Below are 72,089 nucleotides of genomic sequence, written 5' to 3'. Positions count from 1 at the left end.
TGCAAGTTTGGTATTCGACACTTTTTCGTTTGAGCCCTCTAAGTAGGGATATTTTTGGTTTACCGAGAGGTCCCTGAACTTTTAGAAATCGCAGATAGGCCCTCACCTCCATCTCTTCCCTCTCGGCTGCTCTGTTTCGCCCGCCGCCCACCGTACGCCGCCAGTGGACCTCGTCCACGGCGCGTCCGCGGCCAAGTGGACCCAGGGGAGCTCTCCAACGCCACCTGGCCTGCCCCTTGGCACCTCCCCACGCTAACACGCGTCCTCGGCGCACTCCCGAGCCGCCACGCCGCCCCGCCATGCAGCTCGCCTCCTGCTCGCTCCGCCCGCTCGCCGTCGAGTCGCCCCGGACCAAATCGACCTCCCCCAGACGCCAATAGCCTCACCCAGGTGCTCTCCGGCCTATAAAGAGGACCCAAGGCCCGCAGTCGCGCGACCCCCTTTCTCCTTCCCCTTCCTCCACCGTCCGCCATGACCGGCGAGATCTAGCTTGCGCGGACCGGCCAACCCAGAGGGAGACCGTGCACGAGAGCTACCCCAGGAGCTTCCTCATGCTCTCGCGGCGCTCGTGCATGTGATGTTCCTCTACCCCGAGCCCTCCTTCGCCTACAACGCCGACAACCCGAACTTCACCTCCGCCATTGACGCCGACGAGTTTGTTTCCAGTCACCGTGCACTCGAACGCCGACCTGGGTAGGTGTTCCTCGACCTCCTCTCTCTCACGCGCCTCCCCGTTGCAGCCCCGGTAAGCCCTGCCTAGCAGAACACCACCGGCAAGATGCAACGGCGGAGAAGGCCGGCGAAAGACCCGGTTGTAATTTATTTTTTTCGCTCAAGGGTGTGTTTGCAAGATTTCCAGTGTTTGTTAGTGAAATTCTAAAATGCTAAACAAATCACAGAAAAATCATAAAAATGCAAACTCAACTGATCTGGAATTCTTGTAACAAGATCTACATGTTTTGTAACAGTGAAGTCAGCAGAAACTCTACCAAATTTAATCTAGGAAAAAGAATAAGAAAATCAACCCATGCATGTTCAGGAAGTTCCACACAACAAACGACCTTGATTTTTGAATATGTTATCACTGATGGAATATTAAGCTCACAGTAAAAAGATGGCACCCAACCAAAATAGTTATCATGTTGGAACAATCAAGATTCTCTAATCTATTGTTGAATTTCAGGATTTAATACTGGAAAACATGTACCTAAACTTGCTCTGGAATTTCTGCTGCATGCATGTGTAACTGAAACCTTGTTAATCCATAAATTTCAGATTTATTAGAGTTCATTTGCTATATACCATGTGTAATGCTTGTTTAATCAACTTAATTCATCATATATAGTTTTTATGCTCAGAAAAATCTATATTTATTTCTGAAGTCTCACTTTAGTTCTATGATCCTGCCTGAAAATTTTGAGCTACACTTACTGAGTTTTCCTTTAGTTAAAAATAATGCTTAGCATCTTAGGGTTAGATTTACCATTTTTGTTCTAAGTAATCTAAGACGTATCTGATCAAGATTTTAGGACATGTTCTTAGTTAGAGTTTATGCTCGCTATAATAAAAAGTTCACTTGCAATACTGATCAAATGAACCTTGAAAAATTTATGCTAAGTCATGATAAGTTAAATGTATAACTAATTTATCTAGTTTATATGAAGCTTGATAATTTTTATGGAGTTTGATTAGCTCATGACTAGGCTCTGGTAAAAATTTGAGAACCATATCCATAGTATAACTCTCTGTAGAATTAATCTTATTTAAAAGCTTGCTAAATTTTTTCATTTTGTCACCTCTGATGTATAAGTATATAAAATCTGGAAAAATTACAGTACTAAGTAGATGCTAGGTAGATGCTCCCGTAAAATTTGTAGCACCAGAACCCATGTCAAACGTTCTGTGCAAAAAGGTGAAGCAACTAGAGTAATCTACTTACATGATTGTTATGGTTAATTGCTTTATGTTTAGATGCTGAAAACTATACCATAGATGCTAGAGTATATGATCTGTGCTACTTTAATTTTTCTTCACTAGCTCCTGAGTAGATTTGTTGTTATGAAATAGTGAAAGCATGCTATGTTTTAATGATAAAATGAAAACCAAACCCCACACTCATTCATGAAGAAACATAGTTGTGTTTACTACTCCATAAATGACTGCCTATGAAATGAAATGTTGAGATCATCACTGAATTAACTTTTTGTTGAACTACAATTTTATCGTGAAGGAAAGAAATCGTTATCCATGAGTAACTCATAATCTTGCATTGCATATAGAAGCGGTTAATCTTGCTAACAGAGAATACGAGCTGGTGCCCCGCGGACTCTCGTGTTGACCAGGAAGTTAATTTGAACTGTGCTAGCATAGCTCAAGACCTGGGCCAAGCCTCAGAGGTTTTTCTACCTGATAGTGCCCAAGAAGGCAAGCCCCGGTGCATAATCCCACTATTTTCTGAGTTATTATTCATCTAGCTATTTATAATGTGTTGTAATAAGTTTATTTCTGCATTTAAGTTTTCTAGGCGTTGATCGAAAACCTTAGATGCATGATCCCTAGGTACCTATGTTTGATACCCGGATCTTTTTATCGACTAGATGCCATGCTAATTAGGTACGGTAGAAGTCGAGGGGTTTCCTGCCTCTCGCGAGCAAATAGGAATTTTACTGACTTTAATTCCTGCTGAAATATAAGGACAACGGGCGGGGTTGTGTAGTTGTGATACCCCGCTGGTGTAGTAAAAAATGGTTAAGGTCGCGGTGTGTGGCTCATTTCGTTAAGCGTTTGAAAGTACTAGCCACATGCCGAGAAATATGGTAATCGGTAAGCTTAAGTACCTGATTGGACCGGCGAGTGGAACGACCTTTGCACCCTCTTGGTAGAAGTAGGGTTTATATTTTTTTGTCGCGACGTACGGGTGCAGAGTGGTCGGACTCTGTAGTCGGGGAGGGTGCCCCGGATCCACGGACTGGAAAGAAAGGGGAAAAGTTGCGTGGGCGAAAGCGGCGTCGATCCCCATGTGTGTGTGTTAGGTTCCCCTGGCCAGGTTGAAATTCGATTCAGAATCGTCCGCCTCTCACGGCATGAGATTGCTTAATGTTTTCGGTCACACAGAGTAACAAGTGGAACAAATGTTGATAATACTGCTGTATGATTAAATGTATGCTCTACCATGTTTGAGTAGAGTTAGTTGCAAACATAGACTGGTTAACCCCCACTAGAAAATGGCTAAGTAAAACCTGAAAGTAAGGATCGACCCTTAGTGGCGTTTTTGGCAAAACAAACCCCACCAACCAAAAAGCCTTGCATGTCTAGTTATCGGACTATGTTATATCCGTTGACGGGTAAGTCTTGCTGAGTATTAGTATACTCAGCCTTGCTTGTGGCACTGTTTTTCAGGTACTAACTTCGAAGATCTATTTGCGAGTCTTACTTGGCCGTGTACCTTGCCTCCGGGCCGGTCTGTTGAGTGGGACGGCCCTTCAGCTGGTGCTGACCACCCTCCCGCTGAGTGACGCTTTTCGTATGGGCTTTATCGATGCGTCACACTTTTCGCTAGTAGTCGTTTACTCCTTCCGCTACAATAATAAGACATGAATAATTTGTGTAGTTCCGACTTCTGTAGTACTTTGCTACTCTGAACATAGTTTGTAATAAATTTTCTTTCCGCTGCAAACTCTGAGATGTATGAGATGATCTGTGTTGTAATCTCTGGGCTCACCTTCGTGTGAGTGTTGTCTGCTGATCCTGGAATAGTGTGACTTTTATCGAGGCTTCACTCGAGGAACTACCGGTGAGTGCCAATTTGGGTCAGAGTTGCTTAGCAACAAAGATCAGTGCACCCGGGCCCAGTAGTTTTGGGTGGTTCCGCCACAGTGACGGTGATCTCCACGAGCCGAACGATGGGGGCCACCTGGGCGCCCGTGTCCTCCTCCTCGGCCACCTTGGGGCGCACGGCGACGAGCTCCTTGTCTGCCATGGGTTGGTTGATCGTGACGCTTCTCGACTCTGTTGACAGCCAAATTTGGCATCTGCTGAGGTCGACCGGTCTGACTAGTCGGGCCGACCGGTCAGACCGGTCTGGTCTGTACAGTCCAAGTAGAATTAGGGTTTTTGTAAAGAGTCCTCGTGTAATCCTACTCAGTGAAGGGATACGTCTTCCCCGGCCTATAAATATAAAGACTAAGGCCGACTAAGGTTATTCCCAATCGAATCAATACAAAAATAGCATTACTTTTATCTCTCAAACCCTAGTCTTTTCCAACCCTAGATTGCTTTCTTCCTTCGTCTCGACGGCATTTGAAGACGTTCTGAGTGGCCTACCGACCTCAGAGCAACCCTACGATCACAAGCTCCGACGGGGTCCCTCCCGAGCTCGCTGTTCTAGGTCTTCGCGAGTTCCCTGCCTGCACCGGTCAGACCGGTCGGCGAAACCGGTCAGACCGGTCCGCCCAGGGTTTTCACTGTGTTGATCGTTTTGACGATCGTCGCGCGTTCTAGCGCATTCAAGTGTGTTTGGCGCAATTCTGTGTCAACAGACTCGATTCGAAGAGGACGCGACGGCGGGAGGGAGACGAGAAGATGTCTCCAGAAGCTTTGGGTAGAGGGCTAGCTGCGCTCGCGTGCTAGGGTTTTGTGAACGAAGGCCAAAGGGGAGGCACGCCAGCAGAGGGTGGGGCCACTGGCAGAAAGATTGGGATTTCTTTTGGATGGCTGCGTGCGGAGAACGCGGGTTGGAAAACAGCAACCATTTATTGCAGGTACTTCTTCTTAAGAGCAGGTATAATGGCCGGCTGGGAGCGAGCAACATCCGATGTGGGAGGAGGAGAGAGAAGGCAGCGGGCGGCTCGCAAAACGCCGGCCTCAGCGGGCGGAGACGCGCTGCACGGGCGGTGATTGGTTGAGCAGCGTTGCAGCAGCGGGGCCCGCCATTGTGCCAATGTGCTCCCAGCCGGCTGCCGGCTGGGACTATTAGCCATGCTCTAACCAGTCTTAATGAGAATTTCGTGAAAAAATTTATTCCATTAAATATTATCAATTTTACTGATATGATAAGAAGAGAGAAAGATATAGTTCCATGAGATGTAAGAAAAATTTTATCATCATGAAACTCATCTGACACAGTTACCTAGTTCTTAGTCTAGATAACTGTGCCAATAAAATAGAACACTGAGACTAATTTTATAAGATGATGCTGGAGATGTTTCATCCTCCAAAGACAGGTTCTTAGCTACTAGCTTATATAATTGTTTAATCGATGAATAGTACCAAAAGTGAAGAGCTATCCCTTATTAAAGAAATACACAATTTTCAAGATTATAGAAATTCCAAGATTACAGAAGAATGACGTGTGGGATTATTCATATTATGAGTTAGATGCTATGATCTAGATCATTGGAAGATTTGTCTCTTAAAAAGCTTAGAGCTAGGTACTAGCTCATAGCTTTAGAGGAGATCTAATAGCCGGGGTTTGTGTATGGTTTGTTTTTACGAGGATAAATAATGTATTTTTCTTTGAAAAAAAATACACTACTCCCTCCATATAAGAAATATAAGATGTCTAGAACAGTGACACGGTCTCCAAAATATAATTTTGACTACTTATTTTTATAAAATATTTGTTGAAAAGTGATATATATATAGAGCTAATCTCTACCCTGGGTATGGAATATTATTCCATACCCGAGCCAACCGGCGGCGCGCACCCGAGCGCCCCCCTAGCGCAGCCCGCTAGCAGTTTTTCTTCGAGCACGAGCCGTTCCGACGCGGCTCACCTGCACGCACAGAAGCGAGTGCATCTGGTTTTCGCACGCATAGAAGCGAGCGCGTCTGGTTTTTTTGTTTCTTGAGTCTTGACCGACATGTACATGGACCGAGCAGGCAGTGCTTGTTTTTTTTCTCTCAGTCGCACGCGCGCACGTCTCCGGCAAGCATCGTTCCTGTCTTCGCCAAGCATCCTTCCTAAATAAATCCTAATCGATGGAGGAAAATGATCGCTAAATTTTGGAAACGCTATCTCTGCCTGTCTCCATCTCCGAACATTGTATTCGAAAAATGCGTTGGCAAAAGAATTCGCAAGAGAATGTGTCGCGGATATGCAGAAGAACACCATCGAATACAACAGACTGACTTTACTAGCAGCATATTTGTTCACCATGTTAATTTGTGTAACAGGGTAACATGTATATATGGACAATGAAAGGAGGCACTGGGACACTGATCTAGCTAGCACACACTATACTTCAGATAAATATTTAAATGGAAGTGGAACTCTTCAATACTAAACTAGAGAAGCTCGTCGGTAATGCAGCATCTCATCCCTCATCCCAGCTGATCGTGCCTGCAAGAAGGCATAACTATAATATTTTAACAAGAAAATTGGGGCATTGCAGAAATGGGATGTAGTTTAAGAAATAGTATACTGTGCTTACCAGATTTATATTAGTCTTTAGGCAGCCATGACCTTCACCATCACAGTATTCCAGAATTTTCATTGCAAAGAAGGCAGTCATTAAGAGACTTCTGGATAGATTATCCGCACATCCGAATGCACTGACATGCTGAGAATCATATCAATCATCCTAATTTGCTCCAACGCGCCTGCTCGATGCCTCACCTATGATGATTGTATCAGATGATCTCTGTGCACCAATAAACTCATCAACAATCACACCGCACTGAGCAGCCAGCTTCACACTTGGTCATTTCGATTTCTGGCAACTCACCCACTCCTGTATCTTCACCTCCTTCCTCTAGTATCTGCAGCATCACGTAGTAATATTAACAAGTAAAATATATAAGTATTTCTTGAAAATTTCGAACTTACAAAGAGCAATTCAAGTTTGACTTGGATGAAGATTCTCCCTTTATTATGTTGCAACCTTTGAAAGCAAAAAAATCCAGGCAATGTTGAATTTTCTAGAACTAAATGTGCGCGCATTGCATCTCTGGACTACCACACACTGGTGGACCAAACATGGCTCATATTGCTAAACTAACTGAGATGCATCGTACCTCAAAATACTGAGTGTGAGACTGCACGGTTACAGGAACTAGCAATTGGTTCATGAGAAAGATGGGAATGAGATACTAGCTAATCCACTAATGCCCAAATACAATTACAGTTATCTCCCTTGACCTGATGAATTGGTAATGCCTCCATTAGCTGCAGAGTTTGATAGTGCAAATAGTGTGTGCCCAGATTTTAATTATTATTCCTTTCGTCACCTGGCAGAACATTGAACACCAAAGATCATTGTTTACACAGAAATCAATCAAAGGCATAGAGCATGTATCACAAGCATATAGATGGAACAAGACATATTTATCAGACAAAATATAGTACAATGAACTATTATTTCCTCTCTTGAGTTAGATTAGCAAAGTATATTGATCCGAACATATGATCTCATATATAAGGCATTAGGCAATTAAACGATCCAGGATTTGGCCTAGTACCAAATATTTGGTTGGCTAGTCCAATCTCTACAAATTTTGGATGTACACATGAAGTCATTAGGCTCAATCAGATCGACTAAGATCTACAACTGGATGAGATTTGTCTGTATTATACCTGGAATTCCACCACTGTACGCAGCTGCACTTGCCGATCCGGTGATGTGAAACTCATTGCCCACCTCCAGAAACCTCGTAGCAGCTTGCTTGATGCCGTCGTCGTTGGACCCCCCACAACTGCCAGCTCCATGCCGTCACCGCTGCCTGATTCCCCACATCTGCATGCTGGTTCAATAGAGTTCAATGGTGCTAAGACTGAAAATACAAAGATAGTTACTTCGACCAGAATTCCTTTAAGAGTCTTTATGGTGAAGTTGCAACTACTAAAAAGCATTCTTTAATTCAGGTGATAAATAATACTCGACCCAATCATAAACACCAAAAAATTCACATGATACATTATGCAATGGTGGTACCCACGGCCAACAATGGTAGTCTGTGAATAAAAAAAAGATGTGGGCAGAAAACTTATATTTGTGAACAGAAAACCCAATTATTTTGTAAAAACTGGTCCACCGACATTGTAGTAACAAAAGTGAATACAATGATTTTGCAAGAGCCAATTCATCATAGTTGTGGTAATAAAAAATGGGTACTTTGCAATTTGCATACGTTGATTTTTGTGAGAGTCAGTAAATAGCATTTTTGTTGCATTCAAAGACTGACAGCATAAACCATGAGCAGATTTCAATGCGTAACCATGACTTTAATGATCATGGAGGGGTAATAAGGTAGTGAGTGAACGCCTAAGCAGTCACCTAAATTCTTAAGAGTAACTTATCGCTTGAAGGAATAAAATGTTGAGTTGGATTCATTACATGATAAATCTGAAATGCATATAATGACTACTGGAATGAAAAAAGTGTGTTAGACACACGAATGCACATCAAAATCAGGCTGGTGTCAGCCTCCGTCGGCATATTATTCTAATTAGCACTTCTAATTCAGAACTATGCACATACAAGTTGAAAACATATAGCCTATAATTTGGCATTCTGCAAGCTCTTTAAGATAACACAAATAACCATGCAATTGAACCTTTTCCCAGGCTCAAGTATCAGCACATGCTTGCAGATTAACAGTCAAGAATATCTGACTGGAATCGAAGTTTCTCCATCTATAGTTTGCTTTTACATTTATTATTATCAGTTCCTGTTTCATGAACACAACCAACACGAAACCTGTGTAGGGTTACATGGTCAGGACTCAGGGCCTAAATGAAGAATAAAGCAGAGGAGAATTTTTCATCCTGCATTTCCATGTAAATTTACACATTTCTTGAAAAAAAAGCAAGTAGATCCATTTCCCATGTTTAGCACAAGTGCACAACAAGTTCAAATGGTTTATGTAACTTAAATATTGTGTTCGAGCTAAATCTTCTCTACAATCTCACGAAACCGAGACTGACATAACACTAAACTAACATGAGAAAATTCTAAAAGGCGTTCCTGTCCAATTACAAGACCTCCGCAGCGGCGACCATGGTGTTCAACGGGCAGCGCAAAATTAATCATAGGAACAACAAAACATGAGGAAATTGGAGGGGACCTTGAGCCGGTGGGGGAATCATCTGATAGGAAGGCAGGCTGGAGGAGGATCGCCGGAGACGGGAGGGCGAATCGGACTAGCGGAACAGCGATGGGAGGAGTGAGCGGCGTTGGGAACTTGAGATCGTCTCCATGAATGCGGGAACAAGCAGGGGCTGGCCAGCAGCAGGCGGTGGGCAGCGCCAGTCCCCGGATCAGCAACGGGAGGAACGGCGTCCGGAACGGACCACAAGTTGGGAGGAGGGAGCACCATCAGGAAGAGGCACGGCGTCAGGCGGAGGCAGCGCCATAGGGCCGGGAGGAGGGGAGCTCCATCGGGAGGGGACGGCGTAGGGAGGAGGGAGCGCCGGGACGCCGAGGTAGTCCCGGCTGGCCACATTGAAGACGTGCTCCTCCGGGTTGTGCTCCTAGGCGGGGCGGCGCAGCGAGGACATCTGCCAAGACGGGAGATCTAGAACTCGAGGCGGCAGAGGTTGGGGTGCCTGGCCCTGGCAAGCAGGCCGGTGAGCGTGTCGGGGTCGATGTGGCGGAACACCAGCACGTCGAGCTCGGTCCAGAGCGGGCGCCACCGCCGAGCGACACCACTTGTGCGTGCAGCCTCGGCCGTGGATCCGAGGCGGGCAAGAACGAGGAGGAGGAGCGCGTCAGGGAGGGCGACGCGCTGACGTCCAGAGGCTGTAGGTAGCCGGCGGCGTAGGACCTCGCCGGACGGCGAGAGGGGGGACATGACCGCGCCTCACCAGAGGGTCGCCCGGGAGGGCCCGAATCACGAGATTGGGGAGTAGGCGAGGGTGCCTCGCCGGGTCGGGAGGGGCTCCGGCTGCGCAGCCTTTCGCGGGGGTAGCCCGAGAGTCACTGACAGGAAGCCCGCCGATGGCAGCCGGTGGCGGAGGGTGTCGCAGGGTCCGGCGGAGCAGGGTGTTGTAGGGGCGGGACGAGAGCCGGCGAGGCTGGAAGGCACGGGGGAGGGCGGCGCCCGACGCATCACCGGAGGATCGCCGGCGGGAGGACGGATGGAGCGAGGATCTATTTCGCCGGCGGGAGGAATGGGACGGAGGATCGTGGGCAGGGCACGATCTATTTGCGAGCTGGGGGACGGGGAGGTGGGGGAAAACCGGCGGGCAGTAAAAAAACCGAATGAAAAAAAACAGACGCAAGGTCGAGCCTGGTCGGGACCGACGGGTTGGCTCGGGTGAATGCTTATTCCATATCCAGGTTACCCAATAAATCTACTATATATATATATATAGTAGGTCTATTGGGTATCCTGGCTATCCTGGGTATGAAATATCTTAAATATTTCATACCCGAGCCATCCACCCAACGTCCGACCGGACCACCCCACGCACCCGGTTTTGCCCGCCCGGCCTCGCCCCGGTTTGCGTCGCGCGCCGCTCACCCCCACCCACCTACCCACCCACTCCCACGCGATGGGTTTAGCACCCCAAAACCGCCCACGCCCGCACCACCCTGCCATTGCCGCTCCCTCGCCCCGACGAATCGCTGCGCCGCACCACCCTCCTGCAGCACGCGACGCCGCGCTCATCCTCTCGGCGCGCTCGACACCGCACCCTCCTCCCGACGGGACTCCCTCCTCCCTGCACCTCACCCTCCTCGCTCCTCCTACCTGCGCCCCTCCTTCCAACCGACGGGGCTTCGTCCTCCTGCGCAGCTCGGTGCTGCTCGTGCTCCTCGCGACCTCCTCCAGCGTTGGTGGCAAATCCAGGTACAAACTCTTCCAGCCCTTCCTCCTCCAACTCCTCCTTGTAACGCCCCTTCCCATTCTTCCAAATACCCTGTTCATCTAGATCTGCTAATCCTGATCTAGGATTTTGGCGGGGGAGGAGGAGGGCCCTAATGGAAGCAAACTTTATGCATTTGCAGGCTATGGATAGATGATTTAGTAAATTTTCAGTTACTCAGAATTCAGAAAGTTAGATATCGCAGTATTTTTTTGAAGAAATAAACCATATCGATAGATTGAATCATTTGAAAAAAAATCAGTCTGAATAATAAGGATGTCACTGAAGTAAATTAAGAAAGCAATTGAACTATCCTCATAATAAGGAGGTACGTGTGGGGACATGCTGATTAGGTACTAAGCACTTGATCGCATATGTACTATGTGCTTTGTCTAATAAGGTGATGCAGAGGGACACTCCTTTAATTTTGTCAATCTTATATTTTAGCAGCACAAGGCTTCAAGTTTTTTATGCCAGTTTTAAAGACTGACACCATTCTCCACTTCACAAATTGTCCAAGTTCTAGAGTTCATTGGGATGAAAGAAAACATGTTTTCAATGTGCTTTTGCTACTAAACTACTGATAATCTGATGTAATGACACTTTTACTGTATTACAATTTATTCGTGTGCCTTATGAATTTTGTTCGATTTTTACTCCAAACATTCCGGGCTATTTGCTCTGCACCAGAAATTCTATGAATTACTCGTCAATTGTATCCTACTAGAAAGTATTTTGAACGTGACTTAATGCTTCTAATCACCACATATGTATTTCTGCTTTATGGCAACAGAACATAACTACAGATTAATACCTCTACTAAATTTGGACTCTTCATGCCTTATCAACGCACTGACCTTATGGCTTTAATTCTTGTTTGCATTACCGATGGAGAATATATCAGACTTGACAAATAAAGGTGCTTGCAATCTTTCAACTGAAGCCAAAATCTTTCAAATTAGTAATCGGGGAGTAGGCTAGATTTTTATTTTATATATAACCTTAAGTGTAGCTACATCTCTATGCAAATGGAAGTTCACTGAATGAAGGAGCTGACTTGATCATATGTAGTTCTTAACATGACACAGCTCGGTTGTTCATATATAGCTCTTCAGTCAGTTTACATAATTCTTGGATTTGATTCAGTTTACCCTGGAGAGGGTAAGCATCAATAGCATTGTTTTTAAGGCGGTAAGGCGAGGCGAGGCGACCAGGCTCCTTTCGGACGCCTACGCGACTCCTAGGCGAGGTAGGCGACGCCATACCATCAAGGAAGTAAGCGATTGCAGCAGGAACCGGAGAAAATAAAAAGAAAAAGAAAAGGAGAAGGAGAAGGGGAGAAAGGAAGGAAAAGGGACTGGGCTGATAGGATTCCATTGGCCCAGCCCACTAAGTCAGCCCACTATACATACCCTATCTACTTCTATATGCTACTGTGACTCACGAGCACCGCCGCCGCCACCGTTCGCCTCCCTCCTTCCCTCCCTCCGTCTCCCCTTCCTCCCTCCCTCTGTAGCAGCAGCGTCGCCGCCAGAGAAGGCAAGGATGGTGCCCTAGCCCCAATCCTGCACCCAACCCTATCCTCCCCGAGCAGGTGCCCGAGCACACGCAGGCGGCGGGGCGGAGTACACGCGGGTGGCGGCGGGATGCGCGGCCGCGGGACGCTTGCGCGGGCGGCAGCTGGACGCGCGGCGGCGGGACGCGCGCGCGGGTGGCGGCGGGACGCGTGTGCTGGCGGCAGAGCACGCGGCGGGGCTATTTCCCCCTCCATTCTTCCCCAGGTTCCCCTCCCTCCCTCTCTCTTGCTGCATTTTAGCTAGGCGTCCAGGAAGCCCAGGGTTGCTCGAGCGCCTGGACGCCTAGGTGTTGCCTAGGCGACGCCTTAAAAACCATATTCAATAATTTGTTTGTCTTAATGCGTCCTTGTCTGTTGACAGTTCAACTATTTTATGATGATTTGGCAGTGTAGCATCTTCATGTGTGTCCAGCTGAAAGGGGTCAGGTGTTTGAAGGGTAGTAGCTAGACCTCTTTTCAGTAATGGGTACTAATTTTTATTTGAATACCACTGTTCTGTGAATGCTGATGCTGCCCTGTCCTCTGTCTGCCACATAACCTTAGGTGAATATCCGGATGCCATGTCGAAGCTTACGGAGACGGACCTCAAGTTTCTTTTTCCACATCTAACTGCTGACAGATATGTACAGACATTAGTAGAGATGGGAGTTCTTCTATTAGGACATGATAGGAGTATGCTTTGCTTCTTTGCAGCATACTATGTGGTGTATTAGTGATATACATGATGGACTTCTTGTTTCACGAATTGTGAGGCCTGCCATCGGCGTCTGAGCTCGCCAATAGCTGTTGTCAACCTATACTAAGATTTCAAATTAAAAAAATTTCCTCGCTGGTCCCGTGTGCCAAAACACTGGTAAGGAAGCGGCCCAAGTCGGCCTGAGGACTGTGTATGGCCCAGGTAGGTAGTCTCACGGGTAACGCCTCCCAGTGTCAGGACGGGACCGGGGTTCGGGGGTTTTCTCGGCCTGTGTGAGAAGGTCTTCTTCTTAATTTAATGCCGCAGGGGCAGCTTGCCCCCCGCAGGTTGAGTTTTTTTTTCATGGTGTTGATGCATTAATGATAGATCCTGCATCCAAACTGTATCTCTAACCTGTTCAAGCAATCTCTTGACCCATTAATGACTACCGCCAGGGACAGCCTCGTGAGATACAGATACAGCCTCTCCAGTGGATGCTCTGCGAGCGGCGAGCCTATTTCCCATTCTAATATTCCTCTTGTGTGCAGATCAAAGATTCTTGTAGAGATGGATTGGCTAGGATTATCATTCACTGAAGGCAAATCTCTCAATTATTGGTTGGGATTTATTTTCCAATATCTGCTGTTTTACTCCCTTATGTGGTCGCATGGTTTCACTGCTGGGTCCACTGGATCGACCCTGGTGTCGATGCCAATTACCAATTAACGAGCTGTGGCAACGAGCATACTTGCAACAACATGCCATGAGGACCCCAATCTTTGCTGGCTTCAACCTGAACAGGCCCTGCAGAGCACCTTCGGTCCAGGTGCTCAACGCCAGGAGCCTAGGACCACATCTTCTTGTGAAACATCAGGTGCTGGTTCGTTTTCATTTCCAACTGTGATCCTGCTGATAATTTTATTTTCGCTCGTGCATTAGATGGGTACGGCAGCCTTCTTGATATTTATATTTATATTTTTTTAATTACAAGTTCAAGTTATGCAGTAAAGGCTAGATCAGAGTGTCGATTCCATGGTTTTCTTACTGGACTATCTTTGATTAGTTTATCGAAATCCTTTCAGTATCACTTATTAGATTGCACCTATTACACTTTAGGCAAAATGTAGTAGTAATAGTCTAATATCTATCAAACTACCTGCGGTTAGTTTTATGAAATCCTGACAATATCTCTTCTTAGATTGCACCTATTAGACTTTAGGCATATTGTGGTACCACTTTATCTGTATATGTAGGCGTTGATATTTCAGATTTGAGATTTATGATTGTTACAGTATATGGTTGTCTTAGTACAAATTCTTGCGGTACAAACATTGCAAATTATTCATTTTTGAGCTCTTTAACATTTGGAAATTATTCCTGAACTTTGCAGTGCTCATTTTTCTGGCAAAACCTGAGGCAGAGGTGATTGTGTCACATCATTTGCTTAATTTCATAATAAATCCAGCCCCCATTTATATGCATATTAATACTACTTATTTCCCAGAGCTATACTGCATGCTAATGTATTTTCAGTTTGCCATTAGCTCATGCTATCAGTGTTCTTTCTTAAATATTGGAAACACTCATTGGTGCAAATATAACTTTTTCCTCTTGAGTCAACATATACTAGTTAGGAATCACAACATAGCAATGCACCCCACTGAGGTGATCTTTGTGCTGCATTTCAGATCAAGCATAAGTTCTCTTTTTGTACAGTTTTTGCTGCATTTCAGATGTCGTATCAGCTATAGTTGAAGGCCATAGGAAGCAGGTTGATTGCCTGACGACGACGCAGATCAGTAGAATGAGGACTAAGCTTGATGTTCGTAGCTGGTCTGGATTTGTCTATGAGCAATGAAATGGTCTTGGCAGGGACAGGGAGGTCTATCTGTATCTCTCTTTTATTCTAACTAGTACTGAGGCTAGCGTAAAACTGTTGTATTCAAATTGGAAATGTACTTACGAATGAGATGAACCATTTGCGGCTAAGTTATTGTATTTACATTTCCAATTTCTAGTTTCTGAGACCATGCTAATGTTGGTGTAAAACATTTGTATTCAAACTGGAAAAGCTAGTTATTGTATTTACAGTTAATGCTAGTATGGAAAAAAACAGTCAATGCTTGCTAGAACATTGATGAGTACGAAGTGTTTTCCGTATGTATACCACCGCTCAAACACATCTCTGCATCAAAGAAAAAAGGTCCTCACCGAGCCTATTGCCAGCTTCGTCGAGTAACACAGTACAGACTCTCCTCAACCTCTGACCGATACGTCATACGTGATGTGAGCACGTGGGGGGTAGAAATCAAAGGTCAGCCATAGCCCCACGTGGTGTGGGAGACGTGCGTGCGGCCTGGAAGAAAACTGAAGAAAACTGGGCCGCTCTGGGGCCGCCCGAGGGAAAACCGGCCGGGAGTGGCGTTGGCGCGCGCGCAAGTGCCTGGGTCGCTGGTTTGCTCGGGTATGGAATAGCTATTCCATTCCCAGGTAGAGATTAGCCATGTCTTATATATATATATATATATAAGTGTTTTTTAAGCAAATCTATTTATATGGCTTTCACTTTTCAAACTCAATAACTTAAAAGTTATACATAATTTATATTTTCAGTATTTGACCTAAATCTTATCTAAAACTTTTCCTATACCGAGGAGTACGGAGGTAGACATTCTAGTTCACGTATGTCACACACCTATACGCTGTACCATCAGAATTGATTGCATCTACTCCCTCCATCCTCAATGTAGGGCATTCTAGAGTTTTGGAGACAGATTATGGAGGTAGAAAAAAGACGCATGTACCATCATTAGTACATTGTTCAGTTAATCAATTGCTTTAGTTTTTCGCACCAAAATCAAAAAGATTAGCATGCCTTTTTTACTCCTTCGGACCACCACACTTGATTTTTTTACAAAACTAGTATCAAAGCCAAGAATATTTAGCATGTCTTTTGTCCAAAGTACTCTATGATACCTTACATTTGGGTATAAATTTTGAACCCTCAAATGCGCGTTACATTTCAGAATGGAGGGAGCATACCATTACAAATTTGCAACTTCTATACCACGCAATTAGAATTCACGTATTCGAAAGATACTAATATAATCCGGTCAAATATGAAACATGCTATTTTTTACTCCCTCCGTCCCAAAAAATAAGTCACCCTAGAAATCATAGGCTAAATTAATAAGAATGTAAAATATCTATATTTACCTCTATTTATTACCCATATTTGACACAAATTAATTCTTACATGCACAAACACTTTCTAAATAAGGTAAAATAACTTAATTTTTCGGATAAATTTTGAATTCTAGAGTAACTTGTTTTTTTGGACGGAGGGAGTATGTCGCAAACAATCTAGATACAATTCTTTCTCCACTCACTAACATGCGCCCCCACTTGTCATCCCCTTCCTCCATACTTTCTTCCCACTCTGCTAAAATCCTCTTCGCATTGACATCGGGCTCCTCACCAAAATATCCCTCCTATGATCCTCTCTATTCTACTGTAGGGTTCGAACTCATTGCAATGGCATCATTCCAAATACATGACCTGTTTATAACTCAGAAGTTGTAAATCTATAAATATAAAGGCATGGATCCAATTAACGCTATAATCTACGGGGAAAACAAACAGAGCATAATAAAAAAAAACATATACCAAGTACCAAGAAACACTAACAATGTATAAGTTTTACCAAAAAGGGCGAAACATCAAGTTGCCTATCAACAAAATTCAGGCGCCATGAACGGATCCACCTCCATGATACATCGCTCCTCCAAATTCTAAATTTTTCAGGATGAGTACCTCAAAATTATCCCAAGGAACGTGAGATTACGCAAGAAGAGAACTAGCACAAACATGGCACATGGATAATTATCTTTGTCATTAGATGCGATAATGTGCAGCAGGATTCGTCATTTCTTAAGACAGTTGAAACAGTACTCAATTTTTTCCACAACTGAATGTAATATAACACCATCAGATGCCGCAAAGAAACATGAACAAAACTAGAGGTAGCAATTCCAAAAATCAGAATTATTCTTGGCTTGGAGCACCATTTGTTGCATCCTCCATAGGCTCTGCTGCATCTCCTTTCTTGCCTATATTCATGAATAAACAAATGCATCTGAGTAAGTCCAACAAATAATACAACTAAACATGTAGATAAAAGGCACTAGAATTGTTTGTGGAACAGACAGAACATTCAAATCAAAGTAGTGTGTCACTGTTTATCGCAGAACAGACTCATCAAGTCAGCATGGAGCTTAGAGGTACAAAATAATGAGCTTTGAGTCTGCCTGGACAAACCTTTCTTCTTCTTTCCACCACCCTTCTTCTTCGACTTTGTCCCCAAAGCAAGCCATGCCTTTATCTCAGCATTGTCTTCAATGGATTTTGTGGGCTGTAACTCCTGTAGCGGATGTGATGTAATCTTATCCGATCCATTGGGCATCAGCAGCACAGTGAATTTTATGTGCGCAACAAGATCACCTACATGATGCAACCACTTAATATTACTACTGTTACAATTAAAAATAGATTACAGTGACTAGAAAAGCTTTAAAGAATTGCAAATGAGCATACAAATCAATCTGCATCATAAACCCACAAACCTTAATAGATGTGTAAATAACCCAAGCTGAGAAGTTTAGACATGTTGAAAAACTAATTCATGCATTCGAGTCTAAAGGAGACTATTCTCTACCTGGCTTCTCATGAAGTACTGGGTATGGCTGCAATAGCTCATGGTTCATGCATTCCACCAAGCCTAAGCGTGCACGCTTCTCTTCCAATGCCCTGTGATAAATACATGAACTCGTGTTTCAATAGACATAATCATAATAAATCGCATCAGAAAAGTCGGTGTGCAGGTACTAACCTAGCGGTGAAAGGCATGATCGGGAACTTCTGGCTGATCTCACTGAAAATAAACCTTGATGCTTTCATCTTTAAGTGATAATTCTTGTCAACAGCCCTTTTGTAGATGGTGGTCTGCTTTTCATCCAATAACTTGGGCTGCCATGAATATTCAAAAAAAAATGTAAGTAAGCAGAAAAAAGAGAAGCATCATATGCAAGTAACAGATATTCCCACCTTTCCTTCCCCAGTGCTAGTGACAATGTCAATTGCATATACTTCATTTTCTTCAAATTCAGCATCATCCACCTTTGTATCAGCATTAGAGACACTGAGCACGACTTTGTTACCGTCAATGACAAATTGTTTCAGCTGATGGCTAAGAACACCTTCGACAATTTTGCAATCATAAGCAGAAGCTACTTTCTGGATTGCTTCAGTAACATCCTTGTTCTAAAGAAGATATAAACAGGGGATTAGTAACAGCACCAACAAATCAGACACACCCAGTCACCCACAATTCAGAAGGTTGTACTAGGTCACCAATTTTTTTTTTCAGATACTAGGGACAAATATTAAACCTTGAACAGAGAAAGCATAAAGAATGTGCCTGGGAGCAGACAACAATGATAGAGAAAATATAACTTGTGAAAGACATTGTACCTTCTTCCCAGGTCTGACAAGCCTCATTGCGACTTCTGCTGCGGTGTTGGCAGCAGCAAGAACATCAGCTGCTCTTCCAGTGACTGGCCCATTCGTAATCACATGAGTATGGGCCACCACAGCAATAAAACCATCAATATGACAGCCCATATCTCTGTCAAATGAAAACAGAATTGTTAGTATCACAATACAATTCCCCAAAAAGAAAATTACAGAACAAGTTGGAGCAAGACAATTCAATTACATTTTAACCATATCATTTTCTTCCAGAACTGCCTCATCAATGGCAAGCGGTGAGAAATGGCAGACTGTGTTGTTCACAGATACACAGGTTGGGAAAGCAATGCCCCTTTCAATCTTCCTCTTTGCATTCTTGTAGACATTCCCAGTTTGCCTATTCCGAAGAAAGAAGTCCATTTAAGGATGCAAATTAGCAAGCAAGTAGCGTATGCAAATGAAGGTGCAAAAAGATTCATTACTCTCTAATGAAAGCATCGCCCTTCTCACAAAGATCAACAATCTTGGCTTTCGGCTTGCACTCAGATACAACCAGCTTCAGAGCATCTGTTCCAAAAGGGTCAAAAAACCTAAGTGTTACCTTTCCAATACTAGTATGAACCACCATGCTAGTGCAAGCACAATCACCCAAGCACATACTTAATACCATAACCTTAAGAGCTTACATCTATCAGAACATCAAGAAACCCATGCTCTCATACTTAAACTCCATACAAAAAAGAATACAGAAAAAAAAACTTCCACAGAAAATGGAGCAGGCAGATAGTGCTATATTCCGAGTATAAACCTCCTCTGCAACCCACAACTGATAAGGCCACACAACTGAAACCAGACACCAAATTCCACAAATTTCTACATCTCAAAAATTGCCATCACAGTCAATATGAACAACTTTGACATATCAAGTCCCGTTTCTCAAAAAGTGTCATCACGATCAATTTTAACACCATATAAATATATGCATGCTTACATAGCTCACCAAACAGCTAAATCCAGCTACCGCTAAGAATTCAAAAATAGACCAGCAGCAGCCGACCCTAAAAAATCCAAACACTGCCCTTCTATCTGTGAATACCATACAATCCCCAGGCACGCCGCAGCAACAGACAGCAGGTCAACCGTACAAATGATAAGGTTAGCGAGAAGGCGAGGTTACTTACTGTTGAGGATTTCTGCGGCGGACTTATACTTGGTGACGACGTCGTTGGATGAGAGGTCGAGCTCCTTCTCCTCCCGGACCTCATCGTCCGATGACATCTGCAGCACAAAACAGCACGAACAACACCCAAAGCGATCAGAAATGTCGAGAAAGTGACAGGAGCCAAACGAAACGGGCCGAATCAAGCACGGGGAACGTGGAAGGGGACGGAAAATACTCACTGCTACGATCCGAGATTCCGAGGCGGGGGACGTCGGCGGCTGGGAGGGGAGTCGAGGCGGCGGCGAAAGCGGTGGTGGCGGCGGCAGGGGTGAGAGGTTTAGGTTTAGGGTTTGGGCTCCGGGAGGGGGGAATTAGAAATGGAGGCAAGACAAGGCAGCTGGGTGGGGTGAGGAGGCGGCGTCTGGCTAGGGCTTAGAGTGGAGGCTCGCGCGTCCCTGGCGAATGGGGCCGGGTGCCTCGCCGACGGGTGGGACAGGAGGTGAGGTCGTCATGGCTGGGTTTTGGGCCGCGCCGCGTGTGGGAGGCTGGATAAGGCTTACCGGTGGGCCATGGCACGGTGCGGCCCGAGCAAGGCAGAGCAGCCGCGTGTGGGGACTGGGGAGGACCGTGTGTATGGTGCCGTCTGCCTCTTTCCCACATAGGGATCGCAATTTTACCCGGGGTGCGGGTACCCGCGAGGCCGACTCGACGGGCGAGGGTACACGTATAAAATTTTACTCATGGGTATGGATATGGTATAAAATTTTACCCGTGGGTAGAGCGCGGGTAAAAATTTTTATCCGCGGGTACCCAATGGGTATCCAAAATACAAAAAATAATTTAGTAATCTCATATTCTTCACAAATTTTATGTCTCATTTTCTTGTGTTTGTATGAATTAAATAGACGGATAGTGAGAATGTGTGACATTGACATTTTTGCTTATTATTTGTAGTGAAGCGTATGGTCATTGTTGTATTTTTAATGAAATACTTAATTCTTCAACGCATTTACTTACATACAACTACAAAATAGATGTTAAAAATAAGAAAAAAATGGTGCAAGATGATCCGTGTTTTGCATTCGCTTATATGGATGATAAATTCAAAATATGCTAGTCAATATGACCAAATGATAGGTTATTTATGCTATTATTAAAATACCCGATGGGTACCCGAAACCCGACCCATACTCAGCGGATATGGGTACGGGTATAAAATTTTACCCGCTAGACTTCACGGGTACGAGTATTCCTTATAGTTTCGGGTATTGTCGCGGGCGAGTATTTGCTCTACCCGCACCTTACCCAACCCGTTGCCATCCCTATTCCCACCGTTAGACCTAATCACGGGCCGCTCGACTCGATAAATCCGATTCAACCCGCCTGAAAAACCCAATCCGACCCGACCCGATCAAGTGACGGGGCGTAGGGTACGGGCCGAAATATTTGACCCGAAACTGAAAAACCTGATTCAACTCGAAAATTGCACACAAAATTGCGAACCAACCCGACCCAACCCCGACCCGACTATGTCATGGGCCGGACATGGGCCAATATTTTTTTACCCGAAACTCGAAGTGACCCGACCCGAACCAGACCCGATCCGATAGATGATCAGGTCTACCCACCGTCTCTCTTTCTTTTTTTTCTGCCCTGCAAATGGGTTAGGTTGAAATGAGTTTAATGAGTTAGATTTTGATGTGAAGTATATTTGAATACATTAAAATGGGTTGTATAAGATAATGGGATAGGATAGAGTTGATTCTATGTAAATGCGGATTGAGTGGGTTGGAGTGGGCTCAAATGGATACTTTGTGCAAATCAGTATGACTATATATAAGTGTCGGTTAAGAGCCGGACCTTAAAAATGAAACCTCGCGTTCACACTATTGAATTTTATTGATATTGATTGAAATATATTGAAGATGACTTAGTATGACTAGCAGCTACTCTATGCAAAGCATTGTGGATAGAATTACACGTGCGTCTCACGTCAAGAGCTAGACACTAAAAAATAAAATCTTGTGTTCACACTATAAAATTTTATCGAAATTGACTGAAATTTGTTGGAGATGCCTTAGTATGACTAGTAGTTTTTTGTGCAAAGTAGTGTAGCTAGAATTATAGGCAGGAGTGGAGCTAGGATTGAAATAACCTTGGTGCACTCTTTATTACATAGAACAAAACTGATATAATTTACATGGTAAAAATTAAATAAACTACTAGGAATTTGTTTTTCACCATGGTGCATGTGCACTAGGTAAAATGTACCTGGCTTCGCCTCTGATTATAGGTGGGCCCTACGTCAAGAGCCGAACCCTGAAAATAAAACCTCGCATTCACACTATAAAATTTTATCGAAATTGACTGAAATTTGTTGAATATGACTCAGCATGACTAGCAGCTATTTTGTGCAAAGCAGTGTGGCTAGAATTATACGTTGGCCCCACACCAAGAGCCGGACCTTGGAAATAAAACTTTGCGTTTGCACAATAAATTTTTATTGAAATTGACAAAAATTTGCTGAAGATGAATCAATATGGCGGGCAGATACTCTATGCAAAGCAGTGTGACTAGACCTATACATGGGCCCCACGTAAGGAGCCGGATTCTGGAAATATAACTTTGCATTCACACTATAAAAAATTATTGAAATTGATTAAATTTTTTTGGAGATGACTCAGTATGTCTAACAACTACTCTGTGCAAAACAATGTAGCAAGATCTACATTATTATTTTTTTTGAAAAACAAGTTCTTATTGGGTTGTAGCCATAGTTTTGCTAATAATTTCTTACATTATAAGCTGAAATATTTGGGCTGGATTGGTGTGTCGTGGTGGTGATTTGAAGTGGGGTGGATCGTATTAATTTTCCCTTTTAATAATGGATTGGTGGGAGGATAGTTTGGTTTTCAACCCATTTGCAGAGCTAGCTGACATTATTAGAGCAAGTATATAATATACCCTCCATCCTTGGAATTTAAGGCATTTGAGGATTTAATTTTTTTACAAATGTAAGGCATTCTAAGGTTCTCTGGACAAAAACACATGCTAATCTTATTACTTTTGGTATGTAAAAAAATCAATTGCGGTTGGTTGGGTGAGTATAAAAAGGTATGTTAATTTCTTTGGGCACTGAAAATTAAGCAATTAATTAACTAAACAATACACTAATGAGAGGTACATGTGAATTTTCTCTACCTCAATAATCTGTCTAAAAAATCAAGAATGTCCTACATTTTAGAATGAAGGGATTATGTAATTACGCTTACGCATCATCTTTAGACTATTAAATAGACAATCTCTACAATAAATTGTCATTTTTGTTATCCTGTAGTATATTTCCTTTATATGTGGAATGAAAAAAGATATTATAAGTAGCAGACTATAATTACTCGTATAATGGTGCGTAAGCAGTTTCGTAGTTCTTAATCGTAGCATATGAGACGACAACTTATGAGACCATGTAGCAATGTACTCTCTTCTAATGTAAAATTATTAAGAAACTTATTATAATATTTAAATTTAACATATAAAATTAATTTTAAATCAAACATGTAAATTTAATTTCAATTATACAGTTGTGTTTCTTAGAATAAAATTATCGAGGCAAAACTACAGTTGAATACGTTTAGAGGATATGTTTTCTATATATACATTTTTATGACGGCAAAACAAATATTCCATGTTTATAAGAAAGATATTCCAGATTTAGGATAAAGAAAAATATTCTAAATTTTGGATAAATTATTTATATGGTAAGATATATTTGTTTAATAATATGGCTGCAACTAAATCAAAACATTACATACCTGACCAAATTATATATACTTATAGCACAAGAGTTTGTATGTGTGTCTTAATTTTATTGATATATACAACTAAAAGCTGAATGTAAAATTGTATTTCTAGAAGAAATCATAAATACTAGGGAGAAAAAAGTTTGTACATCTGAAACATAACAATATAGACACATAACAAAGTGTTGAAAAATAAATATGTGAAACAAATATTGCATAACAGTAGATTAAGAGTTTGTTGGACGGCTGAAATAAGACACTATAGGTATACAATCAAGAAAAAGGTATGCATGGAACAAATCATGCTTATTCAAGTAACACGTCTATAAATAATATTTAATAAGTGCATAAATGATAAGAGAAATATAATATTAAAATAAGTAATAATAATAAATAATGAGAAAATAAAATGCACAAAATTTAGAAAATAGAAATAAAAAAGTTGGTGCTGTCATTTTGTAGACCTGGGTTAAGTTGCATATTATATATAAAATTTTTGTTTCGATTGAATTTATATTGCAAGCTACTTAGACTACATAAACATAAACTTAGATTATATACAGGGGTGGTGACAAAAAGGGGTGGGGAGGAGGAGGGTGTTGGCATTTTTTACCAACAGCTTACTTAGGAATACTGTAGGATAGAAGATTGTTTGGTGTGGGATCGTCAAATCTGAAACTTGAAGGTAAAAGCGAGAACAAAATGTATGGATTTAGACAGGTTCAGACCACTAGAGTAGCGTAATACCCTACATTCTATTTGAGGTTAGTGTATAGCGGCTCCACGCTTAGGTGCTGAGTTGCCCTAGTTTAGGTTTGCGTTGGTACTATGTCTAATATGCCAATCTAGGTATCGCTGCCCTCCGTTATATACTCCAGGAGTGGCAATGTTATCCTAAACGCTAAACGGTAAACAGTCGGTCACCTACTGTTTAGCCCATTATTCGGGCAAAATTGGTGTTTAAACGGGAAAAACGACCGTTTAAACGGTGAAAACAACCGATTAAACGGAAATAGTGTGCCACTGTGTAGCGTTTAAACGGTGTTTAAAGGGGCTAAACGACCGTTTAGGCGAACAATGGGAGTGGGATACTAGTCAGTTATATGGTAGGAGTACTAGTAGCGTTACAGAAATCCTAGTAGAAGTTCTACTTCTTCCTTCCTTGCCGGTAGGTTCCATCCGAGTACCCGAGATCTATCTCTAACAATCTCCGAGCGCTTCGTAGCCGAGTATTACAGGTTTTCGAGTACTTCTTAAGTCATCTTCGAGTTCTTTAGAATTCCATCTTGAATATGTCTTTTTAAAACCTTCCTCGCTGCTTCAAGTTTGTGTGGTGATCTTGTCCGAATAGATTTGGGGTGCGCTCCCCCGAGTTCTAGGTTGAATCGAAGAATCAGGCGGAGAGACCATCTTGAGTTGAATTTTTTTCCTTTGTCTTCCAAATAGATTTGAAAAAAGAAAAGTCATTAATGACTCGTATTCCACAGTCCCCGATTCTTGAATTCAAATCCTAAATTTTAGAAAAGAATTCAAAAGAACGTACCATGAACACACCGATCAGATCGGTTTGCACATCAATACCAATTTTGATCGCAACAGACACTAATAAGAATTGGCTATCAATTATTTTATGTCTAGAGTTTAGTCACAAACTCATAACAAGTTACTGAAAACATTTTAAACCATACGAGTACGAGAAAAGAGACAATTGGTTGACACTAAATTAAATCAGATGAGTACCTAGATTTCTTATCAACACTTTATTATACTCTGATTTTGTTAAACTAAGAGCCTGTTCAGTTGCCAAAAAATTTTGGCCAAGAATTTTTGGCAACTTTTACTACACTAATTAGGAGTATTAAACATAGACAATTATAAAACTAATTACATGGATGAACAGTAAATCGCGAGACGAGTCTAATGAGAGTAGTTAGAGAGTAATTGATCCATGATTAGTAGATGATTACTGTAGCATCACTGTTGTAAATCATGGATCAAGTATGCTCATTAAATTCCTCTCGCAATTTACAGTCCATCCATGTAATAAGTTATTTTTTCGTCTCATTTAATACTTTATGCATGTAAGATTCTCTTTGATATGATGGGTGAAAAATTTTGGGTGGAGAACTACATTTTGTTTAGATGCACATCGTAAAGTTTTTGAAAAGGAATCTTTTCACATTTGAAGTATTAAATATAAACTAATCAAAAAAGTAATTACAAAACTCATCTGTAAACTATGGGACAAATTTATTAAGACTAATTAATCCATCATTAGCACATACTTACTGTAACTGTAGCAATTTAGTGTCTAATTATGACCTATTTAGGCTCATTTCGTCTCGTAATTTACAAGCAAACATGCAATTAGTTTTTTATTTCATCTAGAATTAATATTCCATGCATGTTGCATACATTTGATGTGATAATTTTGAAATTTTAAATTTTGCATCTAAACAAGTCCTTAATACTATGATTTAGTTTGGTATAAAACGTGGCAGCAGGCCAAATCCGGCTGGTATAGCTGTCTTTTTTTGTTATTTTAACCCTTTTCAAAAACTATTTTCAAAAGTAGACCGCTGGAAAAACTATTTCCAAATCTGACCCACCCGTCACGCGCCTATTGAGTTGGCGCGGAATTAACTGGACAGACGCCAAGGCTGTTGGCGTTTTAGTCGCGGCGTTGAATATCCACCTGGCAGTTTGACCAGGCCTAAATCTGACGTGGTTGGCTGTCCCGCGCCAATTGCTTTGGCGCGGTTGTCTGTTCCCGTAACGGATGTTTTCCCGTTTGGTGGTGGGCCTGGATAGCATAGTAACCGCGCCGGTCTCGTTGGCACGGACGTCACAAAACCCTAAAGGCCTGGTTCGTTTGAATGAATGGGGTCATGCTTTGCCTCGTTACCCAACAACACAACTAGTCTTCTCCAAGAGGAGTCTGCGGAGGCGGCGGCGGGTACTGTACCAACGGCGTGGACTGTAGTTGCGGTGCGGCTCTGTGTGGCGAGGGAGTGCGTGGATTTGAGGTTAGAACTATATTTTCTCTCTTTGTTTTCCTTGTGGATGAGTTCTGGAATCCTAGGAATGCTTAGGTTTTTTTGATTCGCTGGAGTTCGTCAGGGTTATGGTAGATTGAGGATTAATCTGTGGTAGGGTTCCCATATGTATTTGATTTTGCAAAACTTAGTGCAGATCCTTCCAATATGTGCTCTCTAATTTTGTTCCATTAACGTTGCTTCACAAATCTGGTGGGACATAAGCCATTCATGTTGGTCTTTGTTTTAGAAGTAGTACGGTTTAAAATTTTTGTTAGGGAAAAAATGATGGCGAAGGAAAAAAAGAATATTCTTTCAACCCCTGCTGACTTCCATGAAATACAAAATATAAGTCTGAATTGTAGAAGACAAGTCTGATGTATATTAAAAACTACGATAGAAGCATAGAAGACAAGTCATTACAACACCTAAGCTATATAAGTTGGCATGGTGATTATAGCAACTTCAAACTATATTCTCTGCATGTCTGATATGTTCAGATGCGTTTTTGTAGGATGCCTAGGCGTGGTAAGGCTAATAAGCCAAGGTAAGGTTGTTTTTTGTTTTTATTATCTGAGCTGAATTGTTATTGTAGCTTAGGTCTGATAATTGATATGTTTTGATTAGGGTTCGTATGGGAAGTGCATACGAACGATTGCCTTTACCTAGCAGTGTTCCCGTGCCGATGTGTTATTGCGGGGATCGTTGCAAGGTTGCCAAGTCCGACGAAGACGATACGTATTGGCAGAGGTACTGGATGTGCGACAATTTTGCATTTGAGCCTACCCCTCGTCAGATCTGCATCGGGTTGCTGGTGAGTAGTGTGTGTTGTGTTTTTGTTATTTAGTTCGTACCAAGTTGTTTCTTGTGTTTTACTAAATGCTTAAACATTGAATATGTTTCAGACTCCTCCGCCGCTATGCGACTTTGAGCAGTGGATTGATACTGAGATCAGCCAAGAAGACAAACAATGGATGGAGACTTTGAAGAGGTTGGATGCAGAGCGCGAGGAACGGTTGGAGAGGAGGCGCAAATAGGAAGCAGCGGAGAAGGAGCGCGAAGCTGAAATCCAAATGAGGCGTCAAGCTAAGGCACGAGAGGTTAGGGAGAGGAAACTTGAGCGTGTTCGTCGCGCTAAAGCAGCACTAGAGGAGAACCCCGATGCTATGAGGAAGGGAAAATGGCCTCGATGCACTCAGTAGATTGCACGATGGAAGTTGTAGGTTGTTGTCATGTTTGCATGTGTCAAGACTTGGTGGATGTATGTGTAATGAAGTAGTAGACACTACTACAAAACATAGATTTTGTAACATACTCTTGTAACACATTCATCAATGTGTTACAAAAAATTTCATAGGAACACAAATTTATGTGTTACAAATGAATGTTGTAACACATAGAGCCTGTTTCCTAGAAATGTGTTACAGGCAATTATTTTAGTAACACAAAATTTATGTTACATGTAAAATATTACAGAATGATAGTATGTGGTAACACATAACTGGAACACATAAATATGTCACAAAACTCGATCAGGTTGGTAGATGAAACCAGCTGACCCCTGCTTCTCTGTAAAAGGCGCCTACCATCATGGAACCAGATGGGCAGTCTCAATCGATGACCTATGAATTGTAAACAGGAAGTATCACTACACAATAAAGCTATTGTACCTACCATTACAGTAACTAGCAGAGATTGTGGCACGTATTTAATTTTCTTTCCAGCGAGCAATAATGTTTTTATTCCAAAATTAATACACGTCTTTCTTTTCCTTCCATAAAAAATAATGTCAATTATTATCCTTCCAAAATAAATAACGACGCGAATTATAGGTGAGTGCATGAAAAGGAAAGTAGAGTGTGTGACAAAGGAAAGTAATATACGGGTACAAGAGGTGGGTAGATGAATGCTTGGTGTAAAAAGTATTAGGATTTTGGTGGAAACATTTTCTTTCTATCAATTTCGTGGGTCTACACCCTTTTTCGTCAAACCTTTGGCCTGACAAGTGGGATCTCCGTGAGGGGTACGGTGGGCCTAATCTTGGTGAGAAAGAGTTTCAATTGTTTCAATTTTTATAGTATAGATGTAGGGATGACCAAAATAAACCGTTGATGTGCGTCTTGTTGCTAGCTAGGGGATTTACCCGAATTTCCTTATTAATAACAAAAACATTGCAAACAGAGACAAAACAGTAGACTTTCTAAATTAGATTAAAATAGCAGGTAATCTCTTAATTTGATTATTTGCCACGATTAAATCTATCGCGGTGAGACTTCATAAATTTTGGGGTATTTATTCTTAGAAAAAACTATTTCCTCGGCCCCAAAAATAGTTGTGCTTAGTGTCTTGGTCCTTTTTCTCTTGAACTTGGCTATTTAGCCCCAAAATGAGTTAGTAATGTATTAATAGCAATATCTACTTTTCAGTAGCTCAAATGGCATGTTAGTGATTTTTGTTGGATCTAGCATCTTAGATATGACTTCATTTTTATTTTTTTACTATTTTACCATGTTCCTGTGATTTTCTATTATTTAAAAACTAAAAATAGATTTATAAATGTCTTGAAATTATTTTACTACGGGGAAATAACAAAAATTCATGAAAAATTTCTTTATGTTTTTTTGTTTTCCTAGTTAAAAACCTAAAGTAATGGATTTGAATACAATTAGACTGCAGACCTAACTGCAAGTGATGGAAGGGCCAAGAAACTAAATGAAAACTTGTTTTGGAGGTCAAATAGCTAAGTTCAAGACAAAAAGGGTCAAGAAACTAAGCATAATTTTTTAGGGCCATGGAAACAATTCTCTCTTATTCTTAAGGTTACCCATAAGGATAAGTAGTCCTAGTGTAGTTAGGAAGGTCAGTACGATTCTTTCTTTGTGATCTTTTATTTATGTTCCTTAGGAATTAGTAAATGATGTTGACATTATCTTGAATTACTAAAAATAAAACATGGTAGAAGTGCGGTGGAATGTCTTCATTGCTTCAACTAATCATACTTGTTAATGAAAGGATTACTCTCCCATATATGTTTAGTTGCAATTTTTAATTTTGATAATAACAATTATGATTAAAGTTGTTCGGATAATCAATTGGTATTAATTTTTTTCAATAGCATTCACGTTGTGAGGAGGAAGAAGGACTTGGAGAGCTGGCTCACGGCGCGGGGGCACACCTTGGCATCTATCGTAGCCTACAAGCCTCCATCCGAAAGTCTCGTCAGTTTGTTGCGATTTAGATTCCGTTCGTTCCTCTTCTCTGTTTCTTCCACTTCTCTTGATGATCCGGTTTATTTTTGGTACGCCATCCCAATTCGCGTTCCAATCACGTCCCTACGACCGTCCGGCACCATCCCTGTTCCGCGATCTGGAATGAGAATTCCGGGAATAGGGAAAGCGGCTACGCTATGGCGTTGTGTGGATTCTCGGCCACTTAGGCGCGCTGCACGGCGGCGACGCGCGGAAGCCAGGCAGGCTGCGGCCAGCACCACCAGGCACCGGCAGACTAGTTCAGCAGGCAAGGCAGCCGGACGGCCGGACGACAGAGGCGGCAGCAGCAAGCAAAGAGGTCAATTCGATTCAACCTTCCCCAATCAGCCAATCTTGCATATTCATTTTTTCTGTTAAAATTGGAGAATTTGACTTATGAGATTATTTATGCTCTATTATGTAGACTAAATCTTCCTCCATTACCTCCACGTGGTGCAGGTGGTATGTTGCATGCATCCGGTTACCATTTTTCACTAATTAATTTTATTTTGCATATTACTGGCCTAATTCCTTTCAAATGTCTAACACTCCAGCTCAATTGTGTACACCCAGGTTCACTTCTTACAGTTGATGAAAATAAGATAGATTGATAGGTCGGAATGACTGGGCACTTGTTAGGTATTTCTTTATAATTTTTCAAGTTTTTATTTAGTTTGTGGTACAACTAGACTCGGAATTGGAGATATAATCTAAAAGCGCTTAGATGATTTTCTGCTAAATATCCTTAGTTAGGTGATTTTCTGCTAAATATCCTTAGTTTGTTTATAAAATGTGATAATTAATTGGTTAGTATACAGGACTGACTATATATGCAAGATCAAAAGTTACACTATCAAGATTTTCAGGTTGCTCTCACAAGCTGCAGATTGTAGGATATATTGTGTTCCATTATCTTTGCACTGAACTAATCATTAAATTTGTTGCTTATTTATATGATTTCCAATTCCTTCAAAGTTAGATAAAAAGATTTTCTCCATACCGCCTGCTAATTACCATGTTTGAGAAAAGATATTGCAGCCTTTCCTTTCAATGTAGCATTTATTTGAGGGGGGATGTCATATATGGTCATTGGAGGAGTAGCCTTGGGGTGTACTGAGTATCAAACAAGATCACATAATGTAGTGGGTATCATTGAAAACAGATTTGTTTGAACAATAGAGTCTCACTGTCACATAAAGGGACATCTTTGAGGTGCCTCTCAGGAGAAGGTTCCCTCAAATTTGGTCATCCTTCTTTCAAATTATATGGTAAATATGATTACAACTATTCTACTATATATCAAGTGCCATATGGAGATTGATGAACTCTGCTTATATAAACAATGAAACAGCATGTTTGGTGAGGTGTTATATTAAGTTTGATATTGTTTCAAATTTCTTTTGTACTAACTCAAAGAATAATTTTATTCATACTAGTAGCTGTGTTTGATTGTGCCGGTGGCTTTCCCTTTGGACACTGCTGGCAATTATCCAAGGATAAAAAAAGGGCGTACCCAGTGCCGTAGGCTTCCCGCACAGTGCGGGGTCTGGGGAAGGGTTGTCTTTAAGCCCCAAGCCTTACCCACACAAATGTGCAGAGGCTGAGGCTCGAACCCGGGACCTTCCGGTTACAGACGGTAGGCTCTACCGCTGCACAAGGATACCTTGTGGTATTTAAATAATTTATGATTGTGCTGCCTAGCTGATGTTTGCAATTGATGTTACTAGGCATTGTCAGCATCATAGTAACATGCATTTAATTCTACAAAGTGCATATCAATTACCCTACTATACAAGAGGAGCCATTAGTGAGGCCCATGACCTGCTACAGAACCATTGGTGATGCCCATGCCAAAGGAGTACCAATTGCTTGGCTTTTGATTTGTGTATGTTATAGCTGTCTTTCTTCATATGTAGTGTTAGCTAGCTACCTCATGCATGTTCAAGTGATTTATTTTACAACTCCATTGTATTATGCAGGTTGAAATGATCAATGGTTGAATCACGAAGCATTGGATGTTGAGAATACTATATATGTCGTCGTGACATAGATTTCTAGTGATGATTAATTACTTGTGTCACATTTGCTCTTTAGAATCATATGGTTGTGTACATAATGTCAATTATTAAATATCATGGTCAAGTTCTATGTTTCCTTCCTATGACAAGTGCAACTTTCTTGGGTTATTGAATTAAGTTTGTGGCTTATCTGATTGTGCAATTTTTCACGGTCCCTTCAATAATTTCATGCAAATTATACCCATATGTAATTGTATAATTTTTTTTGAAATTTTGAATGTGCTACAATAGGTAAAATATGTGTTACAAATTGTGTGTTCCTAAAATTCCAACTAGTGTTCTCAAGCGTTACTGCCACTATATGAAAGTGTTCCTACAGCATGAAACATATGTTACCCAAGAGAACCATTGTAACACTTAATAAATGTTCCATTAGGTAATTAATTGTGTTACAAAGTAGTAACACTTTTCTAGATGTAAAGGAGCACATATATTTTGTTCCAATAGATCACATAATAGTAACACTGAAAATAAGAACGCTAACCGGATGTGTTACTAGGAGAGCTAGTAACATATTTAGTTAAGTATAGTAACACAAGTTGGTGTTACTATAGCTATGTTATGTGTGTGGGGGTGATTAGCTAAACTACTAGTGTTCATTATTTGTACTATTTGAGTTTGAACTGGAACCTTGTTTGTGTTGTCTCGACCTTGTAGTTTGGAGGGTTGTTGTAGTGGCTTGTTTTGTTTTTTGTGAAATGTTGATTTTCATATAATTGTTACATTGTATGTCCGACTTGGGAGGGACAGACGTCAAGGACAACCGATGTGAATGAGGTGACTATATCTTTATTCCTTCACGGGTGGCACACCTGCAGGGTCCAAGTGTTTGGGGTGTGTGAAAGTCCTTTAGCAGTGGTTCACGGGGTCAGAGGTGTGACATCCCAAAAATCTATCAAAATTAAATCACGCGCTAAAATATTTTTTCCAAAAACTTTTCATCGTTGAGCTCAAAATCCTCCTGAAACCCTGAACCATAATTCCCGGAGTCTTTCCCTGTTCCAAAAGTCCGATTTCCAACCCCCCGACCCCTTTCCCTATGGCCTCGTCCGCGCGCGCACGCGACCACTGAAGCATGGCCGACTGGCCCTGCGGTCGTCGCCGCGATCGGCGCCGGCGCGAACCTCTTTCTCTCTCTCTTATCTCTCTCTTCCCCTTTTTCTTTTTCATTTTCCATTTTTCCTTTTCTTTTTTCCCATTTTCTTCTCTCTCTCTCCCCTTCCTCCCTCCCTTCTCTGCCACGCACCGCGTGCCCCCGAACGCCGCTCAGTCCGTCTTCAGATCCTAAGACCCGAATCCAGCAATCTTAGCACCACAACTCCTCTGGTTATCAACCGTGTCACAACCCGGTTGACCTCGCCAAGAAGGCTGATCCCTGCAAGCGCAACGAAGAATACAAGCAAGAACTCGAAAGAAACACAGCTCAAATGAAGTGACTCTGCAGATCAAAGATTAATCTCACGACTTGGGGTTTCACAAACCGATGAACGGAGACAACTGTTCTTGACAGAATGAATCTAAGCAAAACCCAAGTAACCTAATGGCGTCTGCTGTGTATATAGAAGAGAGAGGCTAGGGGGGGCCAAGGGGGTGGCCGGGCAACCCTAGGGAGTACAAGGCCTTCGGGCCCAAAAACTGGCGTCGCTGCATCCAGGCAGATTCTGGTCGTCATGTTGTTTCGATGATTCCCATCGACTCCGAGTGTATTTTGATATGGGATCAGTTGGGTTAGAAATCTTATCTCCTTAGCTTTCCAACGATATATAGAACGTCCAAAACGGAGCCCGTATGTGGCCTGGGCGTCCGTTTTCGTGAGGCCTGCTTCTGCAGTCCGAACAGGACTCGCGAATAAATTGGACTTCAATGTGGATTGGGCTTTGAACTCTATCTTTGCTTGGGCCTTGGTCATATGCATATTGGTCATGTCCTCATCTGTGATGGCTAGTCAGGTCTAGCTAAGGTGGGTAATGGCTTTATTGGGATCTACACCGACGCTACGGTGATCGAGTTGTGGTACCCCCGCTTGTGGGTAAAGTTGCACACCTCTACAGAGTTAAAATCTATTCGAATAGCCGTGCCCACGGTACTGGGCGAGTTACGGTGTGGTCACATAACTGGGCGAGTTCTGGGAATGGATGGGTTGGCGTGAGTTTTTTTGGAAAAGTGTCCGGCAGTTCTGCCGTGTGCTACGGCGGATGAGGAGTCCGGTAGCAGCTTAAAACTTGGATCATGTGTGGGTCAACACTACATGTTACTCGGTGCAAGAAAAATTTGTTTTGGAAATCCTTTCTTTCAAATGAACCCCTGCATAAAATCTAGCTTTCCACAAATTAAACCCTAGCCTTATCCTTGATTTACACTGTGCATTATATTCTGTTTATACCCCCTCCGTGGATGTGGTTGGACTTGCCGAGTACGTTTGTACTCACCCCATTCTTAATTTTTACAGAGGAAGATCTAGACTTCTTTCCTGACGACGCTGAGTAGGGGTACCGTCCTACATCCAACCTTGCCTGTGGATCAAGGTCACCTGCAGGAGGTTCTGCATGGCGCAAGACTCTGATGACCCCCTCTTCGTAGTTAATGTAGTTGTGTGAGTTTTAGTTGTAATCCTCGCGATAGTGGCGCTTCTGTAACACCCGGTATATAAAAAGACATAAACCGAGCAATCATATACGTGCCAGGATCAAGTCACACATATATACAACAGAATAAACAGTATATCACAGCACATATCATGTAAAAAGTTATATTAAAGCGAGTACTAAAGTTATTTATTACATTAATGACAAAATGTCTGATACAGCGGAAGCGTAGAATACATATACGATGTCTCTCGGAAGCTGGGCGCCACAGGGACGTCGACTGAGAGACGAACGCCTAGAAGTCCTCATACTCCTGGTAGCTCCGGATGAACTCCCTCGCGTCGGCAGGAACTGAGCAGCAGTAGAGTATTCCCAAGAGAAAAAGGAGTAGAGTAGGCAAGAGTGAGTACACAACTTGTACTCAACAAGTATAACACAAACTATGAGGCCCTAAGGTTGGCTGACTCAACTGCATTAGCTTTTAAGTCTTGGCAAAATTTTATTAAAGCTATTTACTACAAGTTGATGAATTACCATAACCCAGTTATATAGTAATTAATCAAAATTAACAATGAACCACTGAGAACCAAACCGAAACCACCAAGGTAACCCCACTAATCAAAAGGAGGATCTGGGCCGCTCATGACCGTGAGCACGGCTAGTATACCAGTTTTACACTCTGCAGAGGTTGCACATCTTTACCCACAAGTCGTGAGCTACGCTAGTTGTTCAACGCACTTCCTTAGGTGAGATGGCTAGCAAGCACACTACGAGGCCTTTACAAAGAATCTCGTTGGTAAGGAATAACCGCGAGGGTTGGATCGGCGACTATGGAGCAGGTCTAGTGGGCGTCAAGAATACCACAGACGAGGCCACTCAGTACGAGGGCCATAGAAGCTTACCACCCTTGCCCCGCAGGTAAGTTACTCCAAACCAAAAAGACCTAATTATTACGCCAAGACCGTCCCATTCCAGTCTTGTGGTTGCGCGGTTGTCCCAGGTTGTCGCTCTAATGATGTACGATCCTTATGGAGAGTAGCTAGCACAAAACACACTGCGAGCCCCCTAAACCAAGTTTCTAGAAAAACCAGTTTTAATGAGACGTGAGCCACTCTCACGGGCCACTCCCAGAATTAAGTTGCATATACCATTAATCAAATTAATTAAAAAGGACCAAGTATGTTATAGCGCGGCACCTAGCACAACTAACCAAAATGCAACCCAAAGGATGTATATAAAGGATATAAAATGGCTAGGAAAGTCCTTATAGGCATACAGTATTAAAATGCAGTATGAAATTGTATTTAAAGGTGATAGGTTGTTCATGTTATACTTGCCTTCCTCAAACTGCTCCTGCTGCTCAAAGTGCTCAGAAGGTGGTGGCTGCTCCGGGTACTGGTACTGGGGCTCCTCAGATGGATCAACGTCTACTCACGAACACATGGCCAAAAACAATACACAAAATAAACATACATGCAAACAATGGCATATACTAAGAAACAGTACAACAATACATGAAAATAGCAAACAAAACTATGCTAGAACTATTTTACGCGTTACAACGATCGCGTGGACATAAAGAACGCCTAAAACGGAGCTAGAACGTGAAAACTAGAGCTAAAACAAGGTCCAGGGGCTTTTCTGCAAGAAAAACTAAGTTTCTGGGGGTTTTCTGCAAAAACCCGGGACTAAAACATAATTAAACCTTAGTTCTAGGGTTTAACGTGCAAAAACTATAGATCTGGATGGTGGGTTAGATTTTTAAAAAGATTAGGGTCCTAAATGAATAAAACGGGACTAAACTGGAAATACTTTTGAATAAAGCTGGACCGCGGGTTGATTTAAAAGAAACCTAGGGTCTCTTTAGCAAAAAGGCTATTGCGAAGCGGTATGTTTAGATCTGACCCGCTGAATCTCGATCTGGCGGTTCAGATCTGATGGGCTCTGGATCTAATCTGATCCGTTGACTACGGATCGTACGGCTCTGGGTCGAGGACGCGCGGGAACGGCGGCGGGGAGTCGCCGGAGACATATCCCGCGGTGGCGCCTTGCCGGAGTTGATCGATTCCAGTGTTCTGGGGGTCCATTCGACCGGGGATTGGGTCAGGGAGGTTCAGCGTGAGATGCGTGATCCACCAGTGCAGTTCGTGTGGGATTTCGAGGTACGAGATGGCTCGCGCAGCGGCAGAGGCGGGTCTGCGTGGCGGAGGCTCGCCGGCGAGCGGCGTTGAAGGGTTCCCAGGGGCTACGGGCTGCGGGAATTGGCGCAAAGGGATCAAGGAGTCGGGGTGTAGCTCACCGAGGGTGCAGGTCGGACGGGGAGGCCGTGCAGGGGGGTTGTCGTCGTAGGCCGGCGGCGGCTCACGGCGGGGCTCGGGGTCCGGGCGTTGCAGGGCTCCTCCGGGCGTCTGGGTCCCACGGCTCGAATCCTGGTGGTGCTGTGAAGTAGGCTGAGGGGTCAACGGGATCCAGCGCTCAACGGCGGCGAGAAATCGAGCGGCTATCAAAACTTACCGGCGGTGAAGTCTGAGCGCGATTCCGGCAAATCACGGGACTAAGCTCGAGGCAAAGGCCTCAGGGAGCATCCTGAGTCTACGGCGGTCTAGCGCGCGGCTCTGGGGAGGCTTCGGTGCTGCGGGGAGGCGAGGCCGCGGCGGCGCGGGGCTCTGCTCCGGCGGAGCTGCGGCGCAGGGGGGTGGCTAGAGTGTGGTGGCGGCTGTGGGGGCGAGGATAGGGGAACAGGGAAGGCCCGGGGTGGTGTTTAAAGGGAGGAGCCGGGGATTTTAGGCGTGCGTGCCCATGCGTGATCCCGGCGAGGATTGCGGCAGGTGGTTACTGCACGAGCGTGGAGGTTACGCTACTCGGCGTAATCCCGAGCGGGGAACAGCTCTAGAAGGTCGGGGTGCTCGGTGGCTGGCAGGTGGGGCTACGGGGTTGAGGAGGTCCACGATCAGGTGTTCAGGCGCGACTGGTCCAGCGAGCAGGGAGGCGCGACCGTCACGAGGTTGAAGAAGGAAACCGGCGTGTGGGACCGGGAGGTCAGCGAGGGACGGGAGAGGAAGGCGCGGGCGTGCTCGCTGGCAGGTGGATCTGTGGCGTCAGCGGGGAGGGTGTGACGCGCGGGCCGCTCTGCTGGGCTGCGGAGCGGGAGAGGGGGTTGCAGCGCTTGGCGAGCTGGGCCTCGGCAAGTTGCTGGGCTGGCGTGCCGTGTGGGTGGCTGGGCCGTGCGGTGAGAGAGTTCAGCGCCGCGCGAGGAGAGAGGCCAAGCTGGGCCTTGCGCGGGTGGAAGCAGGCCCGAGAGAGAGGAGAGAGTGGGCTGAGGGGAGAGGGGTTTGGGTCCGGTTGGGTTTTCTCTTTTTCCACCTCTTTTCTATTTCTAAACAATTCAAATCTATTTGAATTCAAATGAAACTTGAATTCAAACTCCTATGCAAACCAACAAATAAAACCATGCACCAGCATGAATGCAACAACAAATTTTAAACTTAGACAAATTTTAATTACTTGTCGAACAAAAAATAGATTAAATGCAAGACTAAGCAAATTAAATCCTAGAAAATTAAAAAAAGCCAATTAAATTTATTAATAAATAGGAAATTTAAATTAGGGTGTTACAGCTTCACTGCCCATTACCGCGTAGAGTTGTACAGTGATGAACCATCTGGTGTAATAAATGTGTCATCAGCCTCTTGGGACTGATGTTTGTATCACATTTAAGTCTTCTCTTATGAGAGGACGCTTCAGGTGGTATCAGAGCCGTAGGTTGGCCGTAGGACGCGACCCTAGGAGCGAACCCCTTTTTTCAGGCCCTTTCACACTAGGATTTTTTCTTCCTTAATCCTTATTTCACACAAACACTCACCACTGGTTCTTGCCCTGTTCTAGATGGCTGACAATGGATGAATTGGCAGAATCTGTCACGCAGAGCCCGGCCTTCCTAAGTTATTAATACTCAGCCTGGAACGCATTGGAGTGTTGGACCCACTAGAGTACGTCTACCGGGAGTACGACTCCAGGGGCACTCTTCGGTGCGACGTAATGATTTTCGTGGGAAAGAGCACCCGCTACCCTGATGTGGATCCCTGGTTCATCTCCTCCACTAGATTTCGCTTCCCTGACATCTACCGAAAAGCCGCTCGAAAAGCCCTGTGACGTCTACGTGTGATCTACAAGCACCACCTTCAACGGACCTCTATGGGATTTTTCCCGCCCACTGAAGGAAGAGGACGCTCATGGATTGCCCGGATGAGAGGACTCGGAAGAGAAGAAGAGGACCTCTAAGATACGGTCTCCTACCTATCCATCTACCTCACCGGCCTGGATGAACTTTACCGTGAGCAAGCGGTACAATTGAAGCAATAAATCCACAGGGCAGAGAAGGTAACCCAAGAACTGGAGGAACAACAGACAAGAGCCGCACGCGCCGAATATTCCCTAGCCGCTCTCCAAGCACAAATGCAAGAATACGAGGCTCGCAGAGGAATAGGCGGGTGGATAGAGGAAGAACCCGAAGAAACCCATTGGGATAGAGGCACTCAGACTGAAGAGGAAGAACCCGAAGAAACCCATTGGGATATAGGCACTCAGACTGAAGAGGAAGAACCCGAAGAAACCCATTGGGATAAGGGTACTCAGACTGAAGATAATGTGATGGATCAGTGTCTTCCACTGAAGAAGCGCCATATCAGGATCGAGGAAGAGTCCCCATGATAGGAGTAGCACTTCAAGCTAGAAATCTGTCCTAATAATCATGTACCCATGGAACCTGTACCCCTCCCTGTTAAAATAATAAGTACCATATGTTCCCTTTTGTATCCAAATGCTCGTGCAAAGTTGTTCACCCTACCTTTGTTTACAGATGGCTGAGATAGGATGGACCCAGGGCAATTGCCAAGCTGCACCTGGCTTCCCCAGCCTCTTGATCAATGCCCTGGAAAGCCTTGGCATTATGGAACGCCCAAGGTACTACAGCAGAGAGTACGAGCAGCATGGTACCCTCCGCTGCAGGGTGATCCTGGTCGTCGCCAGAAGTGACCGCTACCCCAACATCCAGCCATGGCGAGCGACCGCTACAGGGTTTAGGCACCAAGACACCTATCCCTTGGCCGTCAGAAAGGCACTCCGTTACCTGTGCCAGATTTTTGAAAGACACCTCGCCTCCACACCAATGAGGTTCTTTCCGCCGGCCATCAGAACCCCAGTTTGGGAAGCCCGTATGAGAAGTCTGGAACGGCGCCGCCATGAAGAAGACCCTCTGTACCAAGTGGCTACTTACCTAGCCTCCTTGGATCAGCTCTTTGACGAGCAAGCTAACATTCTAAGGGAGCAGACCCATCGAGCCGAGCAAGTAGAGCTCGCAGTAAGACTGCAACAGATCCGAGCAGCCCAAGCCGAGGCAAGAGCCGCAGCCGCGGTCAGCAGTGAAGTAGTTGCTCAGGAGAGCCTCAGGCAAGCCCGGGACCGGCGTATGCAAGAATGGACCAGAAGTGGAACACCAGTCCCGGCAATTGGAGAAGACCATATTCTACTCGGGACGCCCGTCATAGGATGGGGACCACTCTTGGGAAACCCACAAGCCCCACCCGAGAACCCGGGAAGGCCTACTGCCGCCGTCGAAGGAGAAGCTGCTACGCAACCCCTGGCAAATGGAAACTTAGAGGACGGCGAGCAAGGACTACTCGCACACTCCGCCCCGGAAGAAGGCTCGCCCCGCGAGGAGAATGCCTGACGCCATCCTAGTGTTGTACCCTCCCAGCTCCTTTGGCTTAAGTTGTACCATTATGTGTGAACCTGTACCCGGATGTGTAGGACGCGTTTTAGTCTTGTCCCCGTGTTGTACCCTCCCTTGTAGTAATAAAGTTGTTGTGATTGTGTTTGCTATGTTTGTGTGCTTGTTAGTTGGTGTGTTTTTCGTCAGAAGGTAGATTCTGCCTTTTCAAAAATATGAATTAAACAACTTAAACATCACTTAATCCCAATCTCACAAAAACTCTACATAATTAACAGATGGCTTCCCGAAGCGTTACGAGGGCCTCCCGCATTCGGAACCCTGCAGTCGCTGGTACGGGAGTGCAGCCTAATGGGCAGAACCCTCCTCAGGATGAACAGGAAGTGAGCCAGAACCGAGGATAAAATCAAGGAGAAGTGCCACTGCCACCATCACCACCCCTCGGAGACCTGGCACAGATAATCCACAACCAGACCCTCATATTGGAAACACTGGCCAATGCACTCATCAACAAGCGGCCACGAGAGCAAACCATGAACGACAAGCTGACAGCTTTTCTGAGGACCAAGCCGCCCACCTTTGCTGGATCCAGCAACCCCTTGGATGCAGACGACTGGATGCATGTGATTCAGAGAAAGCTCGAGCTGTTCGAATGCCAGGATCGAGACAAAGTTCTTCTGGCAGCCCACCAACTCACCGGGACTGCCTTGGCCTGGTGGGAGAATTACTGTGTCGCTGCCGAAGATGCCTCCACCATCACATGGAAAGAGTTTGTGAAGGAGTTCTGCCGATATCATATTCCCTCGGCCAGCATGAAGCGCAAGGCGGATGAGTTCCGCGCACTATAGCAAGGAAGCATGTCGGTGGAAGAATACACCCATCAGTTCTTGGAGTTGGCCCGATATGCACCAGAAGAAGTGAACGATGATGAAAAGAAGCAGGACATGTTCAAGAAGGGACTGAACCCAGAACTCCGGACCTTGCTTACCCCTCAGATCTACCCTGACTTCAATACACTAATGAACAAGGCGATTCTTACAGAAAGGGCCAAAATTGAAGAAAGGAAGGATAACAAGCGCAAGTTTCTGGAAAGTAAGTCCCGCCAGTAGGATCGCCTCCAGAAACCAAGAAGCTTCAGCTACACTGCACTAAGATCCCAGGCCCCAATGTAGTTCAGGACTCAGTCTCAGGTGACAGGCCCACAGGCCCCTAACACACAGCTCAGGAGCCAGAACACCATGAGGGCCCCGCAGAGCAATGCAAGCCAGGTCACCACCAACAATAGCAATGCTAGGGTCTGTTTCAACTGCCGTGAGACAAGACATTTCATTGCCAACTGCCCATATGCCAAGAACAAGCCTGCTACATCAGCCTTCTCCAACACGGTGAATGGGCCAAGGCCAGTTCTGTCAAGTGCCAACCGAGTGCCTATCCGCAACAACAACAACACCAACAACAACAGTCAGCAGATGAGGCAACCCCAGCAGTCATTTGGACGAGCTCGCGTCAACCACATCAACGCGTAGGAGGCTCAAGGAGCTCAGGGCGTAGTGCTTGGTGAGTACCTAGTCAGTTCAGCTCTTGCAACAGTACTATTTGATTCTGGAGCATCACACTCGTTCATATCCTCGAGTTTTGTGGAAAAACACAATATACCTACAGTACTACTAAAAACACCCCTATTAACCCGGACGCCTGGAGGTGACATCAAGTGTCAACTATGTTGTCTACGGGTAAGGATCAATTTAAGTGGGGTAGAACTTTTAGCAGACTTAGTAGTACTTAAGTCTAAGGGAATAGACGTGATCCTTGGAATGGACTGGTTAAGCCGACACAATGGTCTCATAGGTTGTACTGACAAAGTGGTACACCTAACAAACCCAGAAGGAGTACGAGTGACCTGCCATACCCGGGTAAGTGGATCAGACCCGATGGTGTTTAGCATGGAAGCCAAGTCCTTGGAAGAGTTCCCAGTAGTAAATGAGTACCCAAATATTTTCTCGGAAGAACTTCCTGGGATGCCACCAGATAGGGATATAGAGTTTGTTATCGACCTTGTCCCTGGAACCGCCCCTATAGCCAAGAGACCCTATAGGATGGCAGCCTCCGAATTGGCAGAATTAAAGAAGCAGCTGGAAGAACTACAATGAATTGGCTTCATCAGACCAAGATCATCGCCTTGGGGAGCCCCAGTCCTATTTGTCAAGAAGAAGGATGAGAGTATGAGGTTGTGTGTAGATTATCGGGCACTGAACGAAGTTACCATCAAGAATAAATACCCCCTTCCCAGGATTGATGACCTTTTCGATCAACTAAAAGGAGCCAAGTACTTCTCCAAGATTGATCTAATGTCAGGATATTTTCAGCTTAAGATTAGAGAAAGCAACATTCTAAAGATAGCTTTTGTCACCCGCTACAGACAGTTTGAGTTCACCGAGATGTCTTTTGGACTAACTAATGCACCTGCGTATTTCATGAACCTCATGAACAAGGTTTTTATGGAAGAGTTAGATAAGTTTGTCGTAGTCTTCATCGATGACATACTTATTTACTCGAAGAGTGTTCAGGAGCACGTGCAACATCTGAGAGTAGTTTTGGAAAAATTGAGAGTACATAGGCTATATGCCAAATTCAGCAAATATGAATTCTGGCTAGAGAAAGTAGCTTTCCTTGGTCATATTCTGACCGCGCAAGGAGTAGCAGTGGACCCCGAGAAGGTCGAAGCAGTTTCCAACTGGCAGCAATCGACCAATGTTAGTAAAATCAAAAGTATTCTCGGATTAGCTGGGTATTATCGGAGATTCATTGAAGGATTTTTAATGATAGCCCGGCCCATGACAGAGCTGCTCAAGAAGGAGAAGAAATTCACCTGGATAGAGTCATGTGAGAGGAGTTTTCAAGAATTAAAGAATAGGTTGACGACCGCCCCAGTGCTGACCCAACCGGATATCCATCGGGATTTTATCATCTATTGTGATGCATCCCGACAAGGATTGGGTTGTGTACTAATGCAAGACGGGAAAGTTGTTGCATACGCTTCCCGCCAACTCAGGCCTCATGAGCAGAATTATCCAACCCATGATTTGAAATTTGCAGCCATAGTGCATGTCCTTAAGATTTGGAGACATTATTTGATTGGTAATAAGTGTGAGATTTACACCGACCACAAGAGTTTGAAGTATATCTTCACCCAGCCAGATTTGAATTTGAGGCAAAGAAGGTGGTTAGAACTGGTTAAAGACTATAATATGGAAATTCATTACCACCCTGGTAAGGCTAACGTGGTAGCCGATGCCTTAAGCCGGAAATCCTATGGACCCAAGGACGGTCATCTGCGAGAGGAAATGACACGATTGAATGTGCACATTGTCCCTCGAGGCTCCAGCCACGTGCTGAACGTCCAATCCACACTAGAGGACAGAATCAGAAAGGCCCAAGGTTCGGATAAGGATTTAATGAAGATCCGCAAACATACTGGAGAAAATAAGGCACCAGATTTTAGAGTGGATGATAAAGGAATGTTATGGTATAAAAATAGAATTTGTGTACCCCAGAAAGGCGACTTTCGGCAAATAATCATGGATGAAGCCCATAACTCGGCCTACTCCATCCACCCAGGATCCACCAATATGTATATGGACTTAAGACAAAAATATTGGTGGAATGGAATGAAGGCAGATATTGCACTGTTTGTCGCCCGTTGTGACACTTGTCAAAGGATCAAGGCCGAACATCAGAAGTCAGCAGGGCTATTGCAACCCCTACCCATCCCGGTTTGGAAATGGGATGAGATAGGAATGGACTTTGTAGTAGGTTTGCCTAGAACACAGAAAGGACATGATTCCATATGGGTAATAGTGGACTGACTCACTAAAGCGGCTCACTTCATACCTGTGCGGACCAATTACGGTGGAGAAAAGCTAGCCAAGCTTTATGTGGAAAATATAGTAAAATTGCATGGTGTGCCTAGCAGAATCGTTTCAGATAGAGGGACCAATTCACCTCTAGATTTTGGAAAAGCCTGCATAAAGCCATGGGCACCAAATTGGATTTCAGCGCCGCTTATCACCCATAGACGGATGGCCAGACAGAAAGAGTGAATCAGATTATGGAAGATATGTTGAGAGCATGTGTCCTTACCTATGGCAAAGATTGGGAGCAGAGTTTACCCTATGCCGAGTTTTCACACAACAACAGCTACCAAGCAAGCCTGGGCATGTCACCATTCGAAGCTCTCTACGGGAGAAAATGCAGAACCCCCTGATGTGGTCAGAAGTTGGAGAACGTGCCCTAGTTGGACCCGCACTCATAAAAGAAGCAGAAGAAAGAGTGGCTGAGATTAGAGAAAAGCTGAAGGCCACCCAGTCTCGACAGAAGAGCTACGCAGACAAGAAAAGGTGGGAAATAAGTTTCAACCCAGGAGATTTCGTTTATCTCAAGGTTTCACCCATTCGGGGAACTTGAAGATTTCAAGTACAAGGAAAGCTGGCCCCTCGGTACATTGGACCGTACCAAGTTCTGAAGAAAGTCGGAGCCGTGGCATACCATCTGGAGCTACTAGAAGAAATGTCAGATATACACCCAGTGTTTCATGTCTCACAACTAAGAAGATGTTTGAGGGTACCTGAGGCAGAACACATACTAGTAGAAGCGATAGATTTGCAGCCAGACCTATGATACCAGGAAATACCGGTCAAGATCCTGTACACAGTCACTAGGAGGACAAGGAACTCCGAAGTACGGATTTGCAGAGTTCAGTGGAGCAGACACGGAGTAGAAGAAGCTACGTGGGAACACGAAGACGCTCTGAAGAAGGAGTTTCCCCATCTGTTTAGGAACTAGACGAATCTCGAGGACGAGATTCATTTTAAGTGGGGTAGGTTTGTGACATCCCGAAAATCTATCAAAATTAAATCACGCGCTAAAATATTTTTTCCAAAAACTTTTCATCATTGAGCTCAAAATCCTCCTGAAACCCTAAACCCTAATTGCCGGAGTCTTTCCCTGCTCCAAAAGTCTGATTTCCAACCCCCCGACCCCTTTCCATGTGGCCTCGTCCATGCGCTCACGCGACCGCTGAAGCGTGGTCGACCGGCCCCGTGGTCGTCACCGCGATCAGCGCCGGCGCGAACCTCTTTCACTCTCTCTTCCCCTTTTTCTTTTTCATTTTTCATTTTTCCTTTTCTTTTTTTCCATTTGCTTTTCTCTCTCTCCCCCCTTCCTCCCTCCCTTCTCTGCCGCGCACCACACACCCCCGAACGCCGCTCAGCCGCCGCCGCCCTTGGCCCATGCGGACGCGCGTGTGCCCGACCAGTCCGGCCGCCTACTCGCGCGTGCACACCTCCCCCTGGCCGCACCCCACCGTGCCAAGCGCCCCGCGGCCTCCCACTGCCCACGCCGCGCGAGCCGCGGCTGCGCGCGCATGCGCTCGCCGTGCTCGGCACGTCGTGCTGCGACACGCCGCACTTCTCGCCTCGCTGAGCCGTCGTGCCGCTCGCCGCCACGACGCACGGGTGCGCACGCGCACCGCTTGGCCGCGCCGCTCGCCGGCCGCCTCGGTCCCGCTCGCCTCTACTCCCGACCCCGCCCACGCACGCCAAACACCGCGCCCACATGCGTTCGCCGCACCGCTCGTCGCCAAGAGACAGCGCCGCCACGCGCTCTCCCCGCGCACGCCGCTCCGCGACATGCGAACGCGGTCGGACGCCATTAAATCTCGCCGCGCCGCTCGCCAGCTACCACCACCCGCCCTGCACCGCTCCACCGCCTTCCCTCGACTATAAAGAGACCCCTATTCCAAAAGTCTGATTTCCAACCCCCCCGACCCCTTTCCCTGTGGCCTCGTCCGCGCACGCACGCGACCACTGAAGCGTGGCCGACCGGCCCTGCGGTCGTCGCCGCGATCAGCGCCGGCGCGAACCTCTTTCTCTCTCTTCCCCTTTTTCTTTTTCATTTTTCCTTTTCTTTTTTTTCCATTTTCTTCTCTCTCTCTCTCTCCCCTTCCTCCCTCCATTCTCTGAAGCGCAGCGTGTGCCCCCGAACGCCGCTCAGTCGCCGACGCCCTTAGCCCACGCGGACGCGCGCGCGCCCGACCAGTCCGGCCGCCTACCCACGCGTGCACACCTCCCCCTAGCCCGCACCCCACCACGGCAAGCGTCCCACGGCCTCCCCATGCCCCGTCGCCAAGCGACATCACCGCCACGCGCTCTGCCCGCACACGCCACTCCGCGACATGCGAACGCGGCCGGACGCCATTAAGGCTCGCCGCGCCGCTCGCCAGCCACCACCACCCACCCCGCACTGCTCCACCGCCTTCCCTCGACTATAAAGAGACCCCTGCCTCGCCTCTGCTCCTCCAGGAACCCGCCCGGCCACCGCGCAGCTCTCCCCAAGCCCCCGAGCGCCGCTACCGCAAGCTGCTCTGCTCGCCTCCACCGTCCACCATGGGTGCGCCTCTACGGGCTGCTCCTGCTCGAGGCGGCTAGGGGATGGGAACCTCCTAGGCCTCCTCTCCGCGTTGCCCCTAGCCCTGGCCGCCGCCAAGCCCCGCAGCGCCGCCGTCGCTCCGGCGAGAGCCGGTCGCCGCCCTCCGCCTTGGCGCCGCCTCTCCAGGCCACCACCACCCGAATCGAGAGGGGGAATCACTTCTCCTTGTCACCCTCTCTCTCTTTCCCCTCCTCCAGGCCGTCGCCGTGCCCTGGGACGTCGGAATCGGCCACCGCCGGCGCCCCGGACCCCCTCCTCTGTTTCACGGGAGAGGAACGGGAGTGTAACACCCGGTTTATAAAAGAACATAAACTGAGCAATCATATACGTGCCAGGATCAAGTCACACGTATATTCAACAGAATGAACAGTATATCACAGCACATATCACGAATAAGACATAATAAATCGAAATACGAATGCTATTTATTACATTAATGACAAGAATGTCTGATACAGTGGAAGCGAAGTACAAATGCGATAAAAACTCTCCGAAGCCGAAGCAGGGCGCCACAGGGACGTCGACTGGGAGACGAACGCCTAGAAGTCCTCGTTGTCCTGGTAGCGCTGAGCAAACTCCCTCGTGTCGGCAGGAACTGAGCAACAGTAGCGTAGACAAGAGGAAAAAGTAGAGAAGAGGCAAGAGTGAGTACACCACTTGTACTCAACATGTATAGCATAAACTATGAGGCTCTAAGGTTGGCTGACTGACTGCATTAGCTTTTAAGTCTTGGCAAAATTTTATTAAAGCTATTTACTACGAGTTGATGTATTACCATTAACCCGGTTTCATAGTAATTAGTCAAATCTAAACATGATACTACTGAGAACCAAACCGAAACCAAACCAAGGTAACCCCGAGAGGCACCTCCCTCGTCGGAAGGAGACAACCCCACTAATCAAAAGGAGGATCTGGGCCGCTCATAACCGTGAGCACGGCTAGTATACCAGTTTTACACTCTGCAGAGGTTGCACATCTTTACCCACAAGTCGTGAGCTACGCTAGTTGTTCATCACACTTCCTTGGGTGAGATGACTAGCAAACTCACTACGAGGCCTTTACAAAGAATCTCGTTGGTAAGGAGTAACCGCGAGGGTGGATCGGCGACTATGGAGCAGGTCTAGTGGGCGTCAAGACACAGGTACGCAGACCAAGCACAGACGAGGCCACTCAGTACGAGGGCCATAGAAGCTTACCGCCCCTGCCCCGCAGGTAAGTTACTCCAAACCAAAAAGACCTAATTATTACGCCAAGACCGTCCCATTCCAGTCTTGTGGTAGCGCTGTTGTCCCAGGTTGTCGCTCTATGAACCGGTCCTTATGGAGAGTGGCCAACTAGGCAGTAAGCACCGTGCTGGCCCCCTAAACCAAGTTTCTAACAAAACATATTTTAACGAGACATGAGCCACCCAAGCACGGAGCACAGAGGGCCACTCCCAGAATTAAGTTGCATATACCATTAATCATATTATTTAAAAAGGACCAAGTGCGTTATAGCGCGGCACCTAGCACAACTAACCAAAATGCAACCCAAAGGATATATATAAAGGATATAAAGTGGCTAGGAAATCCTTATAGGCATACAGTATTAAAATGCAGTATGAAAATATAATTAAAAGTGATAGGTTGTTCATGTTATACTTGCCTTCCTCAAAAGTTCTCCTGCTACTCAAACTGCTCTGAAGATGGATCTTGGCATTGGTACTGATTCTCCTCCGGTAGCTCAACGTCTACTCACGAACACGTGGCCAAAAACAAGTCCAGCACAATACATACAAGCAAACAAAGGCAAACACTAAGAAACAGTACAACAATACATGAAAACAGCATACAAAACTAGGCTAGAACTACTCTACGCGTTACAACGATCGCGTGGACATAAAGAACGCCTAAAATGGAGCTAAAACGCATAATCTAGGCTAAAAACAAGGTTCAGGGACTAAACTGCAAGAAAACTAGGGTTCCAGGGGGTTTTCTGCAAAAACCGAGGGCCTAAACGAAATTAACCATTAAATCTAAGGGCTAGCGAGCAAAATCAGCGGGCCTGGACGACAGGTACTATTTCCAGGAAGTTCAGGGGCCTGCGTGCTAAAAACAGGACTTGGTTGGAATTATTTTTGAACGCGAGGGACTGCGGGTTGAATATGAAGAAACTGAAGGGCTCTTCAGCAAAAAGTCCAGCGCTGACCGTTTTCTTTCCTGGTTGACTCCGGGCCAAACGGATCTGGGCCGTAGGATCCCAATCCGACAGTTAAGTGGGGGGCGTGAGGGGCCGCGGCGGCGTGGGTCACCGGCGTGCGGTGCCCGTGGCGGAGCGCCGCCGGACTTCACCGAAATCGGTGCCCGGGGCTCGATTCGAGGAGCGGCTCGGTCGGGGAGGACGATCTCGGCATGCTTAGTCCACCTGGTCACTCAGGGGAGGGTATTGGGGTGCGGGACGCCATGCGCGGCGGCGGGGGCGACTTGGCGTGGTGGCACATCGCCGGCGCAAGGCGTTCGAGCTGCGAAGATGGCCCACGGGCTACTCTAGCATGCCAAAAAGGAAGAGTGGGCGGAGTAGGTCCTCACCGAGCTTCGAATTAAAGAGAAAGGCTGGCGTAGCGTGCTCGGTGACGAAGACCGGCAGCGAAGGTGGGGCGGAGCTCGTGGAGGAGTGGGTGCAGGGGCATTTCCGGGCTCCTAGATCCCGCGGACGGCTTCCAGGTGAACCTGCGAATGTTCCACGGGGTCAGAGAGGTCGGGGTCGCGCCGGCGTTGAAGAATTCTGTGGCGGAGCTTCTTACCGGCGGCGGAATGCTCTGTCCGAGTTCTGAGGGCAGCGGCGGCTAGGTTTGGGGGCGGTGCGCTGGTGGATGGGGGAGGTGCAGGGGTTTGTGGCCGGTTTAAAGGAGGCCGCCCAGAGATTGCGGGGTTCGGGTTCGGAAAAGGAAACCGCGGGGATCTCGGGCGGAAGCTGCGGCCGTTGCGCGGGCTCAAGGGAGGCAGAGGAGGGAGACGGGGCTGCCAGGTAGGGCCGGTGTGCCAGCGAGAGGAGGCTGAGACGCGGGCGACGCGCGCTGAGCTGCGGGACGGGCGCGGGAGCCGGGCCAAACGGCGTGGGCCGCGCGGTGTGGGAGAGGCAGGCAGGGCAGGCCGCGGCGTTGGGCTGAGCGGGAGAGAGGCGGGCCACGCGGGGAGGGGGTGTGCGGGATGGGCTGTTGGGCCGCGGGGAAACGAACTGGGCCGGTGGGGGTTCTTGGGTCAGTCGCAGCGGGGAGAACGGCGCGCGCGGCCTGGGCTGCGAAGGAGACTGGGCCGGACCGGGATGGGCTGGAGCGGGGCGTGGCACTGGGTCGTGTGCGAGCGGGGCGAGCGTGCTGGCTGACGAGGCGGGACGTGCTGCCTGCGGAGGGAGATGCTGGCAGGTGGGGCCGGTGGGCCGGGGCGTCGACGCGAGGCGCAGCGCACGGGGTGAGCGGAGAGAGTGGGGACGGGCCGAGGCGACATGCAGCGCTGGCTGGGCCAACGCGGAGGGAAAGGACAGAGCGGACCGGGCTGGGAAGCTGGGCCGCGGGGAAGGAAAGGTGGGCCGCCAGGTTTGGGATGGGGAGAAGGGAAGTGGGCCATGGGCCGGTTTGAGTGCTGGGTTTTCTTTCCTTTTCTATTCTCTTTCCTTTTTGCTAAAACAAACTAACTCAAACAAAACAAAACTATTTGAATTCAAACAAAATTTGAATTCAATAACCTTATGCACACAAGCAATTAAAATAAATGCTCCAGCATGAATGCAGCAACAAAGTTTAACCTATGATAAAATTTTAATTACTTGAGGAACAAAAAATAGATTAAATGCAAATCTAAACACAATAAACCTTAGAAATTTAAGTAAAGCCAATTAAATTTATTATAAATTGCTAAAATTTGAATTAGGGTGTTACAGGGAGGGAGGTTGGAGAAGGGCTATTTTGCCCAAAACCCCCTTCCATTTCCTCTATTCTATAAAGATCCCTTCCACTCTTTTACCTTTTTGCAAATGAATCCCTGCCCTTTATTATATTCGCAAATAAACCCTTCCACCATAAAAGCACAATTTCAATTATACCCCTACACTTTTCCAGAGTGGCCCCGATGTTTTCAAAAATTACAACCAAGCCCTTGCCCCTCAGAAATATTCACAAAAAGGCCCTTGAACCCCCACTCGATCCCTAAACCTCTCTGTAACCCATCATTTCATGCGCCAAACGATCTCAGATCGACCTGAAACTTTACCACGCCTCTCATAACATAGTTTTGTCCTTGCCATTAGGAAACCGCCCTAAAATATTACTCCTATCTCCTTATATTAATTGTTTCCGATTCTAGCTCAACGATAAAACTTTTATCTCTTTTTCTTGATTGTGTATTTGTTTGTATACGTCATAGATCACAGTGTGAACGAAGGAGAGCCCGTTGATGAGCAGTACTGCACGCAAGCGAACGAGGACCAGTTCCGCGACCCCGAGCCTGAAGGACTGTACTTCGACCAGGACCTCCCGGAAGGCTTTGAAGACGGCAAGTTCAATCCCGCCCTTTGATGCATGTTTTGTCCTAGTTTTTATAAACACAACCTATTGGCCTATTTTACAAAATTGCATATGTTTTGACTACTGAAAACATGGTTGGATAGCCACCCCTTGATTGGTTATAACTATTCCTTGACCACCTAGATTAATGTTTGAATGTGTTTGGACGTTAATCACTGCTAGAACGCTTAGGACCTCATACACAATACAACTTGTTTTATAAAGAAAATGTGTGTGTGTGTGGGAAGGGAGAAAAGTGGAATTTCGAAAGATGAATTTAGACGGGATGGATGGCATTTATGTGTGATTTGCCGATGGGTGTGCTCGTGCCTGTGTGGCAGAGCGAGGAAGAGAGATATCCATCTTGTCATAATTAAGGACCGAGTTGGTGTGTCATCTCACCTAACTCCCCTATCGTGCAAACCACTCGACTGTTGAATGGGAAACGGCTTAGCATAAACCCCACTAGTTAGTCTAATAGCCATCAGGAGAGTTGATTGCAACGGGTGATCAAGGAGAAGAGATTAGCTCTGTATGACTTATGCCCCGGTTAAAACCTCTGTGATAGGTAAATGACCCCTTGGTGGATCCCGTGATGGCTAGTCAGGTCTAGCTAAGGTAGGTAATGGCTTTGTTGGGATCTACACCGACACTACGGTGATCGAGTTGTGGTACCCCGCTTGTGGGTAAAGTTGCACACCTCTGCAGAGTTAAAATCTATTCGAATAGTCGTGCCCACGATACTGGGTGAGTTACGGTGTGGTCACATAACTAGTGTTTCTTCTGGGAATGGATGGGTTGGCATGAGTTGTTTTGGAAAAGTGTCCGGCAGTTGTGCCGTGTGCTACAGCGGATGAGGAGTCCAGTAGCAGCTTAAAACTTGGATCCTGTGTGGGTCAACACTACGTGTTACTCTGTGCAAGAAAAACTTGTTTTGGAAATCCTTTCATTCAAATGAACCCCTGCATAAAATCTAGCTTTCCGCAAATTAAACCCTAGCCTTATCCTTGATTTACCATGTGCATTATATTCTGTTTATACCCTCTCTGTGGATGTGGTTGGACTTGCTGAGTATGTTTGTACTCACCCCATTCTTAATTTTTACAGAGGAACATCCAGACTTCGTTCCTGACGACGTTGAGTAGGGGTACCGTCCTGCACCCAACCTTGCCTGTGGATCAAGGTCACCCGCAGGAGGTTCCGCATGGTGCAAGACTCTGATGACCCCCTCTTCGTAGTTAATGTAGTTGTGTGGGTTTTAGTTGTAATCCTCGCGATAGTGGCGCTTCACTGTTCATTACCGCGTAGAGTTGTACGGTGATGAACCATCTGATGTAATAAATGTGTCATTAGCCTCCTGGGACTGATGTTTGTATCACATTTAAGTCTTCTCTTATGAGGGGACGCTTCAAGAGGACAGGAGCAGCTGCTCACGGGAGCACATAGTGGCACTGAAATTTTGTTTTTACTTCGCTGCTAGTGCACTGCGCCAATGTAATTGGTGCGGGCTTCCTGTCATGTAACGCCAAATTGTTTGGCGCGGACAGGAGCGGGCAGATGGCTTGCGGTGTATGCGTGTCTGCGCCAAAGTAATTGGCGTCGGTAGATAGTATTCACATGCCATTGTGTTTGGCGCGGGCTAGGTACATACAAGGTGAGAAACATGCAACTTTTTGTCGACTAACTTTTTGTTCATTCGTCGCGGTCGAACCTTTTCGGGCCTAGGGGTACACACTGGCATTAAAGTTGTTCCGCGCCAAATCCTTTGGCCCGGGATATCTTTTACGTCGTGCCAAAGTTTTTGGCGCGGACTGGAGTGCACAGAATTCTTCTGGTGGAGTTTTGTCCGCGCCAAACTAATTGGCGTGGATCCTCAGTTTGTACACGCCATTGCATTTGGCGCTGCTTAGGTACATACTAGCTGACAAGCATGCAACTTTTTTTGATTCCTTGCAGGGACACCTTTTCAGGGGAATCGATTCGTTGCGAAAGGTTTTTTTGAGTCGCGGAGGGGGAAGTTTTCAGGGGAATAGATTCTCTAGTTTTTGCAGAATGAAATGATGGATTGTGTCCTTTACTTTATTGTCAGCGCCATAGTAATTGGCGCGAATAATATGAAGGTACGCGCCAATGGATTTGGCGCGGAACAGGAAGATATCAGCATGCACTTTTTTGAGTCCTTGCTTCACAACCTTTGGTTCCGCATTATTTGGTAGTATGCTGACGCATGTCGTCGTGCTATGAAAGGGGGAGGATATGCTCGTTGGGAGTGCACACATTCAAGCAAGCCTTCTCTGTGCATATAGCATTATGACAGCCTCGTCTCGCGCCGATATTCGTAGGGAAATGGAGGCACACATGTGAGGTCCTCCTAATGATCCAAATAGGTGTATTGCAGATCGCAAGGTATGGCCAAAAGGTGAAGAGCCGCCGGATTGTTATTGCCAGATGCGGTGTGTGGCCAACATTTCTCGTGAGCATGAGACTTTTGGTCGGAGGTACTAGTGTTGCAAGAATATAGAGGAAGTTACAAATCTGGTTGCAAACGCACAGGTATTCTCGAAATTATGCTTTGTGACGTATGACTCGCTAACTTCGATCATCTTACAACCTTTGTTATGTTTTTAATTTTTCATGATAGCGTGGACCTGATGCGATCTTGAGCATTGACTATTGCTACTTCCACGAGTGGATCGACACCTCTATTAGCCATCCTGATCAGAAATATTTGGCATGGTTGAAGAAGGTGGACGATGACATCCGGAAGTCCGAGAGTGGGCGTGGTAGAGGCCATAAGTGATGGAAGTAAGCATCGTAGTCAATGAATAAGAATGTCGCCCATTATATGTATTCGCAGGCATGTAAAGTAAGCGTGTATCCTATTTGTGTAAAATAACCGTGTATCCTGTTTTTAAGAACCGTTTGTCATGAATCGTTCGTGGTACCATGTTGCATTAACCTATGCATGCATTATGTCAAACAAAAGGAGTACTCTAACAACGACGATGTCAAGAACCACTAGCTGAACAACCACATGCATAGTTTAACTAGTACAGTACCATAATTTTGAGCTGACCGTAGCATTAGTACGAAATAGAAAATACGGTGGGCGGGATTGTGTCGGCCACAAAGCCAACTCTGAGCTCAAAATTCCTTCGGCTCACGGTCTGAAAGACTGGTGCTCATGGAGTCGAAGCTCCATGCATGGGGTGACGAGTTGTACAGGTAGTCTACAACAATTTCGTGCAAAAATAAGTTAACATATTTTAAAATTCTTATAAATGAAAAAATTGGTAATTGCGGTTTCTGTGGACAACTTACCTCTGACTTCATAGTCATCGATGTTGTACGTGTCGTGAGAACTGTAATCAGAACTCCATGACTCGTAGTTGCGGTTGATTGGAGCTTCGAGCAATTTTTGTGCTGAAAGGTGAAATGGAAGATGTGAGAAATAGAACATTTGTGAATTAAGTGAATTAAGAAAATGTCGTATAAAGCAATTGTCACCCTCGAACTGCCGTGCATAAGCTGCACGAAGCTCATCTCTGTCGTACCCCCATTCTAAAAAGGTAATCTCGTCAGTTTATCGTATTGCAACAAGTCGTGATTTACTTGTGCTAGTATAGGTTCAAAGAAGAAAACCTGTGTCATACTCTTCTGCAACATGGCTTGGATCGTCTGTTCCATTTGGTGAATTACGCTCTACCTCCTGGAGTATAGATTGCTGAGCCTCTTCATTGAGTTTAGCTCGCATGGTAACTCAGTAGGTATGCATTGCCGTACCATTATAGAAGCGGCGTGGGTAGGAGAAAAAAGTCTCAGTAGGGATTGATTCAATGCTCACTGCGAATCCATGGATGGTGCACATCCCTTTTTTCTTGTCAATCTGTATGCTTGAATGTCGCAGGCTTTTAGGGTCAAGTGCATGAGGCGGCAGGCCATGAACATCAACACTAACTAAGGTGTCCCAGGGAACAACGTGGCAGCGGGAATGCTCTATCCATGGACATATAGCTAGTGTAAACCCATTGCCGTGTAAGACGGTATCTACCATAACCATATTCTGGGCTTCCTTGGATGGCAACTTAATGACTACATCAGGTTCGAAATAGGTTATGCTGGTCAGATCAAGGACGAGGCCATACCACTCTAGCATTAACGTGATGATTGCTTGAGTGCTTGGGATGGGAGCACCGGCGGGTACGGGCCTTGCTAGGATAGCGTATTCCAAATGTTGCAGCATTGAATCCATTTCATGATTTAGTTCTTTTTTTTAGCACCATTTCATGATTTAGTACAACAAATGCTAATGGAATGTTCATAGGCTGCCGAACAAGACAAGAAGTTTGAATCAAATTCAATGGTGTGACATGGGGTACGGGACTGGGAACAATTAGAGGTTCGGAACGAGCCGGACTCACCAGCGTGGCGTGGTCGAGTCTGCTCGGGATGGACTCCCCAGCGCTGGGGCCGCCGTACCAGGACTCGGGGGCTGACAAGACCCGGCGCGCATCCATGTCGTGGTCGTGAGGAAGTGCGCCGGATGTGCAAGATGCAATCGTGCGGGGCCTGTCGACGATGCAAGCGCGCGGCTGGCTTGGGACGAACCCTAGGTTGGCCGGTTCTTTTCTGTAAACATGGTTCCACGCCAAACCCGCTGGCGCGGACCCTTTTAAGCTGGGCGGATTGCGAATGAGGCCCATGTCGGGTATTTTTTTCTTGCACTATCTTCAGTGAGCATAACCCTAGGTTGGCCGGTTCTTTTCTGTAAACGTGGTTCCGTGCAAAACCCGCTGGTGCGGACCCTTTAAGCTTGGCCGATTGCGAACGAGGCCCATATCGGTATTTTTTTATTTTACTATCTGCAGTGAACATAACCCTAGGTTGGCCGGTTCTTTTCTGTAAACGTGGTTCCGCGCCAAACCCGCTGGCGCAGACCCTTTTAAGCTGGGCCGATTGCGAACGAGGCCCATATCGGGTATTTTTCCCCTTTTTACTATCAACAGTGAACATACCGGCCCATAGCAGGGAACCTTTTTTATGTATATTTATATATAAAGTATGCCCAAGATATACCTTGGTCAAGATAATTTTAACCGTTGGCTATGTGTGGATCAGGCTACTAATGACGACTCATGATGGCTCTTAACGAGCCGAGCCGAGCCAGATTTTTTGCTGGTTTTGTTAATGAGCTGAGCCGAGCTAGCTCGTTAGGATAACGAGCTGGGCCGAGCCAAGCTGAGCCGAGCCGAGCTGGCTTGTTATCCACCACTGCCTACGTATATGAGCCACATGTGGGCCATTGCATCGAACGCGACTACTGGATATGGATTAGTTTGGACTATCATGGGAGAACTCACGGATGAAGCACACTTAGTTGATTTCTACACGAACACGCAAACTTACATAATTGAACAAGACAGCACATGTAGTGGCATGTCAGGACCTGTACCAAAGAAGGGAAACAAGATCCTGGACTAAACCTAACATGCCTTAGGTAATTGAACCAAACAGCAAACACATACATGATCCATGGCAATCAGGTAGATTCGGCCTTAGGTAACTTCTCCCTACGGTGTTCAATACGGTACACCATGCTTGGATTACGGTCTTTCATTGCTTTCATCAAGACAGGGAGTCGTTCATATGATTCACTCCAATCACCGTATATCATCAATCTAGCTATCTCCCTTGCTCTCTAGGCCTTCCCATATGAAACCTCATAGTCAAATATCTCTTTAACAATCTCTATCAAAGCTCTAGAACTAATGCTAGGTTGAGCCTTTATAGTACTCATGAGTCGATACGCAATGAACTTGGCCGTAAGCTGCAAATGCTTTCCAGTACCCTCATCATCGCCGCACGTGTGCGGCTGGTCAACACTCGTGATCTTCCAGTTACCTCCAGCCGACCTACGTGCCCAAACGGTCCACGGACAACCAACGGTCTCACAAACAATAGTATACCGCACGGTACGATTGGAATGCTCAACTTTATAAGGCCTGTTGTGCTTCACAGAGTACTCTTGAAGCCACATCTGCAATGACAATAGGGTCGGGAACTCTAGACCAACCCTAATTATTGGACCATTCTCAGCATCTAGAATCTTGGACACAATGGGAGAATCATCAACTAGTGCCATTTCGCAGCCTGTCAGATCCTTAAACTCAGGGACTCTAGGATGACGGCCCATGACTGCCTCAAAAGCCCGGATATCTTCTTCACCCATCCACCAATAGGTCAGTCATCATCAGAATCTTCTGCATACTCATCTTCATACCCAACATCATCGGGGTATCCTCACCAAACACACAAGGTGTTAGTTCATCACCAACCACGGCTCCATCAAACTGATGCCGACATTGCTCCAAGTCTGCAGCACAGATTGCAGCCTCCTGATTCATTTCCTCGTCAACGACGTCATTTAGTGCTGATCCACTTTCCAAATACTGCTGCTTCACTACCTCAACAGGCACCATTTGTATATGTTCACACTCCATAAACCCATGTGGCTGCAGATGCTCACTGCAACCATGAGCTAAGGAAACCTCGGGTACGTTGTTCCCCCCACTGGGAGTAACAACAACATCGTCCGCAGGACAAGCATTCAGATCGAAGCAACCACACAAGTTAAGGGTTTCCTGTTTCACAGCTAACACCTCGAGGCACTTCCATTCAGATTCTTTCACTGCGAGCACATAAGCCGCCCACTCATCCTCTGCCTCTAACTGCATCATGACCTTGTTGACGGTCATTAAGTACGAAATATGACCGTTAACTATACTAATAAAAGAAGAAAAACCATACCTCTTACTCACATATTTGTATCACTAACCTAGCTCCACAACTGTTTTCGAAGATTTATGTTTTCAAGAGCACAAGTCCGGAATAAGAAGAAAACACGAAGAATACGCAGACAAAGTCATAGAAGATCGCGTCCTGCGTAACACATGCAAAAGAGGCCCACCTGACAGACCAAACCGACCAACTGGAACCCGGCACCGACATACCAACATCAGGACCCACCAGGCAGACACACGAAGAAAGACGGTGGCCAGGGGCGCCAAGGTGGGGCCGGCCGAACCCTTGGTTCGGCCGAACCTGCCCTGGCTCCTGTCCAGGTGCACTTTGGCGGGAAGGCGGTGTTGATCCTCCCGAAGGCGGGAACCGACCTATCCAAGCTATATAAGGGGCCTCCCTCCACACACTCCACATACACCACTTGAAGGCCTCTCTCTCACACTCTCTTGTGACTTGTACTCCTTAGGGTAGTGGAGCTAGGCTATGTAGGAATATGGGGTAGTAAAAATAAAAATTTTCTACCGCATAAACCAGGATTAATGCAGTTATAGATCATGGGATTACCACTAGACGCGCGGCTGCGGAACTTCTGTAGCGCATCGGTGTAGTGCAGATGGAAGCCGGCAGTGCAGTTGCGTGAACCTCCTCACGAACGGCTCGTCCTTGTGCAGCAAGCGCAGCACCTCCACAAAGTCCACATGTACAGGAAGAAACTTCCCACTGCGGATTACTAGATCCGCGAGAACCAACTAGGGCTTGATGCGCGGGAGGAAGAGCAGCAAAGAGAGGGAGGAGGGCGCCAACAAAGGGGCAGCTAGGGCTGCATGGATGGGGCGCCCCCTCCTCCCCTCCTTATATAGCCCAGGTGGGCGCCCCTAGGTGGGCTTTAGTGGGCCCCACCTTGGGTGCCCCCTTTCAGGTGGGCTGCTCTAAGCCCCACAAAAGGTCCAACCCTATGGGCCCCTCAAGGCCCATTAGTGCATCAGAGCCCAGTCTAATTTGGATCTCATCCTCATTAGACTTCTGGCCCTTAAGTGTGTGACCCTATGGGCTCACGCGTGAATAGGCATGGCCCAGTACTCCTACTGGACAATAGTTGATAGCGGTCTCTAGCAAGACGTGTCAACTCTTAAGCACACGCGAATCATATCTGTCGAGCCGTCACAATGTTATACATGTTGTTCCCTTTGCCTCATGATATTTGGTCTAGCTTGAAGCCGACCACTCTTTCTCAATCCTGTGATTCGGAATCCTTGGTTAACTCTTAACCCTAGCATGGCCATGCATTTCTTGATCCGAATCACTCGAGAGGCCCAGAGATATCTCTCTCTTGTAGAGAGGGACAAATCCCATCTTGACTGACTATGTCTCACAGCATGCTTCTTGACAGACTCGAAAGCCACCTTTATGACTACCCAATTACAGTACAACGTTTGATGGCTCCTAAGTAAGTCGGTTCACATCTTGAGTACATAAGATGATCTCAGGTCTTAGGACGCAGCGTACATATTGTGTAATGAGAAGTCATCATCTCGTGTTGGGTCAGTTCTGTCTCATGTCTCACATGAGCCCACATTATTAGTTTGACATCCCCAAGTCCATGACTTGTAAACGTAGTCAATCAACTAATACATGTGCTAGTCTAATATTCATGTGTGTCCTCACATGAACTCTGACTAGGAACACTTTAGAATATTCATGCAAGTAAAGAGTTTCACAAATACTTCACATAAGCATTAATCAATACAAGTTGTCATCCATGAGTATTCAAGGAACACTTTGTTAATCATGAATACAAGGAAATATGATTGCCTCTAGGGCATATTTCCAACAGTCTCCCACTTGCACTAGAGTCAATCTAGAATGTATCTAATACCCATTGCTCTTATGTGCCTCTCATGCTTGGGCTGTGGAAGGGGTTTGTCAATGGATCTGAAATGTTCAGGTCCGTGTGTATTTTGCATATCTTGATCTCACCACGATCGATGAACTCTCGAATGAGATGAAATCGCCGCATAACGTGTTTGCTCTTCTGGTGATTCCTTGGCTCCTTGGCTTGCGCAATAGCTCCACTGTTATCACAGTAGAGATCCAGCGGGCTAGAGGCATTAGGGAACACACCAAGCTCAATAAGGAACTTCCTTATCCAAACACCTTCCTTCGCAGCTTCCGAAGCTGTGATGTACTCGGCTTCTGTTGTAGAATCGGCCACCGTCTCCTGCTTGGAACTCTTCCAGCTAACCACACCACCATTTACTTTGAACACGAAACCAGACTGAGACTTTGAATCGTCTTTGTCGGTTTGGAAGCTAGCATCAGTGTAACCAGTTACAACGAGCTCCTCCTCACCTCCATAGACTAGAAACACATCCTTAGTTCTTCTCAAGTACTTGAGGATGTTTTTCACAGCTGTCCAGTGACTCTCACCTGGATCAGACTGTTACCTGCTCATAACACTTAGAGCATAAGAAACATCTGGGCGTGTAATTATCATTGCATACATGATAGATCCAATTGCTGAGGCATATGGAACTTTGCTCATGCGCTCTCACTCATCAGTCATCGTAGGACACTAAGTCTTGCTAAGATGTATGCCATGTGACATTGGCAGGAACCCTTTCTTTGCCTCTTCCATGTCGAACTGCTTCAACACTTTGTCAATGTAAGTATATTGGCTTAATCCTATAAGCCTCTTTGATCTATATCTATAGATCTTGATGCCTAGTATGTATGCTGCTTCTCCTAAATCCTTCATCGAAAAATTATTTTTTAGTGAAGTCTTTACGGACTCAAGCATAGGAATATTATTTTCAATCAGCAGTATGTCATCTACACATAGGATTAGAAATACAACAGAGCTCCCACTTTCTTTCTTGTAAAAACAAGCTTCTTCTTCAATTTTAATGAAGCCAAACCCTTTGACCGCTTCATCAAAACGAATATTCCAACTCCGAGATGCTTGCTTTAATCCATAAATGGATTTTTGAAGCTTGCATATCTTTCCAGCATTGGTCGGATCGACAAAGCCCTCGGGTTGCATCATATACACATCCTCGGTCTGGTTTCCATTAAGGAAAGCTATTTTGACATCCATCTGCCATATTTCATAATCGAAATATGCAGCAATAGCTAGAATAACCTGAACAGATTTAACAATCGCTACGGGCGAGAAAGTCTCGTCGTAGTCAACTCCTTGAACTTGTCGAAATTTTTTTGCGACAAGTCGAGCTTTATAGATGTGAACATTTCCATCCATATCTTTCTTCTTCTTATAGATCCATTTGCACTCTATGGTTCTCACACCATCAGGCGGGTCTACCAAGTTCCAAACTTGATTTTCCTTCATAGATTCTATTTCGGATTTCATGGCATCTTGCCATCTCTTGGAGTCAGGGTCTGCCATCACCTCTGCATATGTCGCTGGCTCATCATTGTCTAACAATAATAATTCCCACGTTGCGCAGAGCCTTGCTGACCTTCGTGGTTGCAGAGGTGCTTCTGTTGCCGTAGGCATCTCAACTTGTTCAGCTACATTAGCATCACTTATAGAGTCTTGTCCTATTGGCTCATCTTGAACTTCTTCGAGTTACACCGTTCTTCCACTTTTCTCTCCTTTGAGAAACTCTTTCTCTAGGAAAACTCCGTTCCGAGTGACAAACACTTTGCCCTCAGATTGATTGTAGAAGTAATACCCTAAGGTCTCCTTTGGGTATCCCACGAATATGCACTTATCCGATTTGGGTGCAAGCTTGTCAGACTGGAGTCGTTTGACAAATGCTTCACAACCCCAAATCTTTAGAAAAGACAAACTGAGAGTTTTGTCAGTCCATATCTCATATGGTGTCTTATCTACGGATTTTGACGGCACCCTGTTCAGTGTGAAAGCTGATGTTTCTATAGTGTAACCCCAAAATGACAATGGTAAGTCCGATTGGCTCATCATTGATCGAACCATGTCCAACAGAGTTCGATTACGTCGCTTGGAAACCCCATTCCTTTACGGCGTTCTAGGCAGCGTGAGTTGTGGAACAATTCCGCAACTCTTCAAATGATCGCTAAATCCGTGACTCAGAAATTCGCCCCCATGATCAGATCGCAAGGCTTTAATCTTCTTGCCACGCTGATTTTCAACTTCATTATGAAATTCCTTGAACTTTCAAAGGTTTCAGACTTATGCCTCATCAAGTAGACATAGCCATATCTACTTAAGTCATCAGAAAAAGTAATGAAGTATTGGAATCCTCCTCTAGCAGTCGAGCTCATTGGTCCACACACATCAGTATATATGAGTTCCAGCAAATCCGATGCTCTCTCTGGAAAACCTGTGAACGACGTCTTGGTCATCTTGCCCAGCAAACAAGTTTTGCATGTCTCGTATGATTCAAAATCAAACGAACTTAGAAGTCCATCCTCATGGAGCTTCTTCATGCGTTTCTCGCTTATATGACCGAGATGACAATGCCACATATAGGTAGGATTTAAATCATTTAGCCGAAGCCTTTTAGCACTTATATTACAGACAGGAGAATCATCCAGATTTAAAATGAATAGCCCATTCTTAATGGACGCCAAAGCCACAAACATATTATTCTTAGAGATCACACAACCATTGTTTTCACTCGTAAAAGAATAACCATCCTTCATCAAACATGAAGGAGACACAATGTTTCGACTCAAACTAGGAACAAAATAACAATTATTAAGCTCCAAGACAAATCCTAACGGAGGTGTAGTTGCATCGTCCCAACGACCAAAGCAGCAACTCTTGTATTATTGCCGATGCGGAAATCAACTTCTCCTCTTTCAACGCTTCTACTCTTTGTCATTCCCTGCATCGAATTGCATATATGAGCAACCGATCCGATATCAAATACCCAAAAATTAACATAAGAGTCAGCGAGAAATATTTATGTAATATGAACGACAAGCGTACCCGAGGTAGAAGAACGATTCTTCTGTTTGGCTAGGTACAGCTTACAGTTCCTCTTCCAGTGTCCTGGCTGGTGACAATGAAAGCACACCTTGTCTGCAGCTGGTCCAGGTTTCGTCTTGGGTGTAGGGTTTGGCTTGGGGTTCGCAATCTTAGCCTTGCCCTTCTTCTTCTTCTTCTTCCAAGAAGAATCTTTCTTCTTGAAAGTAGGCTTATTCTGGACAGCCATCACATGGCCACCACTTGTGCTTTTCTTGATGTCACTCTCTGCCGTCTTGAGCATGCCGCACAGCTCATTCAAGCCCTTCTCAGCCCCATGCATGTGATAGCTCAAAGAAAAGTTTCCATAGCTCGAAGGTAAATAGTCAAGAATGAAATCAGTGGCCAACTCTTGGCCAAGTGGGAAGCCCAGCTTCTCCAACCTCTGTGTGTAACCAACCATTTTGATTACATGCGGCCCTACTGGTGCTCCTTCTGCTAGCTTAGTTTCAGCAAAGGCCTTGGACACATTGAACCTTTCAGTCCTGGCATGAGTCTGGAACATGTCCCATAGCGCTACGATCATATCGTGCACCGCATGGTTATTCTCAAACTGCATCTGCAGCTCAGGTTCCATGCAAGTTAGCATGAGACAGCTCACTTCACGGTCTTTATCAACCGCTCTCCTGTAAGCATTCCTCTCAGCAGAAGGGGCATCTGCAGCAGGCTCCTCTGGCAGTGGGTTATCTAGAACATCTTCCTTGTTAGCTGCCTTGAGAACAATTCTCAGGTTGCAGATCCAATCCGCGTAGTTTGTCTCATTCAATTTGTTGCTCTCAAGTACGGAACGTAAAGCAAAAGGTTGGTTTTGAGCCATTGATCTACAACAAATAAATGCAAAATACTAAGACAAAAGTATTCATGATGGAGTAAACTACGTTAAACAATTTAATAGAATTTACTCCCACTAAAATCAATATCCCTCTGTTGATTCTTAGTGATTCAAGACCCACAACTAACACGTCCACTAGTGAGCTTTTGCATCACCGCTAGAAGATGAGGTAGATCGGTAAGCAACTCTTGCTAATCATATCTCATATGACTCTTGTTGTTGGGTGACATCTCCATGTCTCGCTCCCAACCTTTATGCCCCAAGGTCCTTAACCGTTAAGATAACCTTGTCAAGCTCACCAATCTTCATGTGATGAAAACTCTAAGAACTAAAACTTGCTATTACACCTAATAGCTAGTAAATAAAATTACATTCACAACTTGGATCATCACAGGTTGGCACGCAGGCTATTACATCAAATACAACAATTCATATGGCTCCGGCTGAATTGTCATAATCACGACACGCAGGTCATGGAACAATTACACATATGCATCACATACACATAAGGGCCATACCGATCACGAAACCTGCAAAAACAGAGTTATGTGATTCCGACATCAGAACTTAAATCGCCGAAAACTCTATCTTCCGGGCCGAATTTCGCAAATCTAAATTTCACAAAAATAGCGCAGCTATTCTGAACCAATTCTAACTTTTTTTGTAGATACAAATCGATATAAAATTCGCCTCAATCTGAGTTCATATGAAAAAGTTATGACCATTTTAATGTAAAACACACTTTTGTAACAAATCGGAATTCGCAGTAGATCCAATCTACTACCCTATGCATCTCATGCATCTGGTTTATTCCCTAAGTTTCAATTCGACCAATCACATTGATCTCCAACTGCAGTGACCGAGTTTATGTGCATCACTTAGCTCCGATGGTGGAAAATCAACCGGTAGGAGTATGTCGTTGCACAACCTTCGCAGCATGTTTACAAAACTAGGTCACAAATCGATCTGAAACTACGCATATCTCCATATGCACATATCCGAATCTATAACGAGACACCACTGGCTCTGATACCACTGTAGGAATATGGGGTAGCAAAAATAAAAATATTCTACCGCATAAACCAGGATTACTGCAGTTATAGATCACGGGATTAACACTAGACGCGCGGCTGTGGAACTTCTGTAGCGCGTCGGTGTAGTGCAGATGGAAGCCGGCAGTGCAGTTGCGTGAACCTCCTCACGAATGGCTCGTCCTTGTGCAGCAAGCGTAGTACCTCCACAAAGTCCACACGTATAGGAAGAAGCTTCGCACTGCGGATTGCTAGATCCGTGAGAACGAACGAGGGCTTGATGCGCGGGAGGAAGAGCAGCAGAGAGAGGGAGGAGGGCGCCAACAAAGGGGCGGCTAGGGCTGCATGGATGGGGCGCCCCCCCTCCTTTCCTCCTTATATAGCCCAAGTGAGCGCCCCTAGGTGGGCTTTAGTGGGCCCCACCTTGGGCGCCCCCTTTCAGGTGGGCTGCTCTAAGCCCCCACCAAAGGTCCAACCCTATGGGCCCCTCAAGGCCCATTAGTGCATCAAAGCCTAGTCTAATTTGGATCTCATCTTCATTAGGCTTCTGGCCCTTAAGTGTGTGACCCTATAGGCTCATGCATAAACAGACATGGCCCAGTACTCCAACTAACCAATAGTTGATAGCGGTCTCTAGTAAGACGTGTCAACTTCTAAGCACGCGCGAATCATATCTGTCGAGCCCTCACAATGTTATATATGTTGTTCCCTTTGCCTCACGATATTTGGTCTAGCTTGAAGCCGACCACTCTTTCTCGATCCTGTGATTCGGAATCCTTGGTTAACTCTTAACCCTAGCATGGCCATGCATTTCTTGATCCGAATCACTCGAGGGGCTCAGAGATATCTCTCTCTTGTAGAGAGGGGCAAATCCCATCTTGACCGACTATGTCTCACAGCATGCTTCTTGACGGACCCGAAAGTCACCTTTATGACTACCCTGTTACGGTGCAGCGTTTGATGGCTCCTATGTAAGTCGGTTCACATCTTGAGTACATACAACGATCTCAGGTCTTAGGACGCAGCGTACATATTGTGTAATGAGAAGTCATCATCTCGTGTTGGGTCAGTTCTGTCTCATGTCTCACATGAGCCCACATTATTAGTTTGACATCCACATGTCCATGACTTATGAAATGTAGTCAATCAACTAATACATATGCTAGTCTAATATTCATGTGTGTCCTCACATGAACTCCGACTAGGAACACTTTAGATCTGGTGACTCAGCACCGTAGACTGAAAAGGTCTATGTAGTAAATCGATGACTGCAGCCGACTCCTAGAAGATATGGACATGAGGCTGGATCCTTTTGAAAGTAGATTTCATAGGCTTTCCATGAAGTACTTGAACGCCCAAAACGGAGTCCGTATGAAGTCGTGGCATCCGTCAAAAATTGCCACTGGCCTGTAGTCCGAATCCAGCACTGAAATGTGTTGGATTTGATATCTTTCTTTCCTTGGGCCAAAATTGACGTGATGGCCTGGTGGAGGACGTTGGGAACACTTGGACATGGTCCCCAATCAACTTCTTTGGTCCTCCATGCCTTCCATGTGTGTTTAACACTCTTTTTGATCCACGTATGTACTTCTAAAAATGACAGTGAACACACTTCATGGTGCAGCATCAATTCATCAAATCTATCAAATACAATCATGACAAAGAATTGGTTCACCTTTGAATAAAAAGTTAACAATGTGGTTGTATCCGAGCAGGTGATGTCCTCATCATTCTCCCCTTCTTGGCTGCAAGTCGTCCTCGACTTGCTCCAATGGCAGTCGAAGGTGCTTGCTTTGATATTGGAACATGGAGCAATGTCTATGCTGCACGGCCAAGACCAGCAATGCTCCCCATCCTCATGCTGATCCTGTTGCATAAGAGAAAAACTAGGGATGCTTTGGAAAATCTTGTTAGTGTTATTGCAGCCCTCTATTTGATCCTTGTATTGTAGCCCAAAAGGATATTTCAGATTAGAACAAATATAAACTTTGTGCACTAAATATTCTCCTTTGCTGTCATATTTTCCAATTTCATGAAGCGAACAATCATTAAAACTTGGCAAACCAGAATTGAATTTATGATTCTCTTTTAGACAATTTAGACTACACAGAACATCAAATTCTATATAACCCAAAGTATTTAAAGAAGACAGCAATTTCAGTTCATCATGTGCAAAAGTAATGGGATGAAAAGACATATCTTCAACACATTCGTATGGTTCCAAATCAAAAGTATCACACTTATTTACTAATTGTGGCATATGAGTAAAAGAAGCATCAGCACACAAGCCCTCTTTATCACAAGAAACAGCAAGTAATTCATCTTGCGACAAAGGTGAATCAGCAGCGGGTTCCACTATTTGTTGCTCTTGGTTAGCATGTAGAGTGGACAGATTTTGTACATTTTGGGTCGCATCATTCTTGCAAGTATTCATAAATAAAAGAATCTCCTTTTCAGCATTGAGAGCAAGACAAAACAATTGACCAATATGGCTATATGACTTGCCAATTAACAAGGTTCGAATTTCAAAATTCAGCCCTTTCATGAACCTACTCATTACATCTTCCATGCATTCATCTAATCCACCAAACATGATACAAATCTTAAAAACATGATAGTATTCTTTCACAGTCCTACTACCTTGCTTTAAGTTGTCTAACTTTGCAAGCAAATGATCAGCATAATATGCAGGAACGAAAGCATCTCTAAAAAGAAGTTTGAAATCTGCCCAAGAATCTGGAACTTTGTTGTGCCTACAAATGTGTCTCCATTCTAGCAAAGCATGTCTAGTTAAAACATTAGAGGCAATATAAATCTTTTCTCTCTCAGACAGGTCATGCTCATCAAATTCATTATCTACTTTTAACTCCCAATCAATGTATGCTTTTGGATCGAACTCACCAGCATATGAAGGCAAGTGTTAAATAATATCCTGAATCTGAGGGTGTAGTTTCATTAGCTCAAAAATTTCCATATCACCTGCCATGATTAGTACTAAACAATAAACACAAAGATAATATGTATCCTCTTGTCAACTACTAGGATGTGTTGGCTGTAAATCTCTCAAACTAAACTTGTTCGAAACAAGCTCTTACAAGTTCTTACCAAGCTAAAACAGGAGGCGACGGCAACCAACAAGTCTGCAACCGTGGAACGAAGTGTATCGGTGCCGCAGCAACAAAATCCTATCAAGCTATAGTCGAATATGTGGAGCTGTGGGTGAGCTGAAGTAAGGGAAAGTACTAGCACCACATTAGTCACAAAAACAAGTTGAGAAATCATTCAACGGCGGTGCTGTGCTGGTCCTAGCCTAGACCGTGCTAGAGACGCAAGCCTGGACACAAAGGAAGTCACGACGCTCCCACCGGAAGCGAAACAGAAACACAAAGAACAACCCCTTTCTTTTTCTTTTTTTTCTTCTCTTTTTTTTAGTGGACTAAAATCTTTTGTTTGATGCTATGATAACCAAAACAAATGGCTGCATACAACCCCTACAAAATCAGATTGACAATTCTTATTTCAGACAGCCAGATGCGCAAATCTCCAAGGCGATTGCGGAGCGCTCAGATGGAATTTTTGACCACGGTCAGATGCGTTGGAAAGAGCACGAGTTAAGTTTTCCAGATTATATCAAAACATCCAATTCGGAGATTGGACACAGAAACTGCAATGGTTTTCTTCCCGTGCTGAATTGAAACTCAGGACGTGACAAGTACTCGAAACTCTAAAGGACTAAAACTAAGACCAGCAACTCGACACAACCACTGCAACCGAAAACTCAACAAGCCCTAACTAAGCAATGCTAGCAAAGGCCAAAAAGAGTCTATAGGACTGCGGTGGGGAAAAAATTGTACTATTTTTTGGCTTTTTGTGGACAATAGGAGATTAAAATAGCGAAGAAGTGGAAATCTCTGAATGATAAACCTCGCTCTGATTACCAACTGATGCGAACCTGCTAGGGTTTGATCTCGATCTTTCGATGAGAGGCGTGGGGGATAACTCGATTGGCGGAGACGACGTTCACGGCCTGACTACAGCAATCAAGACACTGCGCCTTAGCAACCGATACACCACCTCCTATGGATGCCGCGATCTTGTGAGAGCGCGTCACCCAGCCACTAGGGCACCTGTCCTGCAAGCAATCGAAGAACTAGCAAGAACAAGTATGGAACAAGTACTGAATTTACTAAATGGGAATTGATGAACTCAATCTGAATCACAATATGGTGGGGTTCCGTAAACAATCAGACGGGCGGTTGGACCAACACACGTGCTGAAAGGCGATAGCAAGGGCTAACTCGATGAAACCAAAACCCCCCAATCTGTTTGTGGCAGCTATGGAGGTATATGAGATGGTGGAGGATGACCAGGACGTGGTGGGGGTCGTCCCACAACCCAAGGACGCGCCCATATTGGGCCCCACTTGATACACGGCCCATCGGGCCAAAATCTGGTGACTCAGCACCGTGGACTGAAAAGGTCTCTGTAGTAAATCGATGACTGCAGCCGACTCCTAGAAGATATGGACATGAGGCCGGATCCTTTTGAAAGTAGATTTCATAGCCTTTCCATGAAGTACTTGAACGCCCAAAACGGAGTCCGTATGAAGTCGTGGCATCCGTCACAAGTTGCCACTGGCCTGCAGTCCGAATCCAGCACTGAAACGTGTTGGATTTGATCTCTGTCTTTCCTTGGGCCAAAATTGACGTGATGTCCTGGTGGAGGACGTTGGGAACACTTGGACATGGTCCCCAATCAACTTCTTTGGTCCTCCATGCCTTCCATGTGTGTTTAACACTCTTTTTGATCCACGTATGTACTTCTGAAAATGACAGTGAACACACATCATGGTACAGCATCAATTCATCAAATCTATCAAATACAATCATGACAAAAATTGGTTCACCTTTGAATCAAAAGTTAACAATGTGGTTGTATCCGAGCAGGTGATGTCCTCATCAATATTCATGCAAGTAAAGAGTTTCACAAATACTTCACATAAGCATTAATCAATACAAGTTGTCATCCATGAGTATTCAAGGAACACTTTATTAATCATGAATACAAGTATGATTGCCTCTAGGGCATATTTCCAACAGTCTAGTACTTTATCTTCATTAGCGAATCCAGTCGTCCTCGGGGTCGGCGAGCAATCCTTGGCCTCTAGTTTGGCTTTGTATTTCGATTTTCGTTATCCTATTCATACTGAGTTCGTTCTTGATTATCTTGCTATGTTCGTAGCTTACTTAGCCTTGATCTATGCTTTATCAAGTTATACTAGTTGCTTGCTTAGACCAGATGATCTGGGTAAGGATATCGGTTCGTTGTGCTTTCGGGCTTGCCTTAGCATCTTACCTGTCCATCCGAAGGGTGGGGGACCCGAGGGTGCTAAGATAGTGACCTCATATGCGGGCATGGTGCCCGGGTATGCGGGATCCTTCGGATATGACGGTGCTCCATGGTTTGACTGGGGTAGACCACAGGTGGTGATAGCCCTGTCGGTCCGCCGGAAAGCTGCTTCTCGGTTAGCGTACTCCCCGACGTTCGGGTATCGTATAGGAGTTCATGCAAAGATAAAACGGGACTGGATATTCTCCAGTGCGGGTCATTCTCCCCGATGTCCCTAATTTCCCGGCACCTGCAGCTCTAAGAATGTGGCTAATGTAACTTATCTACTAATATGAATAGTATACTAGGATCTGTACTTATGCTCCCACTAACCTTAGGTGTGCTTGTTTATTCTTTATTCATAAGAGTTCGTTGTTCTGTGTGTGTCACATTACCCCTGATTATCCTTTATTTAAGAAAAAGTCTATATCACCTCCTCACCTATGGGGGTGGACGACATAACCCCCAACCTATGAGACGGTCTATATCACCCCCTGAACTTTTCAAAACCGGTCAAATTACCCCATAAAGCAGTTTTGAAAAATCATAGTAAATCATAGAAAAATCATAAAATGGAAAATTCAATTGTGTTAGACTACAAATGAGTTGATCTACACAGTGAACATATAATATGGTATGCTTTAGTATATTTTTTTGTTGTAGCTTTAGATCTATACTTTTCTTCATAGCTATAGAACTAGTCTGCTCCTTATTTAATAAAGTCATGGTCCTTATTTCATAGTATGATTACCCCTGTTTAATCAGTAGTCTGCTCCTTATTTCATAAAGTCATGGTTATGGAACTAGTAAATATCTTTACATAACCTCGTCATCCCTTGGAAAAATATAAATAACGATACCCTGAATACTTCTGGGTGAAATGCTACAACAGTATATCCGTGCGCTTGCGGATCTTTCTGTAAACGTTAAGACATACCAACACGGCATTTCTAGCGCCGTTGGTAGGGACATCCACGTTCCTAGTGATTGCACTAAGAAACGTCAACAGACCTTATGACTATGCCCCTGACCAACATCATATCTGCCTTCCAATTTAATTCTAAGTCTTTCACTATTCCAACCCAACACATCCTTAACTCATCCTACCACCTCACACAGACTTGGACGACGCGGGAAGGCCAACACTTTTAGTAACATTGAACTAGTGAATTTAGCACCGCCAGACATTGATTCCTCAACACCTCCACTATAGTGAAGCCTTACAATTCTGTCCATATCTACACATTGTAAAAACATAGACCACCATTAAGTGCTGGGTGCAATTCAAAATGTACGCACAATTGTAGTACAGGAAGCCCAACATCCTAGTGACCGTGATTGGTTTTGTTTGTTAGGGCCGAATTGATTTAGTGTTAACTGGGCTGCAGATATCTACTGCCTGCGTTAGGTTCGCATTCAGATTTATACTCCTCCAAAGGCCGTGTTAGGTCGGTCAGTTCAGGCTGCTTTGGTTGTGCATCCTCTAACTACCACCTGCCTGCTTCAATCCAAGGTCTAGCCAGCTTTCGGTGTAGATCCTCTTTTACTAAATAGTTTGGTTTGGGTACACCTAAGGTTCAAAAAAATATTATAAAACTAATATCCTCCACAACCCTAAAACCATTTAAATCAAGGCCATCAGAAAATTTACCTGAACTCGATGCGTAGCCTGAACGCCTGCAGAAGCCGACGCCCACGCCCATGCCCAGGATGGAAGATCCAACTCACAAGATGCCCAAAACGGCACGTACCACTCCGCAGGTTGCCTCGGCGCCGCCTACCCCATCGTCAACGCATTCCTGCTACAAGGTAGATCCATCATTC

The 72,089-nt window shown here is 45.1% G+C and overlaps 2 protein-coding genes and 3 long non-coding RNA genes across 5 annotated transcripts in view; 3 read left to right on the top strand and 2 right to left on the bottom strand.

Annotated features, from left to right (window-relative positions):
* LOC120665794 (ran-binding protein 1 homolog a-like) overlaps positions 1 to 4,003 on the bottom strand; it is a 7,353-nt gene extending 3,350 nt beyond the window's left edge. The window contains exon 1 of the mRNA XM_039945472.1: positions 3,881 to 4,003. Within this exon, the coding sequence (XP_039801406.1) occupies positions 3,881 to 3,979 (99 nt within the window). The 5' untranslated portion in view covers positions 3,980 to 4,003. The remainder of the gene's footprint in view (positions 1 to 3,880) is intronic.
* Positions 4,004 to 12,678: 8,675 nt separating this feature from the next.
* On the top strand, positions 12,679 to 15,140 carry LOC120668122. The gene is made up of 2 exons (XR_005672244.1): positions 12,679 to 13,930; positions 14,773 to 15,140. It is a non-coding gene; the product is annotated as an uncharacterized LOC120668122 (long non-coding RNA).
* Positions 15,141 to 16,931: 1,791 nt separating this feature from the next.
* On the bottom strand, positions 16,932 to 20,212 carry LOC120665792 (ERBB-3 BINDING PROTEIN 1). The gene is made up of 10 exons (XM_039945471.1): positions 19,984 to 20,212; positions 19,764 to 19,860; positions 19,065 to 19,149; positions 18,830 to 18,979; positions 18,586 to 18,739; positions 18,160 to 18,375; positions 17,945 to 18,081; positions 17,771 to 17,862; positions 17,374 to 17,556; positions 16,932 to 17,165 (listed from the first exon to the last, which is right to left on the bottom strand). The coding sequence occupies exons 2-10, from the start codon at positions 19,858 to 19,860 to the stop codon at positions 17,101 to 17,103; spliced, it is 1,179 nt and encodes a 392-aa protein (XP_039801405.1). The 5' UTR covers positions 19,984 to 20,212; the 3' UTR covers positions 16,932 to 17,100.
* Positions 20,213 to 30,152: 9,940 nt separating this feature from the next.
* LOC120665791 lies at positions 30,153 to 31,986 on the top strand. Its single transcript, XR_005671330.1, has 3 exons — positions 30,153 to 31,463; positions 31,555 to 31,712; positions 31,807 to 31,986. It is a non-coding gene; the product is annotated as an uncharacterized LOC120665791 (long non-coding RNA).
* Positions 31,987 to 53,537: 21,551 nt separating this feature from the next.
* On the top strand, positions 53,538 to 54,172 carry LOC120664735. The gene is made up of 2 exons (XR_005670995.1): positions 53,538 to 53,742; positions 53,886 to 54,172. It is a non-coding gene; the product is annotated as an uncharacterized LOC120664735 (long non-coding RNA).
* The last annotated feature ends 17,917 nt before the right edge of the window (positions 54,173 to 72,089 follow it).

Source organism: Panicum virgatum, chromosome 3N (assembly GCF_016808335.1).
Source record: "Panicum virgatum strain AP13 chromosome 3N, P.virgatum_v5, whole genome shotgun sequence".
Classification (NCBI taxonomy): Eukaryota; Viridiplantae; Streptophyta; class Magnoliopsida; order Poales; family Poaceae; genus Panicum; species Panicum virgatum.
This window is presented reverse-complemented; position numbering and strand designations above follow the sequence as displayed.

Bases quoted from the DNA above. Each gene is read 5' to 3' on its own strand.
- LOC120665792 (XM_039945471.1), bottom strand. From the start codon at position 19,860: ATGTCATCGGACGATGAGGTCCGGGAGGAGAAGGAGCTCGACCTCTCA. The intron at 18,740-18,829 runs GTAATTGAATTG...TTCATTTGACAG, and splicing joins GAAAATGATATGGTTAAAAT to AGATATGGGCTGTCATATTG. The intron at 18,376-18,585 runs GTACAATGTCTT...TATCTTCTTTAG, and splicing joins TTGTCAGACCTGGGAAGAAG to AACAAGGATGTTACTGAAGC.